The 72,089-nt window shown below is 38.7% G+C and overlaps 3 protein-coding genes across 3 annotated transcripts; all 3 read right to left on the bottom strand.

Moving 5' to 3' along the window:
* Positions 1-9,346: 9,346 nt before the first annotated feature.
* On the bottom strand, positions 9,347-11,230 carry LOC150078897 (uncharacterized). The gene is made up of 3 exons (XM_090383993.1): positions 11,113-11,230; positions 10,055-10,767; positions 9,347-9,498 (listed from the first exon to the last, which is right to left on the bottom strand). The coding sequence occupies exons 1-2, from the start codon at positions 11,122-11,124 to the stop codon at positions 10,072-10,074; spliced, it is 708 nt and encodes a 235-aa protein (XP_090240119.1). The 5' UTR covers positions 11,125-11,230; the 3' UTR covers positions 9,347-9,498; positions 10,055-10,071.
* Positions 11,231-25,112: 13,882 nt separating this feature from the next.
* On the bottom strand, positions 25,113-27,734 carry LOC150078898 (uncharacterized). The gene is made up of 3 exons (XM_090382882.1): positions 27,723-27,734; positions 25,639-27,193; positions 25,113-25,291 (listed from the first exon to the last, which is right to left on the bottom strand). The coding sequence occupies exons 1-2, from the start codon at positions 27,732-27,734 to the stop codon at positions 25,655-25,657; spliced, it is 1,551 nt and encodes a 516-aa protein (XP_090239008.1). The 3' UTR covers positions 25,113-25,291; positions 25,639-25,654.
* A 29,963-nt stretch (positions 27,735-57,697) lies between these two features.
* Positions 57,698-64,234, bottom strand: LOC150078899 (uncharacterized). The gene is made up of 3 exons (XM_090383484.1): positions 64,131-64,234; positions 61,285-61,779; positions 57,698-57,831 (listed from the first exon to the last, which is right to left on the bottom strand). Exons 1-2 carry the CDS (start codon positions 64,140-64,142, stop codon positions 61,303-61,305), a joined length of 489 nt encoding a protein of 162 aa, XP_090239610.1. The 5' UTR covers positions 64,143-64,234; the 3' UTR covers positions 57,698-57,831; positions 61,285-61,302.
* Between the last annotated feature and the right edge of the window lie 7,855 nt (positions 64,235-72,089).

Here is a 72,089-nt window from a genome sequence, read left to right on the forward strand (position 1 = left end):
GCAGCAGTATTCCCTTTTAACACCATCTCTCTATCACTTCCCACAGAATGCAGCAGTTATACAGCTGAGTTATTTGCCATCAAGCTTGCCCTACAAAATATTCTCCATCTGTCCATCAAAAAGAGTATAATATATACGGACTCGCAGAGTGCACTTATATCCCTACAAAACACCTCCTCACCAAAGAATCCTTTACTAAAAACTATAAGAGATATGTTGATACACACTCAGGAACGCCAGCTTGTAGTTATCTTTTGCTGGATCCCAGGCCACACTGGGATATCTGGAAATGAATGTGCAGATTATGCCGCCAAACATCCTTCTAATTCAGATTCATCATGTGCTCTCGTTCCATATGCTGACTACAAATCTAATATACAAAGAATATGTAAGGAACAATGGACACTTATATGGCAAAATAAACCAGATAATAAGCTCTTTCAAATAAAACCAGATCCACAATTATGGGCCTCTAGCTTCCGGGAAAACAGAAAGGAAGAAGTAATCCTAGCCAGAGCAAGAATTGGTCACAGTCACATTACCCACCTATTCCTCCTCACAGGCAATGATCCTCCTCAGTGTACACACTGCAATTCTCAACTCACAATGAAGCACATTCTTGTTGAATGCACCTTATACTCGCATGCCCGGCAACTCTCATTCAGTTTTCTCCCTAATCTTAACGAATCTTTGAACCTCTGTCATATCATAGGTAATAATGCCAATCTCACAGAATTTTTCTCATTTATCAAACGGATAAACTTATCCGATCAGTTCTGACTGTTTGCAAAACAGTCATCATGAGTATCGTTCACATCGCTGATCGGCGCAATATGGCCTGAGCAGCCCTTGCGCCAAAAATAACAACAACAACAACAACAACGGAGTAGCTATTATACATTCTAACCATATATTCTGTGAAATTGCATCAAATTTCACAAATATTGAATCAGTATACTGCCTTCTTCATCTTGGCAAGTTAAAAGTTTTAATAGTATTGCTTTATTTTCCACCTCCCTTAACTAATATCGACCTCCAGTACTTAGAAAGCTCGCTGGAATCTATCTTCCCACTAATTCAATCTGCCGACATAGCAATGGTTTTGGGTGACTTTAACTGTCAACTGGCCAATTTAGGATCTTCTTCTCCATCACTGCAGACTAGGGCTCTCTTTAATATGCTTCACAGCTATGGTCTTGAACAAATTTGCAATTTTCCAACCAGAGAAAATGCCTACCTCGACCTAATATTTTCCTCTACTCATATAGACGTTCACAATGACAACCCTATATTTCACTCGGATCATTCGCCAATTACTTTTGACATCACAGTGACCTCTCATAACTTCAAATGCAGCTCCCGTTCTCCACGATTCAATTTCAGAATGGCTGGCTGGCCTCTGCTCAACCTAGCTCTAAGAAACGTAGACAAGCAGCTCGCTGACGCTATGGATGACATCGATGTGCTCACCTGATTAACTGTGTCCATTCAGTTATATCTGACATTGTTCCTCAATCCCATCTTACCACACGCTCTACCTACCCGCACTGGTATAACAGCGAATTAATACATAAAATTAAATCCAAAGAATTTTATAGAAACAAATATAAGCAATCAGGTGACAGCCAATATTACGAAATATTCAGCCAACTCCGCAAAGAAGTGAAAACGCTCATATTAAACTCTTACAATATGTATACAGAGTCAGTTCAGGATAGTCTGCTTACTCACAGAGATATCAAACCATTCTGGAATTTCATGAAGCATAAGAATATAACTAGTAGAAAGTTTCAACTCCATAACGCAGATGGAATTCTCTTATCTGACGAATTCAGTATTGCTCAAGAGTTTGCCAAACACTTTTCTAGAATTCAAACAAATGATGCATTGAGACCTGCCTCATTTCCTGTCTTCACACCTGTTAAAGATGATATCCTCATTAACCTCTTTATCACTGATGAAGATTTAAATTCGGCATTAAAAAGCATGAGAAATGACTATACTAGAGGCCCAGATGACATTCCAGGCTTATTTTGGAAAAGGACTGTCACTACATTGAAACCCCTCATACTGCGGATCTTCAACTTGTATCTCAGGCTGGGGAAGTATCCTAAGCACTTTAAACAGGTCAATATAGTTCCTATTTTCAAAAAATGTGATAAAAATGACGTATCTGATTACAGACCCATAACCTTGCAAAACAGCTTGGCTAAACTTTTCGACACAGCAGTACACAAACATCTCTTCGAATTCTTCAGGCCTTTCATCGATCAGAATCAACATGGTTTCTGCAGTGGCACGTCAGTAGTCACAAATTTACTTCCTTTCTGGCAATACACCTCGGAAGCTCTTGATAACCACCTACAAGTTGATGCAGTCTACACAGATATGTCTAAGGCATTTGATAAAGTTCCCGCACGAACAACTTCTGGAAAAACTTAAGCTATATGGTATCCGTGACCCTTTGCTCTCATGGCTACGCAGCTATATTACGCATCGTTCCTTGAGAGTTATCATCGATCAAGTGAACTCAGACTGTTTTATACCACTAAGCGGAGTACCACAAGACTCTCCCTTAGGTCCTCTTCTCTTCATTGTTTTCGTAAATGATCTTCCTTCTTTCATCTACACCTCCAATGTTCAAGTTGCACTCTATGCAGATGATCTTAAGATCTACTCAGCAGTGAAGGAGATTACCGATTCTCAACAGCTTCAATGTGCTCTCAATAAATTCTCTCTGTGGCTATCTCTGAATGGCTTGTCTGCTAACCCCTCGAAGTGCAAAGTAATCTCTTTCTCATCTTGCAGATCTCCACAACTAATGAATACGGAGTACAGTATTAACTCTGTGATCATCGAAAGGTGTGACCAAGTTAACGACTTGGGGATTCTCTTTTCCAGCAGTGCTAAATTCGATGCCCATGTCCTTAAAATCACCAGCAAAGCATTCAAAACACTGGGATTCATCAAACGGAACACATACAAGTTCAAAAACTACAGATATGCGGTTATCCTTTATAAAACTATTGTTCTGCCAATTCTTGAATTCAGTTCACTCATCTGGAATCCTCACACAAAGACTTTAACTAACAAAATTGAAGCAGTCCAAAAAAATTTGCCCGTTACCTTACGTACCGCAATCCTCTATTCTATCACTCAGTGTATTATGAATCGTTGTATGATTACTTTCATCTGAGGCCTCTGTGCACTAGAAGAGTTACTGCTGACATCGCCCTTCTAGCCAAAGTAATCACTGGAATTTACGAAGCATCTGATATCCTGAGTAAAATAAACTTCAATGCTCCTTGTAGACAAGTCAGGAACCTTACACCGTTTCGCCTTGACTCTGCCAACATGGACTTTATGAAGTTCAGTCCACTGAACAGAATCAGTAAATCAGCAAATGACTCTCTCATTGACTTCTTTGACAACTCCCAATCACTGATGAACTCCATCCACAAGTTTGCCTCTGCTCTTAAACTGCAAAGTGACTAGCTCACATCTAATTATTGTAGCTTATTATTTGTTATATTATTTTTCTATTCTCTAACGGATTAATTATTACTTGTTTTACCGGTAACTTAACATAATACAATCCTCTTTTGTACATATGCTTTTATTGTTTGAATCTATATCAATGTTTATCGTCCTGTTGGATTTCATATTATTGTTATTATGTTTATTGATCTGATCTCAGATACACTGTTAATGGTTACCTGTTGTGTATCTTGCTATTAATAAAATAAAAAAAATAAAAATAAAATAATCTCCTCTGTGTCGTGGGGTGCAGATCGTTACATGTTGCTACATTTATACCGTTCGTTAATTAGATCCTGAATCTAATTAATGTGCAGTATTAATAGAATGTCTAGACAATGCGTCTCCTGCACACGCCTCAGCCAGGCCAAGTGTACTGAAATGGCTTGATTCCATTCATTATAGTCCACTACGAGTTTCACTGAGGGCCTTTCACACATCTTCCATTTTAAGTCTATATACGGAAGCCCATGAACCGCCGGTAGACCTCCGACGACAAATTTTTCTCCTAAAGTATGCCGCTAAAATCCACATCACCCGATATGGCAATATTTCAGACCAAAATGGGAAAACCTCTATCGAACTAAATCACGTCTCAACAAACCATCTGGCATTAGGCTTCAAGCTGGGGACTCAACATGAATAACATAATGTAGGATACCAGCATGGAAATCCAGCCATGGCAAATACCCACAATATACGTTGACAGATATTTCCAGAAATGGGGGAAGAATAATCTTCCAGATACTAACATTAAACAATTATATCCGGCCCACACCAATCAGTTTAGGAGTTACGTGCAGCCATATACAGATGGATCCAAGACTACCAGTAAAGTTGGTACAGTTGTAGTCCTGCCAGATGCTATCATCGCCAAACAGCTCCCCTCAGAATGTAGTAATTATACTGCTGAGTTGTATGGTATTTTACTAGCCCTGGAGAAAATAAAAGAAGCCTCATATACTCAATCCATAATATATACCGATTCATTAAGTGCCGTGAATTGTATGCAATGTAAACGCCCCAACAGTCATCCTGTGGTACAACAAATCTGGACTCAGTTAATGGCAATTCATGCACGTGGTCACCGCATAATTTTTTGTTGGATTCCTGAACACTCTGGAATCCCAGGAAACGAACAGGCAGATTTAGCTGCTAAAAATGCTCCAAATCCGATCTCTCCCAATTTCAGGACACCTTATGTTGACTTTAAATCCATTATACAGCAGACCTCTAAAGAACAGTGGAAACATATATTGGAAAAAGAAACAAATAATAAACTTTTTGAAATAAAGAGAACCCAAACAGTGGTGGTCCAGTCTGAGAGGAAATAGAAGAGAAGAAACTGTACTAGCGCGACTGCGCATTGGTTTTCAATCAATTAACAGTACAGAATGTTCTAGGAGATCGTCAGAATATGGATGACGTTTTTGTTTTTCTGAAATCGATTGATAAATATCACCATGTCTGAACCTTTATCAGAATCAAAACCAACAAGAAAGAAATACTAGTCTGAAATCAGTGCATTATAGCCACAGTTGCTGAAGCACCAACAAACCCAACAACAACTTCAAAATTCACACAAAACCAAATGTAATAATAATAATATTTATTATTATTTACATTTGTTTTCTGCCTGTTGTACTGCGTTGCAGTAACCTGTGCATTAGCAATGTTACTGACATTTCACTGCTCAATAACGTCTTCATTTACATAAGTATTTTAATTCGCTGAACGGAAAGGGGAAGTTCAAAAGTGGAGGCTGAACGCATGGAAAAACAACAGTCACAAGATACAAGAGGTCGAAGGACAGTTACATTGGGTGGGGTCACATCTCGTCGAGTAACCTAGAACGCCTCTATATGTTCTGAAGACGCCGTGACTTGAGCAAGTGTTGTTTGTACTAAGAAAGAGATAAAATCTTCCATGCAGGAAGATTGAGGTTAACTTTCTTTCGTTGTTGTCTAATGAACTGTTATAATCAAGGCAGTCTCACTGAACGCGAAGGACACAACTTATGTGCGTTCTAAGGAAGTTAAATGTGCGAGAATAGGTTTGTTTTCCAAAGAATAGGAAACACGTTATTTAAGAGTGAATTTGCTTCAAAATATTAAATAAGTATGGTTTCTTTTACCAATAAACTGATTCTGGCACTGTGGCCTGACTGGCTGCAGGTTTTCTCTGTGCTCAGTAGTCAGCAATTTCGTTATTTTTGTGCAGTGCATTAGATAAACCTTTGAATCCAACTGAATAATTCCCAAATCCCTTATGTATCCCAAACTAAGTATTTGGGTATCATTTTAGATAACAAACTCAGTTTTCTGCCTCATGTGTCAAAACTCAGGGACAAAATCCGTTTTTTCACAGCTTCTGTCATCAGAGTCTCCAGAAAGAAGTGGGGATTATCAAAGAAAACTTTGAACCTTTACTATAAAACCATATCCTTGCCTATTATATCATACGCAGCAAGTGTTTGGTACCAAAAAGTATCAAAGGTTAAAGTGAAACAGAAACTTATCTCCACCAAAATTGAGTTCTTCTGACGATCAATGATATTCCAAGGACTGTTCCAAATAACGCACTCCAAATACTTGGCAGTATGATCCCTGTGGATTTGTACGTTGCTTTCCAGGGTTAAGATCAATCTAAGACAATGCTTGGTGTTACAACTGACCCGGCCAGTAAATTTAAAATGGAGAAAAAAAGGATTTGGAAGGAATTTACTGTTGTTTGGCAAAGAAGATGGGACGAGAGCAAATTCGGGCTTGTTACAAGAAAGTATATCGCGCAAGTGGAATTCACAACAACTCCTAGAGTTATTTCGTGGTTTAGGCTTTCTATGACAACTTCTTATCTTCTAACAAGGCATGGGTCTCTCCGGACTAAGTTATTTGAGCGCGGTCTGGAGCCTGACCAGTACTGTACATGTGGGGAATAGGAAAAGTAGATTCATACTTCAGAACTGTCCATTATATTCTCAACCTAGAGCGATTTTAATGTCTGTGGTTCCAAACTTAATGGGGAACAATATAAATATCCTAGTTGAACAAGGAGGTTTCCTCGTGGAATACTTATGCAGTTAAACTTCGCCCATTGTATGTAATCTAATTATATATATTGGTTTTCCTGGTTGTCAGGAATTCTGAGACTCTGAGCACATTTAAAACAAGTGATGTATATATCCGATTTATATAATAATTAGTTTCTCGGTGGTACTGAAGATAATTTGTGGAGGTTTCTTCACTTGACATCAAGATCGCTGGCATCCACCGATATTGCACTACTCCGATGGGTGCGGAATTTGTAGAGTTTGGCACGAACAGATAATGTAAATCCGGGCCTAGACAAGGGCGTCAGACAGTAGCTGCCTTGTATTGGCGTTGGTGAGATGGTAATACCACACACATGTTTTTAGGCATGCTTCGTACAGGTTCTGCGCCAGAACAGAATAACTAGGTGGAGATGGGCTTTTGCCTCGAAGCCACTTTCGATTCTGGGATACACGTACGCAAAGCAACAGGAGGTCACACATAACACAATATCTTATATATGTATATTAAGAAGGTTTCTTAATGTATATAAAATTGTATATATATCTTTTTGTAAGTTCTGTATATAATAATTGTGCGTACAAATAAATTAAAAATGTGTCAAAAATATTCTAATTTGCTTAATTCCCAAGCCATTATAACTTTGGAAAATAAATATTCTGCTTTAATTTATTTATTTCTAGAGAATATACTTTTAGGGAAGAAATATAATCATACGACTGCTGTGAGTGAACTATTAGAAAAATAAGTACATTCGCAGCAGTTAAGAGCAACAGTATCAGTAAAAATATAAACTGTGGACATTTTTCCCAAGCAGGATATTCTGAAGCAGTGTTGTTGTTGTTAGGTTTTAGACCATATCCATGACACTATCATTTCTGTATCACTTCCGACAGAATGCAGTAGTTACACCACTGAATTATATGCCATAAAGCTTGTTCTGGAAAGCATTTTCCATCTCTCAATCGAAAAGAGCATAATCAACCAGAGCATAATCAAACACATACTCCTGAAATGCACCTTGTATAACAACTCCCGTCTAATTTCATTCACAAATCTCTCAAAGTAGCAGGAATTGTCACTTAGCGATATCATAGACGAAAATTCAAACCTTATAGAATTTTTCTTCTTTCTGAAACGAATAGGTTAATACAATCGTTTCTAACTGCTTCCATAGAAGCCAACAAAATTACTATTAACTACTATGATATAGCCTAAGTAGCCTTTGCACCAGAAAAATCCAAGCAAACAACAACTTAGACCATAATGCGCCGTATATATGATGTCTTTAATTTTTGTATGTGGTCTATTGTCAATTTATTCCTTTTGTGGACAAAAAACTAGTTTCCGGGAGGAAAATCCATGCAACCCACGCTTCAGACTGACTATCTCAGGCGTGGGTTATACGGTTTTTATTTTTTTTCCACTTCGTGATAGGGCTCATAAAAATCGCTCTCTTCATTAACGTGATTCGAATCCGGGCCTTTTCCACCCAATGTGCAGAGGAAATACAAAATGGAAGATTATGTTCTTCGCATCTATTTAATCAACGTTTCAAATTAAACGTACACAAAATCGAACAAACACAACTGTTTATTCCATGTGGATAAATTAAAAAAAAAAGAGCCAAACAAACCAAGGGTAAATGTCACGTTGGTGTCCATCCCAAAGATCTAGAAGAAAAATAACAGTCACCTTGGCCTAGTTTAACTTATTCCTGAACCGATAAAGACGTAATGTTCTACGTGGAAATCATTATGATCGATTTAATAACAAGTAGTCCTCCTGGTGGCGAAAAATAGACGAGAATTGAACTCGTGCTACTGGTTGACAGTTAATGAGTATCCTTAGGCTAAAAGGGGAACTTAAGAAAGCTTGTTTTTGCTTGTTTATTTGTTAGCTTCAATATGTAACTGACCCTAATTGCCAGAGATTATGACATAGCAAAACTACACCAGTTATATGCGATCGAGACCAGTTATTATATATTTGGGCTGATTAATTATCGAAGACTTGAATACGTAATTGGTTGAAAAGGGGGTCTAAGTATAACTCTTTTCAATCGCTTGTGTAAAAGATTCGTAATCATTGTTTCAAAACAGGAAATTTGCTTTCATTTTTTGTTTTTATTTGAATTACTGTGATCGTAATTGTCATTAACATTTTATCAAATGTTTCAACTTGAATAAAGCCTTAAATTTTTCTCTGATTAAAATATCGAATTTTAAACCTTGGTTTGTGGTCTATAACCACGAAAAATTATTCGTTTATATATAAGTATTTTTCTCTAGCAATTTGTGTTTATGTAGATGTTTTGTTAGCGCAGTTGATACTATTGCGTCCTCCCTAAGTGGAAAAAACCTGGTTCCAGTCCCATCGATGAGAGGAGGAATTTTTGTGGACCATTTCCACAAGTAACTCAACGAGTAGCTGAATTAGTTGGTCCCAGGCGAGGGTAGCGTGGTTTTTTCTCCCAGAATATCCATAAGATAATAATAGGAAATTGAAAAGGCCACAACAGAATAATGTCTGATCGTGCAGTGAATGCTGATGTCAAATTCCAGGAACTAGAGAGGATGTTATCAGTATTGAAATATGATTATAATAATGGAGGCGATTATGAAATATGAAAAATCGCTGTTCTACTGGCTAATAAGAGTTGTGTTTTTAGGTTTTTAAACTATATTTCTGTATTACTTCCATGGTGGATGCTAAAACCTTGAAGAAGTATACTAAATAAATTTTCATTACTAACTGAATTAGAGAAGAATGTAATCTTTATTATTTTCTTTTCTTTCCAAAAAAGACATCGAATAGTTTCAAAAAGAAAATACTGTATTGGCTGTTTCGGTGGAAATTTTCTTTAAATGGAAGGAAGGCTCGTCAGAGATAGATCTTGGCAATGTTTTTCCTGAAAAAAAAGAAATATATATTATACAAAATTCATACAAGATCTATATAATTCCTTAAATATTATGTGCCAAGACTGTAATAAAAGAATAAACAACAGTCATCCGAATCGAAATGCAAAATCATAAATCGAATGTATAAAATTTATAGAAAAAATTTTGAATTGCCCGAAAATTTCTTTTATACGTTCATCTTATTATTTCCAACACTCTGATAATTCTGCCTTATTGCTGAATTATTATCCTTATAAAATCTGCTGATAAGTTTTGTTAACTACTATATCATTTTTACACTTTGATTATCATCTTTGTTTTTATCTAATAATTATTATTTCATTTCATTTTTTCTATTGTATAAAATTGATGTTAATAAAGAATCTTATTATTATTATTATTATTATAAACACGCTAATTTTCTAAAAGTTCATTAAACCGAGAAATCAGGTGAAGTCACATTGTATATATTTCCTGAATAAAGGAAATCCTAATGTTGAATTTATGTTAAAAACTACAAAAGACATTATATTCTAGTCATTTTGAAATTATTATAACAATTACCTCTCTGGGTTTGCTGTCTATATGTGCTTGTCATAACCATATTTTCCGTAGCCATACTTGCTGTGGTGAGGATAACCATTACCATAAATGCTAGAATAAGAGTAGGGATAGCCACTTCCATACACTCCACGATGAGCCCAGCCCGCACTGCCATAGCGACCATAAGTGCCCAAACCACGAGATCCATAGTGATCAGAACCATATGCTCCATATCCTAATCCATGTCCATATCCTAGACCATGCCCGTAGCCCAAACCATGAGATCCGTAGCCCAAGCCATGAGATCCGTAGCCGAAACCATGAGATCCGTAGCCCAAGCCACGAGATCCGTAGCCCAAGCCATAAGATCCGTAGCCTAAACCATGAGATCCATAGCCCAAGCCGCGAGATCCGTAGCCTATGCCATGAGAACCGTAGTAGCCAGAACCATATGCTCCATAACCTAGGCCCTGTCCGTAGCCTAAACCGTACTTTCGGCCATATCCCAATCCATGTGATCCTAAACCATAAGCTCCGTAGCCTACACCATGCATTCCATAGCCTAATCCATAGGCTCCATATCCAGAGCCGTATTTTCGATCGTAGCCTAATCCATACCCCAGACCTGATCTACCAGAGTAGTCTCCCTGCCAAGTGTTTTTGTATCCAGCACCGTAGTAACCGGTAGCATTACATAGAGCAATCACCAGCAAGACAAAAGCACAAACGGCAGCCTATAAGAAAACAAAATAAATTCAGTATATATACATATATATATTTATAAGATTTTCTATTTATTTAAACCTAAACGCTTTCCTATATTTCAGAAAAGTTTTTCTTAAAAAGCCAGGATTCACAGTTCATAATTAAAGTCCGCTCATTAATATAGAAATAGGAATGGCCACCTATAGCATCCACTTGGTACAGCAGCTGAAATCATCAAGCATCTCTAATATAATACAAGAAGGACACGACAAATTTGCTTTTGTCCAAGTATTAATCTTATCCAAAGAGAACTTAACATTATCATTTGCGCCGATAATGAAAAACTACGCACCCAACTATTGTAGTTCACTTACCACAGACTTCATATTTCTCTTCTGGTCTCTATGGGTGGGTTCTTGGCAGTTGGTGCTGGTCTCTTTGCTGGAGACAATTGGTAAAGATCCCCGGCCTACTGACCAACTTTATACTTTCTAACAAACGTCCTTGAAAAGGTAGAATTCCCTCGTTTAAAATTCTGTGATGATCCCAAAGCGCCACTTGTGACCGGATGAGTAGGTTCAAGTTGTCACGCGAGTGATTTATATCCCATTCAGAACTCACTCTCTCACTGTCATCGTTATCCCAGTCTGGATTCCTTCCGCATTATGCCGCGATGATGTGCCATTGAGTGCCTCATCGCGTACATATGTGATGAGGGTAACCGGCTGCCCCCAAAGCAAACTAACATCCCATAATGTAGAAATAGGGATACATAAATGCAGGCAATGCTACTTTATCGCTTTTATGATTATCTATTAAAGATAATCTAATTTTTCTTAAGTGGTACAAGGATGGTGGAGATTTTATCTGCTGGCACGAATCATGATCCATAAAGGAAACCGCGTCATCCTCCTCCTTGTTAACGTATTTTCGTCACGTGATCGAAAATATTGTTCCAGATGTAATCCTGAACCTTTCATTTTTATTAGTCATCGGTGAATTCGATTATTCGGAAGGTAAGATGTGAAGCTATTAAATTAATCGACAGTGAAACGACTTTTTCTCTCTCTGATGAGACCCATTAGGCAGAAAATATGACTGTTCCACGTGTGGAGTCATTATACTAGGTGTACAATATGCCACGTATGACATCCTAAGAGAATAACGAGTTAAAATAACAGGAAAATATTTATGAAGTCACTTCCTGTTCTAGGCCGAACTTCTTGAAACGCAAGTACGATGCTTAATTGGGACAGGACGACATCAATATCTATCAAGTAACATTTATCAAATTTTAATCTGCAATATCCATATATAATGCGAACATATCTCAAGGGAAGTCGTCAAATTTTGATGATTTAAAAGTTGGAAGGATGATTAACGACCAGAATCAGACCATTTTTGCTTCGAAATAACTTAGATCGTTTGCTCAAATGATCTGAAAAATGATATCTTAAGTTTAATTCTTCTAATTGTAAGGTTTTGCACCAATGGAACAGAAATTCAGGAGTTACTGACAAGCTGAGGAGCGGATTTGAATCAAAATAGCTTAGTTCTGATCGATATCCATCCATAGTGAAGTGAAGGCATTTATGGATGAGTCCTGGGGTTTCTGAAAACCGACGTTTTAGGAAGCCGCGGTTTTCGTTTTTTTTGTTGTATTTTATTATAATTTTTATTATAGTAGAGAGTGGTTCGTAAATAAGCTTAAGATTCTTTGCCAAGTCACCAGTTGTTAAAACACCATAAATTCCTGCTTCATCTATTACTTTTCTTTGTTTGCTTTTTCCGGATCACTGCATAGATTGCTTTTTGGATCTCCTGTTTTAAAGAAAGCCTCTTGTTTCTCTCTAACTGGCTCTTCGTGCAAAGTTGGCTTCTAAGTCTTAATAAAGTAGACTTTGTAGGACATTTTTAGGACAAATTTGTAGAACACATTCAGGACAAATTAAAAACTTACACAGCTCTATCAGATTTTTATTTTCACAATCTTACAAGCAAGTTTGAAAGTCACGGAACACCTTTCTGATCATATCAGATCCAATTTGAGTAATTTTTTTCCATTTATAACACCTTGAGAAATAAAATATTTCCGTCATTGCAAATAAGCGCTTCAACAGCAACACTAGCGGGCGATAAAGTGCTTTTTAGGTTTGACAATATTTCAAAATTAACATTTTTGATCAATTTAAATGCATTTAATTCTTTTAAAGCGACGATTCTATGATTTTTAACACAATTTATCTCACATTGACAAAGGAGTTCAACAAGGAGACACAATATTTCCGAAGCTGTTTACTGCTGCCCTCGAGGAAGTGATGCTGCAAAGCATCCTTCCAATATAGCCTCAACAAATGATCTAGTCCCATATCCTGATTATAGACATAATATACGAAGAACATCTATGGAACAATGGACACTTCTGTGGAAAATGCAAACAAATAACAAGCTATTTCAAATAAAACCCGAACCACAATTATGGACCTCTAGCCTTCGTAAAAATAGAAAAGAAGAAGTAATCTTAGCCAGAACCCGAATAGGTCACACTCACCTAACCCATCTATATCTGCTTACAGGGAAGGATCCTGCTCAGTGTACGCACTGCTGGCAACCACTTACAGTAAAACATATACTTGTTCAATGTAGCTTGTTTAACAACGCCCGACGAATGGCTTTTAGTTTCTTCTCAGATCTGCAACAACCTCTGCTCTCAATAGCATCATAGGTAAAGAAGCAAATTTCTGTAAATTCTTTCTCTATTTAAAACAAATTCAAATGTATGACCGTTTCTAACTGCTGTACAAGCAGTTCCTGTATGTCAAGTCAATTGATTTGGGAGGTGCAATATGGCCTAAGTTGCCCTTGCACCAGAAAACACAACAAAAATAGATGTTCGAAAGAATTTAATAATTTTTCCTACCGTATTTAAATTTTCATGAATTTTTAAATAGCCGTCAACTACAATGTAGTGCCCTCATGGGTAGCACAAGTTGGTAGAAAGGAGTCAATGTGAATGGAGAGTACCTAAACCATTCACGATTTGCAGATGACATTGTGGTCATAAGCCACGATCCCAAAGAATTAGAGAAAAATCTTAATCAGTTATGCACAGCTAGTAAGGATTTTGGACTAAAGATGAATATGGCTAAAACAAAAGTAATGATGAACAAGTATGCCACGGAAAGGGAAGTAATGATTGAAGGAGCAGTAATTGAAAAGGTGGAGTCATATACTTATCTGGGACAATTATTAGCTGTAATAATGATAAATGGCTGGAAGTCAAGAGAAGAATAAATTTTGGATGGATAGCATTTAGGAATTATAGTCACATACTGAAGAGCAATATCCCAGTTTGTCTGAAACGTAAAATAATGAACCAATGTATACTCCCCACCATGACTTATGGAAGTGAAACTTGGGCACTCACCAAAAGAATGGAAGAGAAGCTGAGAACTATACAGCGAAGAATGGAACGAATTATATTGGGAATCAGACTGTTAGATAAGAAGAGAAACACATGGATTAGGCAGCAAACTCAAGTAAAGGACATTCTTATCAAAACTAAAGAACTAAAATGGTCTTGGGCAGGACACATAGCTCGAAGACATGATGACAGATGGACTAAGAAAATAACAGAATGGTACCCAAGAAAAGCTAGAAGAAAACCTGGAAGACAACGACGGAGATGGATAGATGAAATTCATGAGTTTGTGGGTAGTAAATGGATGACGATTGCACAAAACAAAAGGAACTGGAAATTTCTGGAGAGGCTTTCATCCTGTAGTGGATTGGTAATGGCTGATGATGATGATCTCACATTGGCTCAATTGAACTCCATCTTGTATTGACTTTTAATGTTAGCTTAATTTTTTTCTTTCAATGAACTTTACGCTAAAGGAAACTGTTCTTAACTGGTGATGTTCGAAAGAATTTAATGATTTTTCCTACTGTATTTAAATTTTCATGAATTTTTAAATAGCCGTCAACTACAATGTAGTGCCCTCATGGGTAGCACAAGTTGATAGAATCGCCGTCCTCCCAACACCGGGTGGAAAAGATCTGAGACCGAATCCCGTCGATGACAAGAGGAATTTTTGTGGGCTTTTTTCGCAATGTAGCTTAGTTAGCTGGTCTCAGACGAAGGTAGCAAGGTTTTTTTTTCCGGAAACGTGGATTTTTCGTCCAGCAAACAGATAATCAACCTCAGAACACACGCAATTTACAGCCAATATACTGGAATAAGGCCCCGGGTGCCAAGCGTTCCGTGGCCATACAATTCTAGTGCGTCTCTAAAAGCGTTTTCTCTAAAGAGCTTTTCAGGGTATAATTCTGTTTTTTTTTTTTTTTTGTTTCAACAACCGTTTTTCTTCATTTTTCTATCAAAATAGCTCTTTCGCACTACAAGAAGTAGGCAAAGGCCCAGAAAGGAAAACCATCTGTTTTTTTTTTTTTTTTTTCTAGTAGTACTAACTTATTCACTCAGCCGCTTAGCCACCTTATGGCACTGCTCCTGCCTCCCCGTGGCGGGGCCGAAAACTTGTGCGGTAAAGCAAACCCCCAGGCCAAAAGGAGCAAAACATGGATTTTGAAAACTTCCCACCGATTCAGACTGCAAATCCAAATTCAACGGATTTGCACCAACCGAATGATGACAAAACCAACCGAAAGAGACTGAAACTTCCCTAATAGAATATCCAAGTTTCCTAATACTGCATTCCTTTACGAACCAGGCCCTAGGCAATCTATCGCCATTCCTCATACAAAAGTATCTGGAAAATGTAGCAAGTTCCCCGAAAATGGTGCGCCGTCTCAAATCTGGCGACCTATTGGTTGAGACTACAAGCTCTAAACACTCAGAGTACCTTCTCAAACTCACAACATTCAGTGGAATTCCAGTTAAGGTGTCACCACATGCAACACTCAATACCTCCAAGTGTGTCATCTCAAAATGGGACCTGATGAATGTCTCAGAAGAGGAAATTGTCAGCGAATTGCAGGATCAGAAGGTCACACAAGCGAAGAGAATTATGAAGAAAGATGGCGGACTTATTCCAACTCGCAGTATCATACTGACATTGAGCTCACCCAGCCTACCTTCATCAGTGAAAGGCGGGTATTTGAACTGCCGCATTCGCCCGTATATCCCAAACCCGCTAAGATGTTTTAAATGTCAGAAGTTTGGACACTCCCAAACGGTATGGCGAGGTGATGCAGTGTGCCCTAACTGTGGATCGAAGGAACATGCCCAAGCCGATTGTAAATCGCAGTCCTCACTTTGCCCTAATTGTAAAGGCAATCACCCAGCCTTCTCTAAAATATGTGATCAGTGGAAATATGAGAAGAAAATCCAAAAATACAAGATAGAAAAGAAAGTCTCATTTTCCGATGCCAGAAAACAATTACAGCAACTAATGCCGATGCCAAAACGTACATATGCCGACGCTGCTCAAACATTTCACTCAATATCAGTTCAAACAGATACATCAATCCCGCCAAGCATCTCTATTTCTGAATGAGCTCGAACTTTACTCTCCACTGTACCTCAGTCCTCAAAGCAACAGACTTCAAATAGATCTAGTAACACACCAGTCACGATACCACCAGTTACTCATGCAACTCCTGTAAGATCTAGTCAAGCAGAAAACTCTGATCCCGAGAACAAACAGCATGCTGAATCTTTCCTTATGGACACAAATGAGACTTGCTCTCAAGAAGAAACGACAACAATTCTGGATATCCATCCAGAAGACGAAATAGATGCCAGACCAATATTTTCAAAGAGAGACAAAATGAAAGTTGACTGCCCGAAACAGACTTCCAAAAGGCAGACAGACACAGCTTCTTCATTTAAATCCAAACAATGAAAAACATCGTCCAATGGAACTGCAGTGGCTTTCGCAGCAATATCGATGACATCCACGAGATAATTACGCGTCATAAACTAATTGTAATCTGTTTACAAGAGACATATTTAACACATCAGCTGTCTACCTCGATAAAATGTCGATACCCAAATCAAACCAGGGAAAGATCACTCTATTCCGAATAATTACAGACCCATTTCGCTCACCAGCTGCTTAAGTAAAACCATAGAAAAAAAAACGATAAACCGTCGACTAACATGGTTTGTATCTCTTGATTCCCAAAATATGATCTCTGACAATCAATTTGGTTTCAGACAACACTGATCATCCCTGGATCTCATGATCAAAGCAGAAACAAAAATCAGGAATGCTTTTATCCAAAATAAACATCTCATAATGGCATGTCTCGACAGACATAGAGAAGGCCTTTGACACTACACTACTTGGCGGTTTGCCTGAGAGATCTTCATTCTCTAAACCTGAGAGGACACTTAGAAGAAATTCTGTATTTCATACAGAATTTCTTACAACACAGGACCGTTCAAGTTCGCTATCGGCAAGTCCTTTGGAAAACATATATACAAGAAGAAGGAGTCCCTCAGGGCACTGTACTCAGTGCAACTTTATTTGAAATAAGAATAAATCATATGACCAAAAATATTCCCAACGCTGTAAATTCATACCTTTATGCCGATGATCTGACGGTCTCTTGCAGCTCGCAAAACATGAGCTTTATCGAAAGGCAGCTGCAAACATCTATAAATAATATTGAGTTATGGATGACACAGAATGGTTACCGACTATCCCATCAGAAATCAAGAGTCATTCACTTTTGCAATAAACGAAAGATGCATCCAGATCCAGAGGTACACCTAACAAATCATCCCATCACGTTTGTAAATAACATTCGTCTCCTTGGTCTGATTTTTGATTATAAACTGAACTTCTCAGAATAGATCACACATCTAAAGACTGCTTGCCAGAAAAAAATGAACTTACTATGAGTTATCTCTTTTACATCATGGAGTGCAGATCGTTACACCTTACTTCACTTGTACAGAGCCCTAATCAGATCTCGCCTCGATTATTTTGCCCAAGAGTATGATTCTGTTAGGAAAAGCGTGCTAGCATGTCTTGCCCCTATTCAACATTCTGCCCTCAGAATTGCTGTAGGCACTTATAGAACATCGCCGGTACAAAGTTTTTATATCGAAGCCCATGAACCTCCGCTCAGCCTCAGGAGAAAGATGTTACTTCTGAACTATGCAGCCAAAATTCAAAGTCTACCTACTGACCCCATTAGGACAATACTTAATTTTCTCCAGTTCCCAATGTACTACAGAAATAAACGTAGAGCACCTCAGCCGACTGGCATCAGATTGCAGGCTTTATCACAAACCTGGAATATACATCTTGACAAAGTCCTCAAAGATCCAAACAGTTCAGATCCTCCATGGTCCTTTATTAAAGCATCCTGTGACAGCTATTTCCTAAACTGGGGAAAACATTCACTAGCAAATACCAATATACAGCAACTCCATACTGCTCACACACAGAATTACCCAAATTTTACGCAAGTATACACTGATGGATCAAAGTCTGGGAGTGGAGTCGGTGCTGCAGCTGTCTTTCCCTTTAACACTATCTCTGCTTCACTTCCCACCGAATGCAGCAGTTATACAGCTGAATTATGTGCTATCAAGCTTGCCTTAGAAAACATTCTCCATCTGTCCATCCAAAAAAGTGTAATATATAGTGACTCACAAAGTTCACTTTCGGTCTTGCAAAATTCCTCCTCAGCAACGCATCCCTTAATAAAATCTCAGGTGATGCATATTCATGATCACAAGCAAGTAATCACCTTTTGCTGGATCCCAGGCCACACTGGGATATCAGGGAATGAAAAAGCAGACTATGCAGCCAAAAATTCATCCAACATGAATGTTTCACCAGATTACTACGTTCCATATATAGACTACAGATCCCATATAAGAAATACATGTAAGGAACAATGGACACTTCTATGGCAATCTCAACTGAATAACAAGCTCGTGAAATAAAAGCTGAACCACAGTTATGGGTTTCCAGTTTTTGTGTAAACAGAAAGGAAGAGTCACCCTAGCCAGAGCACGAATCGGGCACAGTCAGCTCACCCACATTTTCCTTCTTACAGTAAATGATCCTCCGCAGTGTACGCACTGCAACTCTCCTCTCACAATAAAGCACATTCTCGTTGAATGCACTTTATACACTCAAGCCCGAAAAGCCTCATTCAGTAATCTCCAAAATCTTCAACAACCTTTGACACTCCGCCATCTCTTAGGTAATGATGTAAATCTCCCGGGATTTTTCTGCTTTTTAAAACGGGTATAAATGTTTCTAACTGTTCCTACAGACGCCATGTGACCTTCATCTCGTTTATAGGGGCAATATGGAATAAGCAGCCCTTGCGCCAGAAATAACCATATCAAAATATGGCCTTAGTCGCTGATGCTCCTGAAACCGCACTGTAACAAAATCTTGAATGTAATCAAGATTAACAGCAACATACTCGTCATAATAATGTTCATCTCCATTACCTATCTCTTCCGTGTCATCTTCAATGCCAATTTCGGATAGTTTTGCTTTTTATAAAAATTATTGCAAAACAGCCAAATGAACAGCGTGATTCGTGCATATCTGAGGTTCAGATGGACATTCTCGTCCATATTTTTGCGTATTTTGGGCCTCATCGTGGTTATTCCAGCAATATCATTTTTAAATCTCGGTCCAAAACTATCTAAATTATTTACTGCATTGTGTGCGCCAGGCTGCAACTCAAATCTGGCAGCAGACCATTCTCTTCTACTATAATGCATACCTACCGTCCTGGTGTCCCAGATCCAGCGAAAGTAAGGGAACTTAGTGAAACCATTTTGAAAATCCAGAAGGAATCCCACCATCTTTGATTGATTTTCACCCCCTGGCTTATTCTCTGGATTTAAAGAATAAATCCAGAGATCCATAACCATCCTTTTTCGCGAATTTGACAGTTTTTACCCATTATGCTCAATTTAATATGGATGGGAGGCAAAAACGTTTTTCTGTTTGCGAGAAGCTGATTCATCATATTATTTATTTATTCATGTTTCTACGTTGAAATTCTGTCTAACAGAGTATTCAAGAATTAAACTCACTTTCAGCTCAGCACAAAAATTCAACGCGTGTTCGCTGATACCATATACGACAGAGCTCAAGACTATCTTTGGCTCATTTACTGCCATCAGGACACTTCTCATTTATGCCCAAATGTTAGCAGATATACACTCCCTGATCTGAATTGTGACCACTCCATCCGTAATGGACTATGACACATAGCTTGCAGCATACTAACAGCTTCTTACGCTACAGTAGTGGTAATTTGCATCTGGTCGTGCAAGTCAAAGTGATAAAGTAGTAATAGGACGTCACAAAGATATCACAAAGATAAAGATATCACAAAGTTTCAAAATGGTATGATTGGGGGAGCTCGTGCGTCGGCTACTTCCATATCGGAAACGGTACGTCTTGTCGGGTGCATACGGTCCACTGCGGTTAAGGTGTATAAAGAGTGGTGCCGAACGAGTCAAACCACCTCCCGCCGACAGAACTGTAAAGGATTAGGCAGGGTGGATGTTCTTGGCGAGTGAAGGGTGCAGCGCGTTGTACTGGCTCAATGGTAGATCACTGTGCGACAGCTGACATCACAATACTATAGAATGCAAAAACAACATCCCAAATGAAGATGTACAGCACACTCAGACGTATGGGTTTCACAGCATACGACCCAAGAAACACTCTCCTCACCAGTGATCATCGTAGATGGAAAATACTGTAGGGTCAGTAACACGCTTCTTGGACACTGAAGGACTGAAAACGAACGTCGGGTGATCTTAATATCATAGTTTGGTTTGGTTTTTTGGTTGCCATTAGCTCTTAGGAGACCATGCGCACTCTGCCACGATGCCTTTCTACCGGTCCAGAAACAGGTTCTTCCAAGACGATAATGAGCTGTGTCATCGGGCCGCACTGTGAACGAGTAGTTCGAGGAACACAGTAAACATAATCCCTAGCCACAGTGGTATTCCAGGAAATGAATGTGCAGATGATGCTGCAAAGCATCCTTCCAATATAGCCTCAACAAATGATCTAGTCCCATATCCTGATTATAGACATAATATAAGAAGAACATTTATGGAACAATGGACACTTCTGGGGAAAATGCAAACAAATAACAAGCTATTTCAAATAAAACCCGAACCACAATTTTTGACTTCTAGCCTTCGTAAAAACAGAGAACAAGAAGTAATCTTAGCCAAAACCCAACTAGGTCACACTCACCTCACACATCTCTATCTGCTTACAGGAAATGATACTCCTCAGTGTGCGCACTGCTCGCAACCACTTACAACAAAACATATACTCCTTGAATGTAGCTTGTTCAACAGCGCCCGACAAACGTCTTTTAGTTTGGTTTCAGATCTACAACCTCCTCTCAATGGAATCATAGGTAAAGAAGCAAATCTCTCTGAATTCTTTCTCTATTTAAAACAAATTCAAATGTATGACCGTTTCTAACTGCTGCCAAGCAGGTCTTATATGCAAAGTCAATTGATTTTGGAGGCACAATATGGGCCAGGTTACCCTTGCCCCAGAAAACACCAGAACAACAACAAAAGTAATTATATCACCCATATTGACTTGACTCCAAATTCACCTGACCTCAGTCCAATTGAACACCCGTGGTACGTTTTGGAATGGGAAGTGAGGCGTATGGACACGCGACCGTCATCTATTCCGACACTGGAAAGCCTTGTTGGCAGCATGGTTGCAGATCCCAGTCCACGGACGTCTTCAGACATCTAGTGGAGTCGATGGCTAGGCTAATAGCGGCTGTTATCCATGCTAACAGTGGCCCAGCACGGTATTAGGCAGGTGGGCATAATTCAGTGATCGCTCAGTGTATATGAAGCGAAAATATTTATCTGGCTCAAATGGATTTGATGGTATAGTGCACTTTAAATTTTAGTCAAAAACCTATCGGATGTTACTTTTCAAGTAATCAAGCGATATCAGTACACGACATCGCTTGATTATTCGTTGAGTAATATTTCCCATTTTACTTACCAATAGCTGCATATTTGAAACTTTCCAACTCTAAACTTTCTGAAATGGGAAAATTCAACATTTTATCTTATTAGTCGACTTTTTAAAGTGTAACCTTGTTCTGTTACTCAGATAACAACATTCAACACAAGGGCACGTCTCTCAATGTACTTCTGATCTCTACTAGTAGAGCATGGTAGAGCAAACTATTGTTTGTGATGCTGTCCGTTTTATCGTTTGCGGGAGGAAAATCCAAATTGCAGGAAGAGAAAAACCAATTCAGCCAAGAAACGTCCCTCAGTTTTGAGAATCGATGGTAATTGAATCCAGAGCATTTCAACAGGGCACGAGGGAGCAGTATCCTCATCTGGTGAGGTACTACCGAGTCCACAATGCACTTCAAATTAACAGAAACAAAAAATAAATTTTTGTTTGTATTATAGCGATGGTCAATTTGTACTTTTGTCGATCCTCTTGTTCGTGGCTTGGTTTCGCAAATAGGCTATAAAGGAGCACGCTGAAACAGTGAGATCAACACTTCAATGTTTCATAAACAGGGTTCAGTCACGTAAATGGACGACTGTTATTACTTGCCAATGTCAACTCGCGTTTATTTTATTATTCATCAGTCAGCAAGAAGAGTACCTACATCCTACAATCAGCTTCCGTGCTTTCTCGATGATGGATCGTTACACCGGCCACTACTGCGATCATGGAACTTTTTTTTCGTGCATTCGCCAGAAGCTTCTGCACGTCAACACTTAAAAACAATAAGAATCTTCCTCCATAAGAGGAACTAGATGGGGTAAAATTACTGTGACAAACTACCTCCTTGTACAGTTAAGGTCAAGAGATTTATATTCTTGCGTGGGATCTTTTAGATTATTTTTTGTGCGTGAGAGTGTATTTGAGAATGTAAATCATTTAACCATACCTTCGAAAGTCGATGCTAGACAAGCATCGACTTTCAAAATACAAGATCAAAAATACTTATCCATTTATAATTTTCGAAGTCTTGTGTATAACGCATACTTCACTCATCTCTAATAATTATTTTGGAATTGATTTTATCAATGATGGAAAGGCTTTTCATCAACCGAAATAGCTACTCATCCCTATTGTTTCCTACCTTCACTATTATCCACGCGTGACAAAGGGTGGTCTTCATAACCAACAGTACATCCCAGCAACTTCCCTCTGTGTCATTTCGTGACCTACGATGTCGTATTGTTTTAGGGGCCACCCTCTAGATGATGTAGTACGGGGAGGAGCGTGAAATGATCACGAATAACAAGCAGCGTTCAGGGTGTACCTGCCTATGCCACTATTAACAATGTAAATGAGCGGTACGCTGGGGTCAAAGGGGGTCTGTGACATCCATTCATTATCAGCCAAGGTTAGATGTGACCGTATATCTCGTGTGTCGTTAAGATCCTGTTCGTGACAGTGAGGCACCTGGAGTTCCGCTAAAATGATTGCAAATGTAATTTTTATACTATAAAAAAGGGAACCCGTCGAAAGAGGCAGACATCTGAGACTGCGAGTGAAGGCAACACTCCAATTAAAACAACCGCTTGGAGCGGCATTGATGGATAAATTAGTTTTTAAGGTCTTGAAGTTCCAATACTCGTTGAATTCATGTTACTGTACAGACAATCAAACACATTTAAAATTGGCTTGTACAATAGGCCATTTCAATATTGGCAATGCAAACAAAATCATTTCAGCACACGTTGGAATCATAATGGCCATCAGTAATATTTATAGAAAGCTTTATAGACTTAAGAGGAATTCAAGAGAGTAGATGAGTTCATTATATCTCGTCTAGACTCACGCTTTAATAGCGAAGCATACCTAATCCCTCTGAAAAATGGAGATCTCAAATACGTTTTAAATACAAGGGCAGTAAAGGTCTTTAGAATATACTAAAAAGAATATAAAAATTAAACACTCATGGTCTGATATTCCTTGGCGTTATTTTAATACAACTGAAACCATACAGTCATTTTTATGGTTGATTATACAAAATTATATTATTTTCCTCTTCAATGTGTGCACCGAAATTACTGAGAAGTGCTACACTGACATACTTTCCCCCTTCCTCACTTCATTAATTGGTTCTCCTGACCTATTTAAAACTGTGAGATTGCCAATAGAAGCGTGGATAAGCAGCTCTTCCTTCCCACCAGATTCACGTGGAACTAATAGTGGACTTTCTCGACGCAAGATTTCTTTTTGACTGAAGTTGCACCATGAGGCAAACTGAACGAAGTGTTTCCGAAGCTTGCAGACATTTATCCATTCTACATGGGCATAAAAGTGCGAAAGACAATGAACGGCGCATGCTTTTGGTATTGAAAGTATTGTGAAACCATTTATAAAGCAGTGGCAAATCCTTGGCCAATTCCTATCCCCAAAAAGGTATCAGTCTTGTATCTTTGATTTGTTGTATATAGGAAATCGCATAATACTTTGATTGTGGAATAAAATTGAAATACTTGTAAATAAAGCTCGTTTTCTGCAACGATCGATTCCCTAGTTTTTCATCCTTCTTACACATCCATTTATCCACAATCAGGCAAAATATGTAATTACTGAAAAATATAAATTTATTGACTTTATGTTTGAAGATGGCATTGTGAAGGTATCATTCACATCATCCACAGCTGTCTGTTCTTGAAGAGTAATGAGTATTGATCATTTGCACCCATTTCTTGAGGTTTGCTGCTTCCCTTTTGTTCGCAGTACAAAATTGAAGTCGGAATAACTCCAACCGTCTTTTTATGACTTGACCGCTTTACGCAAGAGGCGATATGTGGGTAAAAGAACTCAACCCATCCACTGTAACATATTCTGTCATTCTCGGAGGCCATGATTCATTTCGGGAATGACCTTACCTTCTTACAACAACTGTCTGATCGCTCAAAATATCTCTCCTTCACATTAATTCATTTCCAAAGTGTTTTGAAATCTGCTGGAAACTACAGCTTCAATTGAATATTGGCCCAGAAATATCTAATGTATTAATTGATGTATTAGTTTTCTTCTCTCATGAAAATTGAGCAATCGAAGAGAATGGTAAAACACGATCGAGTTCAGTAAACTCGTACAAGTGAATCTTCTGAGCTTCAATCCACAAAACTTCAAAGTTGTTTTCTGTGATTGGTAATTTTATCAGTATTTCGGTTAATAAATAAATTAATAACTAATTGTAATTAATTATACGTAGATCATTTGCTTATGTTCAGTATGGTGCTAAATATTTTTGGATTTGTGACCTTTAAAACAACATAAAGTAAAAACATCCAAAACCAGTTTAAAGCCTCAGTGTTGTGTAATTTGATTTTAAAATGTGCATTTATCTATTTTAAAGAAACAGTTCCACATTTTTTTAAAATAAAAAATATTTTATTTTTTGTAGAATTCAGAATACAGACTTCGGGGAAATGGAGTGAGGAGAGAGGAAAAATAACGGGTTGGTGCAGGAGTCAGCCGGCCGAGAATAGAAGAGACAAGACAATAGATGAGTCTGGATTCTTTTGTAGAAATGGCACGGTATAGCCATCTGGAAAAAATAAACAAATAATAAACAAGATAAGTGTACAATTAATTGCATATGTGTGGGGTTTGATATTAGATATTTAATTTTAAATAATTTAAGAAATTATAGGTCAATGATGAATAAATTATAACGAATGAATAATTTTATCTCCATCTTTTACTTAATATTAGCGCAGCAATCGATTACAAAAACGATTATAAAGAAACAATTCCATTATGACAAAGATAAGTTAGTGAATATGAGGTGGAAATGTCAAAAACAACAATAATATCGATATACACACTATACTTTCAAGATTAACGCGAATATTATGCTTAACTAATACTGTACAGACACAAAGAACTTCTTACTTTTCAGAGAGGACGTCTACTTCTTCTTCTTGTCGAACCAGTAACCTCCATAAGGACTGCCGTAGGAGTAGTCATAACCTCCGGAATAGGGATATCCAATGCCATAGCCAAGACCTTTACCACCTCCGTACAGGCCTCCTAATCCACCATAACTGTAGCCGTAGAGACTGTGATATGGATAATAGTAGCCGGCGTCTCCGTACTTGTGGGCGAGTCCCTGGTGACCGTATATTCCGTGGTAAGGATATCCTCCAGCATAGTCTTTATAGTGACCTAGACCGATGTGCTTGTCTTTGTAAAGGCCAGAATAAGGATAGCTGGACCCATAACTGTACCCATAGAGACCATGATAGGGATGATAGCCATGTCCACCATGCAGACCACCAGCATAGCCACCATACAGAGCACCAGCATAGCCACCATAGAGACCACCATAAGGATAGCCTTTAAGATGGCCGATGCCACCGTAAGGATAGCCTTTAATATGGCCGATGCCACCATAATAAGGATAATCTTTAACGTAAGGCTTGTGTGCATAAAGATCGCCACTGTAGTGGGGATATCCTTTGGCGTGATGACCGTAGTAACCAGAATAAGGATAACCACCATATCCATAGCCATAGATAGAAGATATTCCATAGTGAGGATACCCTTTACCATGCCCATAAATGCCGGAATAAGGATAGCCAGCCCAACCAGTAGCAGTAGCAGTAGCAGTAGGAGTACCAGTACCAGTCCAACCAGTACCAGTCCAACCAGTACCATAGTATGGATAACCTTTGTGGGGAACGTAATCGTAGCTCTTTGCTCCGTAGGCATATGGGTTGCCGTAGTAACCATAGCCTGTACCATAGAGACCACTGCCCAAGCCATATCCAAGACCCAAACCATAACCATATTTATGGCCCAAACCGTATCCAAGACCATATTTATGATCCAAACCATATCCTCCAAGTCCATAGCCAAGACCATATTTATGACCCAAACCATATCCTCCAAGTCCATAGCCAAGACCATATTTATGACCCAAACCATATGCTCCAAGTCCATAGCCAAGACCATATTTATCGCCCAGACCGTAACCAGTTCCATAGAGACCACTGCCCAAGCCATAGCCATATTTATGGCCCAAACCGTATCCAAGACCATATTTATGGCCCAAACCATAACCAAGTCCATAGCCAAGACCATATTTATCGCCTAAACCGTATCCAGTTCCATAGCCAAGACCGTATTTATGGCCTAAACCATAAAGACCATGTCCATGTCCATATCCGAGACCATATTTAGCACCTAAACCGTAAATACCATAACCGAGAGCATATTTATTACCCAAACCGTAGGCGCCGTAACCGAGACCATATCCAAGACCATATCCTAGACCAAGGCCGTGAGCATCATATCCAAGTCCCGAACCATAGCCAAGGCCCAAACCATAGCCTCCATATCCTTTATGTGCACCATAGATGCCATAATATGGACTGCCATAATGGCCATAGTATTCATGGGCGGCTGCTAGGGTAACCACCGCTAGCACCAACAAAGCAAAAGTAACCTAGAATAAATAAAAAAGAAAAGTCATGAGCATTTTATCATTTTTATTATAGATAACAAAATTTCTACTAAAATATTTTTATTTTTCTTATAAAAAATACATGAAAATATAAAGAGAAATCAAGAAGATTCCAGCATTCGCTATCTGACTAAAATACCATTCCATTACTTAAAATAAATAATTCAGTAAGAATTTAAGATTTTATCCGAATCTACAATTACAATTATCAATTACAGTGTACTTTCAAGATATTTTAGATTATTATTTGTACGCAATTTTTAATTTGCACTTAGTCTTTGCTAAAATCATTATGAAAACTCTAAAGGACCAGCCATAGTTCGATGGCAGTCAGCACGTGAATCCACACTATAGCACAAAAATTCAATGATTCAGCTTTTAGCCGATGGACTCATTTAGGAAAAACAATGGAGCCACAGTTATTTGAAGCATGAGAAAGGTACGCTTCGGTCTTGCTGTCTCTCAAGTACAATTTTCACTGTTAAAGCGGTAGGAGATTGAATGCACTTACCATGAGCTTCATTTCGGCAGGTACCCGGCTGTTGGGCACTTGAAGAGCTACATGAGCTACCAGAACACTGAGGGCTTTTATATAATATCCCCGAGTGTCCTTGATATTGTTTCGCTTTGTCAATAATTTACAACTTGAGTCACCGTAATCCACTTACAAGCATTTCATCCCACAAGCTGTCTGTGCCATCCATTCATCCTTCAGACACGTGTCCGTACAGTTCCTGGTATGCTCTGCATGTCAAGTGACGGCACGTGACCTTAGTCCAAATACGCTGATCTGCGACCTGGAATATCACGGAAAGGCTACTCGTCAGACCGCATTCAGTTTCTATAAATTTCAAATGTATGTAGAATAACGAAGCCTCATACATCATTTCTCGGTTATATGGGTGGATATTCTTCTCAGAATGGCCAGAATTAGGCCACTTATAATACAGAAAGCGCACCGTCACCTTCTACACTTTTCTTTGCCTAAACTTGAGTAAATCTTTCGCAATGCAAAATGAATATAAATTCAGCGTAACCTCTATGAAACAAGCCTAGCAGGATATGTTCAAGTGCTGAGCAGAGGTTAAATAATTATCGTAATATGCTATAACCGTTTCTTGAATTTGTCGTCCACAATCTTGTTTTTATAAGAGACTAGCTTAAAGTTCAAGACTAAAAGCTAGAAACGAAATCTTATTTTCACGCTTCTCTTTAAATTTGTAAGCTCAAAAAGGTTCAGTCTAAAAGTGACAAAGAAATATAATTTTCATACTTTCATTTATTCATTTTCCTAATGGGTTTTCGAAAGAAATTCTGTATACCGTTATACTAATCTGTGGATATTATCTTATCATTTAATGTAAAGATATTAATAACATATAGAACTTCTTTTGAGACTGACTTTCTCAGCTACAGTTTGCTAAAATTTGTTCCCATAAGGACGAGATTCGAACCCACACTTCTTCCATGTTAAAAAGAAAGGCAGCGATTGTAATCATGAGATAGCTGTGAGGGCAGATGTAGAGATTCTAGCGGCTAGGATAGTGTCCTTGTTCCATGAGTAAAGCCGATGAAAGTTTTTGGCATGGTGGTTCAGTTAGTCATAGCGCTAAAAATACCCAACAGGACCTTCAAATCTTAGAGAAGGAACCTTCACATCCACAGACAAGGATCTGAAGTTCCTTTTGTGTATAGAATCGAGTTTTAATTCCAGCAAGAAGTTAACATCGTTACTGCTTTCCCTTGCAACGTTTTTGTTTGTGGACATTGAATGGACATACCACTCCTGAAAGAAAGATATTCGCATAAGTGTTCAATATTTTTAATTAGGACGAATGAAACGTTGGAATAAATTGTACTGTAAGAAAAAATCCCTTCAAAAATCCATTGTTTTCATTTGTCCAGCAACGAGACTTGGCTCCAAAAAAGAGAGTTTCTGCTTCATTTGAATTTATTATGGGTAGCTATACCCATTCGCAATGAATTCAGTATTTTACAGCATAGTTAAGTAATTATAACGGTAAGTGGTAGGAACTGTTGATTTTATTGCAGGAGCAAATTCTGGAGCTAATGAGAAAACTAAAAGTCAGAATTAAAAATTGAAACTACAATGATCTGATTGGCTTAGGTGCAACTCAATTAGCGTGCATCAATTTAAAAATAACATAAATTTAACTCAAAATTAATTAGGCTATTAATGTTTCACTATCGAGCGAGAGGATTCTTCTACAACGAAACAAATCATTTTTACAATTTAGCATAATGGAGGTGAAATAGTCCAATAAATCAGAAATGTGTGCTATCTGAAAATTAGTCACGTACACAAATATCTTTTGAATAGTCAAAAAACAAACAAGAAAACTTGGGTTTTATGTTAATGTGTCATGTGATCGTGGTGGTGTTCTAATTGGTCAATCATGTCCAATCATCGTCTCTGCTTCAAAGAACCACACACCATCATTTCTTTTAGGACAGTCATGGACTCTCAGATTCCCACGCGCTTACACTATGTTCATTAACTTTTGTTGAGAGATGTGATGTTGCCTTTTAGCAGAACAGAACCATTTTAAAAGTAATTAAAGCTTGCTTTCGTTTACGTAGCTGATCATTTTTATTGTAAAGTTTTGCCAGTCGTTCTGTATCTTTAGGGTACCCCAACTGGGAGAGGATCGAAAAGTAAGAAAGTTGATATTGGTCTTCAATTTATAGGGTTGTTATTTTTTTTTACATTTGGAGAACTATTATTCCATGGAACGGAAAGAGAAGAAAACATCTTGGCAAGTGTGGAGCTGAACCCTAAATGAATACTGTCCAGCTGAAGCACATGTTCGAACTGAAGGAGAAAAGCGGATTTAGAGATGCTAATGCAGGAAAAACAGCTCCCACAAAAATGTCTGTAGTAAGTGATCGTAAAAGGGAACAGTGGAAATTGTATATGTTTATGGACGACTAACCGATAGTTAACTTTACTATTCTCTTTTAGAATGAGTTGAGAATATTTTTGGAAGTTTTAGGGAATCTTCACAGATGTGGAAGATTGTTCTGTGGTATGCTGATTTCAGACGATGCTGGGAGCAGAAAAGGAATACCTTCTGAACAGAAAGAAGAAGAAAACCCGCAGACGTTGTATTTGTGCCAAGAACGTTTTTAGGTTAAGGTCACAACCCACAAATTAAAATCGCTTCTTCCAGGAATTTGGACATTATTGAAAATGAAGTGAGGGCAATAGGACCAAAAATTCTAGTTTCCTGGGGAGTAAAACTTGTTCTCCAAGCCTGAGACTCCATGCCCAAGCAATCTCAGAAATACGGACATATAAGTTCCTTACGTCATTGATGGAATTCGAACCCGGGCCTCAAATACCAGGTTTAGAAAGGACGATGATTATAGAACCACTGTGCTACCAGGGCAGATGACCAAGTTACGCAGTTAGGAAGGCAGGAGAAGTAAATAATCAATACGAAACGGGTATAATTTTTGTTGCAGTTTTATTCCTAGAACAGAATTCGAGACTTGAGAGATCAAGATGCCTCATTCTACATTATTCTGCCTCTTTTTTGTAGCAGCTTTTTAGAAATTAATACATCTTATAGTAACAGATAGAATTGTTGAAATAAAAATTAATAAATAAATAGTAAGAAATAAAAATGAGAAGTGGAATTTTGTAAAAGCTTGGAGAACCGAATAGTTAATACCACAAACATTATTAAATGGAATATGGAAGAGCTTGGATTAAAGTTCACTAACTTATGTCATAAAACTCTTTCTCTTTGGGGAGAAAATGCAACCAAGACACAAACTTGACGTTCAATTATTTAAAAATCATGATCTAAAATTTAAATCTGTTCAGCAGATTGTTTTCTTACAAAAACGATCATTTAATCTACTTTATCTTTCGAAAGACTGGAGTCAAGAAATATGAAATATTTTAAAACTTTACGAGGAACATTACAATTCATCATTATTTCAATTAATATACAGTTTAAAGCAAATAGATTCCAGGTTAAAGTACCATTATTTGATTGGTAGGATAATATAATTGCAGTATATTATTTTATGATTATTATTATCTAAAAATAAACTATTATATTGCTACATTGATCTGTGGTAATCTGATAGTGAAGATGAAAAAAATTGAACAAGATGATGCTTGTTCAATTTACAAATGATGCTTGATAGTCGGTTTGCCTGTTTTGCTGGATGAAAATCCGACAAATTCAACCACTGTGTGATAAAACCCCATAAAAATTGCTGTCTTTTCAAAGGGTCCCGGGATTTGGACCCAGGACTTTTTCACGGTATCAGAGAAATCACGAAGATACCCATTATGGTAGGTGAAAGGACTATTTTCAAATAATCACCCGAAAGCTGTAATTTATCAAATAAATTGTGCTTCATTTATTTTCGGTTCTGAAACGCTTTTAATGTTGTCCACTAGATGGCAATGCTAGTCATGGCTTATTGTGCCTGTAAATTCCGTGAATTCTTCTGTCGGTTTATGGTTCTTAATTTTGTCTGATGAAAAACCAAAGTCTTCCATTAGAAAAATCGATATAGTTAAGCGACCTAAACCACTATTCCACCCTTTGGCGTTAATAATGGTTCTTAATTCTTGTTCAACTTACCATAGATGGTCCTTGATACTACAATTATTGCCGTGCCCTTGTGCATTAATATAATAATTTGATTTCTCCTCCTACCATAAGGGTGGATACCAAATCAAAGATTTCTCTCTTTTTATTGTATAATTAGCTAGTTAAACTCGACCTTGCTAAATGGCAATATTCATTCCTTTTTCAGTGATTTGGCAACGCTTCTCACTCAAACGAAGAAAAACGGACTGTCTAGTTGAAAGATATGGATAGGGATATGACTGAAGGTCACCCTCTCTTCCTAGCGACCTCATGGGCGAGATGCCAAACTGTCAGAATCTCAGGAAAAACCAAGAAACGAAGCACCAACTTCATTTTAACAATTCTGGACATTCATACAATACCTTGATGTAATAGAAAGGTCAAGAATAGTATTTAAGGGCCAAGAGATTATATTTTTTCCCTGGAAGATAAAAAAATAAAAAGATTAAATGATTTCGCATAGTTTCTCAGTGACACCTGTCGCGATTATTATTCTGAATGTACTTCACTTAATGCTCTCTTAAAAGCTTTTACTTATTTTATTTATAAATATGCATAGGTCAGTAGCTTGCTGTTCCATTAAGTTCCGGAATGTTAACAAGTGGTAACTGTTCAGTAATATAATAAAAAAATAGTGACCAAAGGAGGTCGCATGAACGAGGTCTTCTGGGCACAGAGAGGCTAAATGGTGGGGAAGTTGCTGCAGATGTTGTTATCTGAATTATGAATTTGACTTAGAAAGGTCGTGACTTCGCATGCGAATTATAAAATTAAGGGCCTCATTCATTTCACCTAACATCGACATAAGCTTGGCTTGATTTCATATTCCTTTCGTAATAATTGGTTCCAATGATCTCTATGATGTAGCTCAGATAAGGTATTCTTACTGATCTACTTAGTCTTGTTTATGGTTTTTGTATTGTATAATGGATGATTTTTATTAGATTAATGGAATGTCAGATCGCAAGTGTATTTTTTCGGTTACCAGCTCCAATTTTTCATCATTCAAAAAAGTCAAACCAACGAATCATAGAACACACCAGCTTTGCAAGAATGGTAAACTGACGCTTTTAGCCTTCGTTGGACTAACACATGTCCGAAATAGTAATTTTAAGAAACCTATAGAAGTTGTTGCTCTCAGATTTGACTAATGAATTGAATCCATACCATTCCATAATGATGTGGTGTAGAACCAGAAATTATTTGTTCAATTCCGTTGAAGAAAACACCACCGTCAGTAATAAATGTGTTTGGTGATCCAATTTATACATTTAGATTATTTTTAGGTAAATAAGCGCAAGTTTAGAAGAATATTATGCAATTTTAAACGAGGATCCAAAATATTTCGTATTATTGAAGAGTAAATAAATACCAACTGAAATTCGTTGGAAATAACCGACAATCTTTATTTAATTGAATTGAAAAAGAAAAGAAAACGGATATATCAACAGTTTACCCAGTTATTGCACTGCTTCAAATCAGAACAGTAGAGCTGCGGATTCCAAGCATTTCCGTGATGAAGGGATTGCAAGGGGCCATTGCAAACAAAAGTGATCTCTCTAGAGCTTTTGGAAGGTGATCGTAGACGCATATTTGTTCCAAATGCAGTTTTCCTTATTTTATAAGCTAAATGTCTCCTTTTCCATTAACACAAATAAGTAAAGATCCAGAAAGGACATTCGCCCTTCCATTTCTTTTTCTAATACGAGTCCATGTGGGTAGCAAGTAGTTATAACTAAAGTCCTCATATAGAGGGTGGAAAAGCCCTGGGTAGGAATCTCACGAGCTTTCTCTTAAAAGAGAAAGCTCGTGTTTTTCGTCCAGCATAACAGCGAATCGACTAAAGAATACGTGACTACATATATATGATGCTAACTCCTCATAACCTTAGCAACGTTGGTGTTTAGCGCACACCTAACCTAACTACTAACACTCTTGGTCACTTTGAGGCACTGATCCTGTCTCCCCAAGCCGGATTCAGCGATTCAAATATAGCAGGACGAAAATATGACGAACCTGGTTCTTTTTCTTGAAAGCGACAGAAGACAGACATTGACAAAATTACCACTCCCATGTTTCTTGTGTTGCAAGCAACAACTGGCAACTCCGTTGGTAAATTTTTGCCTTTCATCGTAAAAAATACTTCGAAAGCATAATATGCTCTCCCAAGACTGTCGTCGATCAGAAGACTTGTTGGTAAAAGCACTTAACACCCGAGAGCCTGAACAGCTACAAAGTATTTAGAGTAATTCCAATTCCTGTCTCCCCACATGCTACCCTGAATCATACGCTACACCATAATAGCAGAAAATTGCTCATCTGATTATCGCAACTCTTTGATTTACGCCAAACACCTAGAGAAGTTCTTGATTAACACCATCAAATAAGACTTTTGTGTTTTCTAATGCGAACTTTGCATTAGAAACACAAATAATATAGTAAAAAGAATTTAGCAAAATAATTCTTAAACTTCCATCATTTATCTCTCATAAATGGATATTTCCGTTCAATTTACATTTTGTTCAGTTTTGATGTTCATTAGTTTCAAGCCGCGAATACAATATACAAAGTAAATTGTTTAGCAACATTAAAGAACATGTAATTTCATCTACAAGCTTTCGAATTACTTACTAAACATCAGCTTTGCGAGCAAACATCTTACTCTAATGGAACCAACTGATCGCCGTATTCACTTGCTAATCGCTACCTTTTTTTCCAGTCTCCTACCACGGAAACGTTCCTAATGAGATTTCAGGCAGTTCTTGACAGTCAACCTTCCTCTCCTTCCACCTTCTGAACAGAGACGCCTTTGTTTTCCTCCTGATCGATGGATTCATGAGAACGAAAGCACATATTTGTGACCTTTAGCCGGTGTTCTCCCGCTGAATGACAATAGTTTTTAACAAATGGTGCACTTCCTTTAGAGTGGGAGGTCGGGTGACCCTTACAAACCGCAATTTCTGAAGATCACATCACAATTTGCTTTAACATATGGCTTCCGTGAACTACATGTGGCACAGGTTATCTTTTGACGCCACACGAGACTGCATCTGCTACTATAAAATAAAAAGATAGGTCAGTGGTCAAGAGTGCTTTGAATGGTGACTAGTTGAAAATTCACAACTCTTAACTCAGTGTCTTTTCTCTTATTTTTAACCGTGGTTTCCTACTATCCATAAGAGTGAATTTTAAATCTTTTTGCATCAACGTTGTTGGAAAATTAATTTTACTCTAAATTATCTAAAACACCTAGAGTTCAGAAGTGAAGAGCCTTAACTATAATGATTTAATACAACTGGTTTTTTTTTTAGAAAATTAGGTCAACATCGAATATTTTAACCTCGTCCTTTGACTTTCGACCTTCTCATTTATAGATACACATGTCGTTCATGATACGCAAAACAAAATGGTCAAAAAATTAGAACTTGAGTTGTACCTCGCATTCTCAAAAGTATTCTGACACCAGAACTTTTCAAGGAAACGTATTTTTCTTCAGGAATTTAATAACTTCTGCTATAGCCCTTGTCCTTGGTGCCTACTGCGATTACTTTGAAATACCGGAGAACAATTTGAAGTAGTGAGCAACTAACGTTTCCTTATTTCACTCCGCCTTCAAAGGATGCCGTACAGTGATCCAGCATTTCAGTTCATCCCAATTATATTGCACGAATTGTGAACTGTAGCTGAACTTGGCATACTTTTAGTATGCCCTCGATTCAGAAATTCCAGATTTCTTTGCTTCCAGAATTTGTGAAATAATCAGAATCCACTTACCCTTCAACAGATTTTAGATAACTCTGAAAATCTCGATGAATTGTTTAATTTTATTTGGAAAATCCTCTTTGACAAACCAATCTAAAAAAATTGATATACATTAAAAAAACCTGTAAAGACACATCAACCTTTGATGCCCCTTTGTCTTAAAACCCTTAAACAACAACAGCTCCTCCTAACTTCATTCTTGAGACAAAATACTAAGTCGCTAAAGAGCAGTAAATTCCTTCTCCAAGCATTCTAAGAACCAGTACGCGACATTGTACCTGAAAAATGTGAAAATGGTTGGTGGTTGCAGGGTCTTAAGGGCATCAGCAACTTCGGCGGCCCCGGGTGCCAAGCGTTTCTTGAGGCCAAGCGATCTTCTGTGCTATTTCTACTGCGAATCCCAAAGCGATTTTCTAAAGCGACTGAGTTTTTCCTTGTTTTATTTTGTTCTTAAGTCTTTCGCTGATTAGCTCTACTTTTTAAAAGTAAAAAAAGAAAGCCAGGAAAAGACAAGTCCCTTTTTCTTTACTCTTATTAGTTACTAATCGTACTAACTTTTACGCTTGGCCACAAGTGGCACTGCTCCTGCCTCCCCGTGGCGGGGCTGGTAACCTGGGTGGAAAAGCAAATCCCCCAGGGCGAAAAGGAGCCAATATGGATACAGAAAATTATCCAGCATTAGAGCTTCCGAGCTCAAATACCACAGATTGGCATAACTCTGATGAATGTAATGCACATCATAAATGACAAAAAAAAGACAATCACCAACCGGAATATCCAACTTTCCTTATCATTCATTCCTTAAGTAGTAGTCAACCAGTGAGCAAACTCTCACCATTTATGATACAGAGATTTCTAGAAAATGCTGATGGACCTCCTACAATGGTGAAGAGATTACAATCAGGGGATTTACTTGTCGAAATAACACAGTCCAAACAGTCAGAATTGTTGTTAAAGGTTACAACTTTTGGGGGAATTCCCGTTAAAATCTCTCCCCACACAACTCTAAATAGTTCTAAAGGTGTTATCTCTGAGTGGGATCTGTTGAATGTAACGGAAGAGGAGCTTGTGAAAGAATTGCAAAATCAAAAAGTCATTCAAGCCAAAAGAATTCTGACTCGTAGGGATGGCAATCTCATTCCAACATGCAGCATAATACTCACTTTAATACACCAAACTTGCCAATTACTGTTAAAGCTGGTTATTGTCATATCCGCCACTATATTGCAAATCCAATACGCTGTTAGAAGTGCCAAAAATTCGGACACTCTCAGACAACATGTCGAGGAAACAATGTATACCCAAAATGTGGTTCCCAAGAACACGCTCAAACAGATTGTACTGCAGCATCTCCAGTTTGCCGAAATTGCAAGGGGGATCATCCTGCATATTCGAAAAACTACGATTTGTGAAAACTTGGAAAAAACGATACAGAAATATAAAGTCGAATATAAAGTGACTTATGAAGAAGCCAGATGACAAATACTGAAAGATATTCCTGCACGTACATATGCAGAAGTTATAAAGAAATGTCGCTCGGTTGTGACTCAAACCAATGACTCAATTCCACCTGACAAATCGCTTACTAAATGGGCTAGAGCTATGCTTTCAATTACTCAGCCGTCTGTTGAGCAAAACAAAGATCAAACATGTAATACTCCCATGTCCATCCCCTCTACTAGTGGCATCAAGTCCCAAAGTGAGACCAGGGTGCGAAAACCTGAATCCTCTGCTAAGAACCAAACAAATATAGCAGTAATGGACATAGATGACACAACACAAGAAGAACCTATATTAGAAATTTATGTTGAAGAAGATATGGACACTGGACGTCCTAATTTTTCCCAAAAAAGATCGCCTCTAAAAAGCAACCACATCACCCTACCACTAAGACTAAATAATGAAGTGCATTTTACAGTGGAACTTTCGAGGACTAAGTACAAATACAGATGAGCTCTATGACCTAATACGAGATCTTAATCCTGCAGTTATTTGCTTACAGGAAACTTTTTTAACTCCACAAGTGACACCCTCTATAAAAAATATACTTTGTAGAGACGGGACAGCAATGCAGCAACTGCAGCGCATGGAGGTGTAGCGGTTTTAGTAACCGTTAATACTCCATCTAGGCAAATCCCCTTGCAAACTAACCTAGAAGTTGTTGCTGTACGCATAAAACTTGGAATCATTTTATCACTTGTTTCTGTTTTAGTTCCGCCTAATCAAACATTTATACTCAGAGAATTTAATGATCTCCTTGCCCAGATACCACCTCCTCTTTGTTTGATGGGTGACTTTAACGGACACCACCCTTTGTGGGGAAGTCTCCATATGGATAAAGGAGGGCAGCTAATAGAAACATTACTGGACACACGCAATCTAACTCTGCTGAACAAAGGTGCATATACACATGTGCACTTTCCCACAGGAAATACTTCTTCCATAGATCTATCTATCTGCTCCCCTGCTCTATACCCAAGTATACATTGAGCAGTATTGGACAGTCCACATAATAGTGATCTCTCCCAATTACTTGCAAATTTCAAACTATCTCTAACTGTCCGGAAATTCGTAGAAGGTGGAAATTCTCAAAGGCAAACTGGATAACATTCTCCTTAAGTACACTTTAGATAAACACTACATACAGAATCAATCAATAGATGAAGCTACTGACCATATCACAAAACAAATACTAGCAGCAGCTGATAAAGCTATTCCTCAGTCGTCTACTCGTCCACTCAGGCGCAAAAATTTCTGGTGGAATGAAGTATGTAATAGAGCAAAAAGGCAAAGAATAAAGCTTGGATAATTTTCCGCAAGCATCCCACTACTATAAACTATAAGAAACTGAATGCTAAAACAAGGCAAATAAGAAGGAAGGCCAAAGAAGATTCTTGGATACAGTTCGCGTCCACTATCACAAAAAACACCGACACTAGATTAATTTGGAGGAAAATCCAACATCTAAATGGCAAATATACATTGTCATCCTCTCCTATATTGATCTGTAATGGACAGGAACGGTCTTCCCCCAAAGACATAGCAAACGCTTTCGCTGAAGCTTTTGCTAAAACTTCAGCAGCACATTCATATGATGTTCCGTTCCAGAAAATTAAAGAGGCAGCAGAAAAACGCGAGGCAAATTTCAACACCCGGTCTCTCTCTTCCGTATAATCAACCTTTTACAATATCCGAGCTAAAGGAAGTTCTTTACAGAGCACCCAATAGTGCGGCTGGCCCGGACGGCATATTTTATATCATGTTGAAACACTTGAATGACATAGCTTGACAAACTCTACTAATATTTTTTAACAGAATTTTTTAACAGAATTCTTAAGGAAAATATTTATCCTCGCTCTTGAAGACATTCACTTGCATTAGCCATCCCTAAACCAGGAAAAGATCTCTCTAATCCGGATAACTATCGTCCAATTTCCTTAACTAGTTGTTTAGGACAAACACTGGAAAAATTGGTTCTCAAACGCCTTACCTGGTTTTTAAAGTCACGCAACATCCTGCATAAAAATCATAAAAATCAGTGTGGCTTTCGGCAAAACAGATCTGCTTTTGATATGATGACTAAAGCAGAATCAAACATCAGAAATGCTTTTGTCAGAAATAACCACCTAGTTATGGTAAGTTTCCTAGGTGGCAGATGATTCTCATCAACCGCTGCAATACCACCACTTTGCTTATTGGAGGCTTGAAGTGGTAGAACCTATGTTTAGTCTCTAGAGCTAAGTTCCGGTCAACCCTTCCCCATCTCTTCCATCATGCAGTATGACTGATGACTTTTCAGGTTACGATGAACGTCGTGGCGAGATCCAATATTCCTTACATTTCAAGGGTACAGCTCTAAAACGGTGTTCGCAGGCCGACCGCTAGTTAGTATACCGGACCGAACCTATTGGTAACTCTAGGAGGCTTCCGGATCAGCTAGTGTATAATCTTGCTACTCTACTCTGCCAGATAGTGACTGGAGGGAGTCCGAGTAGTGTGTATGCGGGGAGCATTGTCGAAGCCACGTTACGTCAAGGTTCTGGATATATTCGTACCACATGTACGCCATATCCAAAAATTTCATGAAACAGCATGTCCCACCACTTTTTCTTACTATTGAATACACCATGAATGGTCAAACTAATAGAGCAAGCTTATCTGCGAAAAGATCTAAACCTCCCAAACATTTCCTAGTTCATTTCACAAATATAAGTGATCTCAATTCTAATCTCAACGATGTCCATTTCCACTTTCAGTCTGCCAAACCCCATGTACTTTTTCTGACAGAATCTCAGTTATCGGTTGATTCAACTACTGCTCATCTCAGATGCCCAAATTATTTGCTGTATGATTCCTTTCGCCTCAAAGGTGATACTTGTGCATATGCCCATTCTGATATTCCCTGTCAGAGACTTGGCAATTTGGAATCTCCTCTTTGATCTTATCTGGCTTAAAATCTCTCTACCTCATTGTGTCAAATTCATCTGTTGTCTCTACCGTTCTCCCAACTCGACTAATCACTTGGAGCTCTTTGACTTCCTCTCGTTGCAACTTGACTTTCTCCAGTCCAACTTTCCTAACAGTGAGGTAATTTTCCTTGGTGATTTTAATGTTCAAAACTCCAGCTGGCTTCCGTTTACTAGTCACACCGACCCAGCTGGTCGAGATGCCGAGGCTTTTGCAATTACTAATGACCTTGCACGGATTGTTCATTTACCTACAAGAATACCGGACAATCCAAACCACACAGCCAACATGCTTGATCTTTTTCTTACAAACAACCCTTCTAAGTACACGGTCGAAGTGCGAAGTCCTTTAGGCACCTCAGATCACAACTTGGTGATTGTCTCTTCTCCAATGGAACCTTTATCTCATGACAATTCCCAACCTCCTGTTGTTTGGCATTACAAGAATGCAAAATGGGATGACCTGCGAGATTTCTTTTCTTCTTGTTCTTGGTTAGACTATTGTTTCAAAGCTTGCTCAGATCGTGTCAGTGAAATTATTCTTGCAGGAATGGAATCCTTTATCCCACACTCCACTTTAAAATCTCGTCCTTTATCTAAACCTTGGCTTTCCAATAAATGTGCTAAGGCTGTTCAAGAGAAGAATGTTGCATATCGTAATTCGCTTGTTTCTAATTCTCCAGTTTCATTTGCTGCCTACACCAAAGCTTGCAACAATTGTAACTGGGGCCTCTACGAGGTCCCTACCTGAAATTGATGATGATAATATAACATCAAAAAAGAAACACCGAACAGAAGCTGCACCACCTCCTGTACCTCGATTCCTTATCATACATTCTACCGGTGAAAAGGATATAGGTAAAATGTCGCCCTTCTTCATTCAGAAGGGTCTTGAAGGGCTGGCAGGGTCCCCGAAGTCGGTAAAACGACTTAGATCGGGTGACCTTTTAGTTGAAACTTCCTCAGTGCGACATTCAGAATCGCTCCTCCAAGCAACATCTCTTGGGGGAATTCCAATTAAGATATCACCACACAGGACATTGAATACATCGCGTGGCGTAATTGCCGAGTGGGATCTCCTTGAAACATCTGAAGAGGAGATATGCACCGAACTGAGAGATCAAGGAGTTACAGCTGTTAAGAGGATATTTATGCGTAAGGAGGGAAAACTAGTTCCAACTAGGGTTCTTATCCTTACATTTAACACACCTAAACCGCCTACTTCCATCAAGGCTGGTTATTTGAACTGTCCTGTAAGGCTGTATATTCCAAACCCGTTGCGATGTTTCAAATGCCAAAAATATGGCCACTCTCAGATGTCATGTCGTGGATCACCTGCTTGTGCCCGCTGTGGAGCAAAAGAACATGACACAAAGGAATGTTCTGCCTCGAAACCAGCATGCTTGAACTGTGGCGGTGAACACCCTGCATATTCAAGAGCATGCCAAAGATGGAAAGACGAAAAACAAATTCAAAAAATCAAGACGGAACAGAACATCCCATATGTGGAAGCGAAGAAACAGGTAACACCAGTAAACAGTGGAAAATCTTATGCACAAGCAGTTTTGAGGAAGGTTTCAATTTCGACGCAAACTGATATTTCAATATCGCCACGTGATTCTTTTGCACCCCAAGCTAGATACTTGTTGACACAAGCACAGCAAGATAAAGCAGTCGCTACTCCCATTTCAATACCACCGAAGGAAGTAGCACCTAAAGGAAAATCACCTCCAACAAAAACCCCGCCTGTTATTAGTGAGGTACAGGAGGAAATGGAGGTAAATGAAGAAGCTGAAAGTGCAGAAGAATCTATTCTGGATCTTCATCCAGAGGAAGAAATGGATATTGGGCGCCCTCAATTTCCCAAAGGCAGAATAAAACCCAAAGCGGGCCAATCAAAACCCGCATCACTTCGGAAGCCAGTCAACGGATCCACTAATTCCAAGTAATAATGGCTAAATTACTGCAATGGAATTGTCGTGGATTGCGACGAAATATGGAGGATGTCAAAATGCTAATGCGCAAATATGAACCTATTTGCTTTTGCTTGCAGGAAACGTACCTAAAGGCAAATGATGACCCCATCTTTCGAAATCTTTCTGTTGTTCGTAAAGACAGAAACGGGGATGGCCCGGCCCATGGAGGAGTCGCAATCCTTGTGGGCAACCATACCCCTTTCTCACAAGTTCAATTGAACACTAATTTAGAAGCAGTAGCCATTCGTTTAGCAATAGGGTCTTTACTTACAATATGTTCTATATATTTGCCTCCTGGTACACACATTTCCCAGGTAGATCTCGACGATCTTATTACGCAATTGCCCTCTCCTTTTTGCCTTCTTGGAGACTTTAATGGACATAGTACCCTGTGGGGTAGTGCAGAAACTAATGAACGAGGTCGTATTGTTGAACGTTTTCTCGACAATAACGGCCTGTCGTTACTAAATATGGGAATAAACACCTATTTCCATATGCCTACCCGTACTTTCTCTGCCATCGATCTTTCCATCTGTTCGCCTTCTCTGCTACCTTTGCTTTCCTGGGAAGTGGAACAGAATCCTTATGGAAGCGACCATTTCCCCGTAATATCTACCATTGTGAATGGACAACCTTGTCATCCATTTAGAATTCCACGCTGGAAGTATGATGAAGCAGACTGGAGTAAATTTTCACTACTCACTGAATTTGATCCTGTACAAATTCAGCAGGAATCAATTGATGAAGCAGTGAAGTATATCACAGAGTGTATTATCCACGCAGCGGCAACTGCAATCCCAAAAACATCCTCCCGATTTCCACGCTTTCCTAAGCCATGGTGGAACCAAGATTGTAAAGAAGCAAGAAAGTTACAAAATCGGTCATGGGGAAAATTCCGACGTTACCCCACCACCGCAAATCTTATAGCTTTTAAACGTGCCCGTGCTAAAGCACGATTTATACGCCGACAGAGCCAAAAGGAATGCTGGGTCAAGTTTACATCTTCAATTAACCAGATGACCAGTACCAAAGTTGTCTGGGATAAAATTCGGAAGATGAAGGGTAAATACAAATCAGCTCCTTCATCTATGTTACAACATAATGGTTGTACATTAGCAGACCCAACTGCTATTGCCAACGCTCTAGGAGAAGTATTCTCCACTATATCTGCTGAAACTTCATACTCTGCTGAGTTTCTAGTGTTAAAGAAGAAAGCGGAGAAACAAAAACTTCAATTCGCTTCAAGCAAAGCCGAAACTTATAACCTGCCTTTTAGTGAAGTGGAATTAACCATTGCACTTGCTACCTCGAAAGTGAGTGCCGCAGGGCCAGATGAAATTCAGTATGAGATGATAAAACATCTATCATCTCACTCTCTAGAGCTGTTGCTACATCTCTACAACCGAATTTATTTGGAGGATCAATTTCCCGTTTCTTGGCGTAGGGCAACTGTCCTCGCTTTTCCAAAGCCAGGAAAAGATCCCAAAATTCCTAGCAACTATCGTCCAATTGCTCTGACCAGTTGCTTATGTAAGATTTTGGAAAAAATGGTGAATGCCCGCCTTATATATTACCTTGAGGCAAATGACCTTTTGAACAAAATTCAGTGCGGCTTCCGAAGGAATCATTCCACTTTGGACCATTTAATCCGACTGGAAACAGCGATTCGCGATGCGTTTTTAAAGCGTGAGCACTTGGTATCAGTCTTCTTTGACATGGAAAAAGCTTATGACACAACCTGGAGGTACGGTGTTTTAAAAGACCTCTATTCTTTTGGTCTGAGAGGCCACCTCCCTATTTTTATCAGAAATTTTTTATCTAAACGACTCTTCCAGGTTCGTGTTAAATCCAGTGTGTCTCGCCTCTTTTGTCAAGAGGAAGGAGTTCCCCAAGGCTCTGTCCTCAGTGTTACGCTGTTTGCAGTCAAAGTTAACTCCATTACAAAACAGCTTCCTCCTTCAGTAAATAGTGCCTTGTACGTTGATGATTTTAGTATTTTCTGTCACTCCTGTAGCATGAGAGTTATTGAACGACAATTGCAACAAGCACTCAATTACCTTAGTTCCTGGGCTTTAACCAATGGGTTTACGTTTTCTGCGCAAAAGACCGTTTGCATACACTTCTGCCGCAAACGGAATCTACATCCTGACCCGGAACTTAGACTGGGACAAAATCCAATTCCTGTGGTAGCAGAAACAAAATTTTTGGGACTTATCTTTGATAAAAAACTGACATTCCTACACCATATCCGTCAGCTTAGAGCAAAATGCATGAGGGGTTTGAACATGCTCAGTGCTATCTCCTCCAACTTTTGGGGAGCAGATAGAAGCACATTATTGCGTCTATACCGAGCACTTGTTCGCTCTAAACTTGACTACGGCTCCCAAGCTTACTCTTCTGCTAGAATTTCTGTACTCCGATGGCTTGACCCAATCCACCATAAAGCCATTCGGATTGCCACAGGGGCTTTCCGTACTTCGCCTGTCCAAAGTCTATACGTTGAAGCCAATGAACCGCCATTGATGCTTCGACGTCAGCAATTGTCGTTACAATATGCTATAAAAATAAAATCCCTGCCTGACCATCCTACGTGGACATCGATTTATATGCCACGGTGGGAAAATCTATATAATACGCGTAAAACTGCCAGTCGGCCTTTTGGTATCAGGATTCAAGAGCTGGTTCATGATATTGGCTTCACGTTGGATAATATATCAACGTCAGTCAAGCAAGATCTTCCCCCTTGGAATATACGATCTCCGTCTTGTGACTTCAGTCTTAGGAGTTGGCTGAAAGCTAACACATCGCCATGTATATATCGGCAACTCTTTGCAGCACACCTTGCCGAACACTCTGAATTCTTGCCGGTATATACAGATGGCTCGAAATCTGAAGAGTTTGTGGGATCTGCTTGTGTCTTCCCAAGCAAAACAATCTGTAATCATATTCCAAGTGAATGTAGCATATACACTGCAGAGCTACACGCAGTAGAACTGGCCTTGGATCATATAAAAACCCACCACTACCAAAAGTGCATGCTATATATGGACTCTCTAAGCGTATTACAGGCCTTATCCACTGTGAGAAGCACTCACCCAGTGTTATGTCGGGTGCAGCAAATATTACACTCCCTCTTAGAGTTAAATTTTGATATTCGCTTTTGCTGGATCCCTAGCCATGTTGGTATCAGAGGCAATGACTTAGCTGATGCAGCAGCAAAATCAGCAACGCCACAAAGTCGCATCAGTTTGTCAGTCCCCTATACAGACTGCAAGCAATCTATCTACAAAAAATTATGCGCGCGTTGGCAAGAAGCTTGGAATGCATGCCCTACCAACAAACTGAATGAAATTAAGCCTGAAATAATGCTTTGGCATTCTAGTCAGCGCAGGGTCCGACGGGAGGAAGTAATTCTTGCTCGGCTACGCATAGGACATTCTCACCTGACGCATTCGTATTTGCTGAGGGCTGATGATTGTCCTGTGTGTAGACATTGTAAAGCAATTTTAAGTATCCGTCATATTTTAGTCGAATGTACATATTTTAATAATGAACGCCGTTCATGTTTTAACCATCTGTCTGAGCCTTATACACTCAGGCAGATTTTATCCGACGATGACAATGTGTCAGATGTATTCAGGTTTTTAGAACTGATTAATCTACATAGTTTTATTTAGACTGCCCTCATGTTTAGCATATTGTAAATGGTCTATGCCATATTTTTGTGTATAATATATTAACTAGATATGCTATTTTATATTTTATATTTTATTACCCTAGACTTGGCGCATGATAGCCTTAGTTGCTGATGCGCCATTAAACGTCCAATAACCAACCAACCAACCAGCAACAATTGTAAAGCAGTTATTAATCAGGCTAAGAGTAGAAAACTTGTTTCTTACCCTAATGGTTGCCGAGCATTCTGGTCTCTTGCCAAAGCTATTGGCCGCAACTTTTGCCCATCTCTGCTCCCACCTCTGTCCAGACCAGATGGTTCTGTTGTCACTTCAGCTAAGGATAAAGCTGACCTGCTAGCATCCCATTTGTCTTCAAACTCATGTATTAATAATCTTGGTAAAGCACATCTCACCATTCCCAACACGCTCCATTCAATGCCTCCTGTGTCCTTCCGTCAAAAGAATGTCAGAAGAATTTTGAAGAATCTCGATGCTAAGAAAGCTCCAGGTCCTGATGGTATTTCTCCACTTGTTCTCAAAACCTGTGCTCCTGAACTTACTCCTATTCTTTGCCACCTTTTTTCACTTTCTTATTCCGAAGGTGTTTTTCCTTCTGCTTGGAAATTTGCTCATATCCGGCCAGTTCCTAAAAAGGGTGACAAATCCCTCCCATCCAATTATCGTCTCATTGCAATTACTTCTACTCTTTCTAAAGTAATGGAGAAATCAATTAACCGCCAACTCTTAAACTACCTAGAAACCTTCCATCTGATCAACGATCGCCAGTATGGATTTCATCAGTGTCGATCCACTGGTGATATTCTGGCTTATGTTACCCACTTATGGAATAATTCTGGGTCCTAAAGTGGGCCAACAATTGGGCTCACCTACCCGATACAACATCAAAATCACAGCTCTGCATAAATCTCAGATACACCCCAGCCCAGCACCAGGCATATGCGAGGAAGCTCACAATGGCGCTTAATCTGTGCTCCGCTGCTCTCGATTTCGTTAATATCTGGGAAATCATAGGCTGGAAAATCCCTGGTAGAGCCCTCAGGAACCATCCAGTGCTCTGTTCTAACCTGTAGAAGCTCCCGACCTTCAAGCGGCACTTTCCGAACAGCATCATATTGATTTGGATGTGTGGTCCAGAGATTCTGTCTACAGAGAAGAAAAGCGCAAATCCATGGTGAAGTGCAGTCAGCATTCCTGCAATTTTCAGCGGAATAACTCCCAGTGAAAGTCCAGACTGCCTCAATGTGTTGCAGCTTGTTTATAATAACTGTAAAATCTAATGTACTATAATGGAATATAAACTCTGTATAATCAATCTATTATAATAACTATAAAATACATTTATTGCAATATTAGCTGTGTATGTTGCACTGTCTATGTATTTGCTGTGTACCCACGTAGTTTTTATGTACAGAATGTAATGTGTCCAGTTAATTGTAAGATTCCTCTGGTTGCCTGTAGCGGGAATCGTGTCCTACATTTCTGTGAATAAAGAATTTTATTATTATTATTATTCAATAGAAAGGTTCGATGAAACACAAGCAGATGCTCTTGACATCTCAAAGGCTTTCGATCGCGTTTGGCATAAAGGTCTTCTAAACAAGCTTCCATCTTCTTATGGTCTGCCAACAGCTTTTTTGAAATTGGTTATCCAGTTTTCTCTCTGATCGCTCACTGAGGGTGATGGTAGATGGCTCTCTCCACTAATGCCGGTGTCCCCCCAAGGTTCAGTTCTTTCCCCCACTCTTTTCCTCTTGTATATTAATGACCTTCTTCCATTGACTGGAAATCCTATCCATAGTTTTGCCGATGATAGCACATTGCATTCCACTTTCCATTTTGAGAAACCATGTCCTGCTCAATCAGCTTCAACTTCTCGAAATCTGCTACTAATTCCTTAAATGCCAATCTTCAGGTAATTCTCCAGTGGGGCAAAGACAACTTAGTTGATTTCAACCCTTCTAAAACTCAATCTTGTCTTATATCTCGCAAAAAGGATTCTTCTGCTCCTATGCTTTTCTTTAGTGACACTCCAATTTCTAGGCAAGATGATATATCTCTTTTGGGGATTACCCTGACTTCTAATCTCTCTTGGCACAAGCACATTACAAATATTGCTTCCTCTGCATCTAAAAAACTTGGTTTTCTCTTTCGCTCTCGGCGTTACTTTTCTTCCAAACAGCTGCTCACTCTGTACAAATTGCAAATCCGCCCTACCATGGAATATTGTTCCCACATCTGTGGTGGTGCCCCCAAAACCTCTCTCAGGCTTCTGATTCCATTCAGAAGAGGGCAGTTAGGTTAATTAATGACTCATCTCTAACAGAGTCTCTCCACTCTCTGTCTCCTAGACGTACTGTTTCTGCTGCATGCCTCTTCTACAGATACTTCCATGGGCACTGTTCTTCTGAATTGGCTTCTATAATTCCCGCTCTCTCTTTCAAAACAGTCCGAACACGTGCTGCCACCAGCCAACATCCATTTACTGTCCAACTTCAAACCCACAGAACCAACTTTTCATCTTTCTCGTTTATTCATTCAACTGCCGTTTTCTGGAACAACCGTCCTTCACACGTATTTCTTGAAAATCACAGTCTGCAGAAGTTCAAGTCTAATGTCAACAAGTATCTTCTTCTCAACCTCCAACCCAAGCACGGTAATAAGTACTATAGGTTATAATACCTCTCGTGTTTGGGGTTCTCATAAAAAAAAAAAGTTTGGACTTAGAAAAGGCCTTTGATACAACATGGCGATTCGGCATTCTACGGGATCTTCATACCTTTGGACTACGAGGAAGACTTCCATTGTGTATTCGAAGCTTTCTCCAGGGCAGAACCTTTCAGGTTCGTTATCAAAATATTCTTTATAAAATCCATACACAGGAGGAAGGCGTTCCTCAGGGATCTATTTTGAGTCCTACTCTATTTCTAATTAAAATAAACTACATCATCCATGATGTTTCAAGAACAGCTGAATTATATCACTATGCAGACGACCTCATGATCTCGTGCAAGGGAAAACTATGAATTCCATTGAGAAGTAGCTTCAGATTTCAATTAACAAAATCGAGCTGTGGATGTCTCGCAATGGCTACCGCTTATCAACACAAAAATCAAACTGTATTCATTTCTGTAAAAAGCGCAAGATCCACCCTGAGCCTGAATTAAAACTTAAAAATTTTACCATACATCTTTCCAATAGTATCAGATTTCTTGATCTAATCCTGGACAATAAATTAAACTTCATACAGCACATCACATATCTGAGAACCATTTGCTTACAAAAATTGAATATACTCAGAATACTATCTTCATCCACGCGGGGTGCTGATCGATACACTCTGCTTCGATTATACCGGGTTCTAATTAGATCTCGCTTGGATTACGGAACTCCAATCTATGACTCGTCCAGGAAAAGTTCATTACTTCGGCTAGACACTATCAACGTGCTCTAAGGATTGCTTTAGGAGCATCCAGAACTTCCCCTGTACATAGTCTATATATAGAGGCGCACGAACCTCCACTCCATCTTCGGCGGAAAATGTTGCTACTCAGCTATGCAGCAAAAATAAGGAGTCTTCCCTTTCACCCTATCTGGCCAAACTTATTCGAGCCCCAGTTGACCACCTTTTATCACAACAAACCTAATGAAAACAAGCCAATTGGAACAGGGCTACTACAGTTAATAGAATGCTGGAACTTACATATACATAATATCTTTCAGGACACAAACACTTATGACCCTCCATGGTCTAGTTATATACCGGTCTGTGATCTCTCTTTCCAACAATTGGGGAAAAAACAGGCAGCAGACCCAACCATCAGGAAACTCCATGCTGATCATGTAGCTCAAAATTCTCAGTATTTTCATATACATACACCGATGGCTCAAAAATAAGTACCACAGTAGGTGCAGCGGCAGTTTACACTACCTTTTCTAGTTCTGTGTCCCTTCCGAAGGCTATCGACCAATAATCAAGGAAAAATGCACTCATTATGGGAAAATCAACCTAATAATAAACTTCCAAATCCCCTCCTGAGCTCCCAATTAGAGTCAACCCCTGTCGAGAGCTGTGATGATCCTTTGATACAAAAAACCGCCCTGCTTTGTCTGTGAGTATTTTTATAATGCAGATAACAATTTTGCGAGTACATAAATTGATGGTTGGAAAGTAATCCCTCTTTTTAATTCGATAATATTGTGAAAATATTACAGTACGCATTAAAAGAAGGAATGAATATGCGTGAAATCTTTCGGGTCAAATGTGTTCTCAGCATTATTAAAAATCTATTTTTATTAATTTTTGATAGTTATTTAATCATTTTAAATCTATCATTGATCACTATTTTAATCCAATACTGATCATTATTTTAATCAATTATTTTAAATCTATTAATCCATTTTATTTAAAATTTATCAGAACTGACAGTGCGATATGCTTCAAAGGCTGAAATGAATTATTGCGTTGTGAAACGTTATTTAATAATAATAACCTTCTTCAGCCATTGTAACATGAAAGCCACCTCAATACGTTACCAGAAACTGCGGTCTTATGCTTTCTGTTGCCATTGTACACCAGAAATTGTCACTATTTTATCGATCCACCTCATCTTTGGTCTCTTTCTTGGACCTTTAGAGTCAAGCGGTATCCATTCCAAATTTGCTGGTTCCATTTATCATCGGTTTTTCTTGATATGTGACCTGCCCATTTCCATTTTAAGCGCTTTGTTCTTTCACTGATGTCGCTGACCTTGGTTTGTTGGCGAATCCATGAACGTGCTTTTCTTTCTCTTTTGGTTATGTTCAAAATTCGGTCCTTCATACTTCTCTGTGCGACCCTCACTCTTTTTAAAGCTTTGGCATTCAATATCCATGTTTCGCAACCAGATGTTAGGACAGGAAGGAAATATTGACCGAAATCTCTTCGTTGAGACAGTGGCAAGTTTGTCTTGATTGAAGACTCTATTAAGCTTTCCAAATGGTTGCCATCCCGATTTTATACACCATTCAGTTTCCATCTGTTGAAATTTCTTGTCCAAGTTAAACATACCTTTCCATTTCTTCTAGTTCTTGTCCATCGGCCATGATTTTCTTTGGTCTGATAAATTTGGGGAACATAATTGTGTTTTCTTAATATTCATCTTCAAACCGAACTTCTTGCTTTCATGCTGCAGTTCTTCAATGTTTTAGGCCCTACACCTAACATCCCGAAATTTATGAGGTATAAGTTGTTAGATTCGATTGCAAGATAGTATTTTAACAACTCAATCCTAGTTGAAATAACATTCTATAAATATTTTATTTGAATGAACTCTTTTTAGACTTGTTGAACTAGTTTTAGACTGAGAATGCTACATCTATAAATTAGGTGAAGATTGTTCATTTGGAGTTTTTTCTCATTTCTATTAGCCTACAAGCATTGACATAATAGTACTTCTAGCTATGTGGAGTTATACCATCAATAATGATAAACTGATTAAACATTTAACCGCCGGATTAAAAGCCATTTATCAGACTGAACTCCATCGTATCAGATCATTAAACTCGTAATCGCCCCTGATGGCTAATCGAAGAATATTTGGAACTTAGTCATGCGTATGTCATTATGAAATATAGCAACTGCATTTTTTAAATTTTTAGGCCCAAAGGAAAATAAGGCTATAAAATCTCATGGTCTGTTCCTAGAAAGAAAGAATTGGGCCTTGTTTCCTGGGGAGGAAAGACATAGGTCAATGAATGATAAGGTATGTGATCAAAACATTTCCTTCGGCATTTATAATGAAACATAAAGTAATCTGCCTCAATAAAACAGCATAGCCTTTTTGGAGATCGATATTTTAGCTTTAGAAATGATAATAATAACCATTTTTTTGTTTGTTTTTTTTTTAATACAGTGATCAATTTATACGAAAATTTTTATAATGATGTATGTCTTGAAAGTTGAAAAAGGAGTACACTGATTCGAATGTTATATTGCTCGACAAAATTAACAGACCAAAATGTTCTTCATGAATTTTATTGTGAACAATGTCGCTGAAGGCAAATATTTATGTAACAGGCATCCTGGCATGCAAATTTCGAGCATCCAATAGAAATCAACAGTAACCATTACAAGAAGAGCTGCCAAGACCGCCCGAGGGTTACGTCCACCAGAACAGACCGCTATCTGGCTCCAACAGCAAAACGGAACCCTATGATGTCCTGTCATCAGTTGTCTCAAGGTTGCTGGGGCCACAGATGAAAACATTTTAAACAGGACTGTGTTGAGAAGGCTCAGTTCAAGGGGACTCCATGCCCGTGTATCCCTTTAATCCCAAATCACTGCAGAGCTGTCGTCGAAACTGGTGCCATGAACATGTGACTTGAGGCCCTGACAAATGGGTTACAGTTCTGTTCTATTCTAGACGTTACTTCACCTGAAGACAACGAGAAGTGCGGTACCATCCCTCCAACATCAGAGAAATGTATACTTACGGTGGAGGCGGTGTTCTTGTGTGGGGATGAATAATGATCACCGGCCCACCACTCTTCTTGTTTTTGATAGGGAACAGGGGTACTGTAACTAAGCACAGGTACTGAGAACAGATCCTTGAATGTGCGACTTTTTAGGGGTGCGGTTGACTCAGATTCATGGAAGAATGGGATTCGTTGCTACAGAATCTTATAGATTCCATTATATCGAGCATGCTTCACCGCTGTCAGGCCTGTTTAGCTGTTAGAAGGATCATACGCCATACTGATGTCATGTGACCATTCCAATTTAATGAAGAAAGACATTCAGGAATGAAGAGTTATCATAGCAAGAAACTTTGAGCGCCTATGAACTCTAAATAATCTGTATAGAACGCTAAATAGTTTCTACAAAAGATTCTAAAAGGAGTGAGATATACCGTTCAACAAAATTACTAAGAGACTCAACTCATTGTGTTAATGGATGTATCCATGTAATTATTCCTTGTTATTTTCTTTTGTATTTTCTGATATTTTATTCTATGTTACTATCTAATTTGTTTTGTTGGATGTGTGTATGAGCCACCTTCCTAGATATTTTCTGTGCAGGGGTGTTTCATGAATGAACTGATAATAATAATAATAAATTTCGAGCATCTGGTATCGATTTCTGTAATGTGACCTTTTCGGTAATTCTTATACAACCCCTATAAATGTCCCTTATACCTGTCCGAAGTTTCTCGCTGTCTCCTCATTTCATCGTCATTGTATGGTACACCCCCAAACCAAATTTTGTTCCGGTTCATCGCAAGCTGCACGAGTTACACCACTTTTTTTGTCGAGCAGTGTACTGTACTTCATATATACAGTATATATATTTTATCGCTTTTAGTAGCTGCATATTTTTTATTTCTATCTACATTTGTTGTTATTGAGTTTCAGGTCATCGGCAACTAAGGCCATGTCGCTCGTGTGTATATTGTCTGTGATTTGCGCGTGTTCTGAGGTCGGTTTTCTGTTTTGTTGGACGAAAAACCTGAGCTTCCGGGAGAAAAAACCATGCTACCCTCGCCTGAGACCGCTAACTCAGCCATGTTTTGAAAGAGAACCATAAAAATTCCTCCCGTCATCGACGGGATTCGAACTCAGGTCTTTTCCACCCGGGGAGGGAGGACAGCGATCCTATCAACTGTGGTTGGTAGGATCCTGCCACGAGGGCTGAAATGGCCACGAAAATGAACAAACGCCTTTTTTTTCGTAATTAACTCCAGAAATTCTTAAGTTATTGAGGCCTCAACTGAATAATTTATAATAATAATACATTTCATGTTCATATATCTTTTATTAATCAGGTTTCTGATGACATCTTTAGCTCATAACGGTGGAGGACAGGCAGTTTTAGAACCATTATTTTACACTTTACGTGTGGACTTTTAAATTTATTATCTTTTCATTCATATTTTATGTCTGCTTGCAGAATTTTCCACCGCTTTGATCTTTCTAATACATCCATACCATATACAGTACGAATCAAAAGTCAGGACAACTTATGAAATCCAATAAAAGAAGTAGCATGTAGTCAAAGGAACTGTTCATGACCATGACCAACATTGGCTGATTGACCTGACCTTTACTTCAAGCGCAATTTGGCCATAGTAGCCCTTGCGCCATTAAACCCCACTCCAACAACAACAACCTTTACTTCATACTGTATTTTCTACAACGTTAATTACCATAAAGTTCTCTTAAAATCTTTCAAAAATCTTGAAGACCAAAGTTGAATACCACGTTATAAATCAGACGCAATCGCAAATTAGAAGCAATAACCGCCATTTTTTCAGTTCTTCTAAGAAAAAACCACTTCTTGTAACGAAAGAAAATTCGTGGCTGTAGTGTTCGCCATGACAACAAGTACCATAAATTTAACTTCATTATCTCCCGAACTGTCAAGTCCTTAAATGAACACCCGAACCCACTGCATCTGTATTCTTATCTGACCTTATGAAATTACACTCCCACACATTACCATACCTGCCAGGTTTGTTAATGTGAAGGAGTACAATTCTTTTATCGCATCTGATCTGATAAATGAACCGTGTTCTGTCACTTCGCGTGATGCAGCTACAAATTTTCAATTAGCAAGCCCTCGCAGCATTTTCATAATTTAATTACTCGCTCTTTTTAAATCGAAATAGATATTCGTATAAATATAGCCTTAATTTCATTTCCTCTTTAGGCCAGGATGCCTCAGGGATCGAGGCTATGACTAAAAGTGATGGCATTAACCCTTACTTGCGAATAAGTGTTAAGTTTATTTATGTCTGGGATGGCATAACATGAGAAATAAAATTCAACCCTCACAGCCTGGGTTCAGGTTAACACCATATGAATGAGCTGCGACCTGTAGAAATTCGGAAAGGGGGAGCGTGGTCGTTGAGGGACTCAGCTTGAATACACCACTGCGGCCTCTGCTTCAACAAGACAAGAATGTTCGGATGGCTCGATTGGGACCAATCGGCTAGTGGGTTCGCCTGCGAAAGTCAACAGTGTCAATGTTATACCCCTACCCACATGATCCCAGAGACAAGGTTCGGGCTGGCGGTGATGTGGATACGGCGCTTGGGTAGCCCTGGAGGTCTATTCCCACCAAGTAGTCAGCGTCCCTGCGGGCTCCGTAATGGGTATGAGCCTGGATACTGAAACAAAGATAAGCTTCTATAAATCCTGATAATCTAAACCTTTTTTTCTTGGAACCTCGACAAGATCCCCACCAGAAAATTGTGTCAATAAACAATATAATGTCACCACAGAAAAGAAACCCAGAAACGAAGATTCATTAGGTCATATACCTCGCCACCTAATTATTCATCCTACTAGTGAAAAGTACATAGGGAAAAAGTTGCCCTTCTTTATTCAGAAAAATTTGGAACGGTTGCAAGCTTCGTGGTCTGAATCAGTCAAACCACGTACTCGTGACATCCTAATATATAATAGTAGTGACAAACATGTAGAATCACTGCTATTGGGAATACCGATTAAGGTAACACCACAAGACACTGAAATCATCTGGAGGCATAATCTCAGAAATCCGATCTTCTCGAAGTGTCTGAGGAGAAGTCTTTGATGAACTGTAAACACAAAGAGCAACAGCTGCAAAACAAATATTCGTACTAAGAGATGGAAGTTTCTAGTTCTCACTATAAACCTCGTCATTACTTTTAATACATCAACATTTCCTGATTCAATCACAGTTGGGTATCTGAACTGCCTTATCTGGCCATGTACCAAATCCTTTAAATTCAAGAAATATGGTTATTCGCAAAATACCCTGTCGTGATGTCTCGCATGCGCTTGGTGTGGCGCAAAACACCATGAAATCATACTCCTTTCAGCCCCAAAACCCACCTTTATTAACTGCCAAGGCATTCTTTCGAACTTGTCAGTAGCGGAAAGAGATATAGAGACATAAGGCAGACTAAGAGGCGAGAAATAGGAGCAAGCCAATATATGCTGAAAACATTGCCGGGAACTGTTCCACTGGAACACAAACAGAATTGACTGTACCACCACCGAAGGAACCATTCTCTCCTATTTTCCGGCTATTTACTGATCTCTCAGGAACCCTCATAGAAAACTTATTCATCTACAATTCCAAAATCAGTATCTATTACTCCACCACAACCTTGCGCTAAACAAAAACTCAAGCACAAATGGTTGTACAGGAAATAGTGGACGCTAAAGCTAAGCAGGAACCTGACAAACCCGTCCTGGTACTCTTTGCGGAGACAAAAATGGACACAGGACAACACCATACTTCACCAAAAAATAAAAAGTCAAGGCTGTTCAAAATCAGCCCTCCACAAAACCCAAATAATGGTTAAATTTCTTCAGTGGACTGGTTGAATGGTTTACCTAAATTATCCAAGGTCCTCCTGAAAAAAATCATGAACCAGTTTTTATTCGCTTGCATGTAGTAGACGTCTTCGTTTATCTAAAAGAAAATGAAAAACCTTACTTGTAACATTACCGTCCTGGCGGAAAAACCAACTTCATTTCATCCTTTGCTACTCAAAACAAACTTCAAATGGGTGAGAATCCAGTCAATGACGCTAGCAATTTTTATATACTTTTTTCACATGCTTCAGTTAGTCGGTCTTAAGAGAGAGTTGCGAATGATTTTATGTCCACGAAGCTCAAGGTTTCTTGGACTACAGAATGCACTCAATTTACAGACACAATACAGCCTTTGTTGCTTTGGCGTTTAATAGCCCCCCCCCCTCTCCAAGACTCTTTTGATCTTATTATGTAATCGTATACCCCTGTCATAATCATACACCGCATGCTTACTGATAATGATCCCTCCCTTATAAATGTGTTGGCTAATACCTTTTCCAACATGCCCACCCTCACATTTTCTACCATGAATCTTTCTATCTATTAGCCCTGTCTCCTTCCTTCACTTTCTTGGGAGGCAGAAGATAACCCTTATGAAGTGATCACCTCCCTGTGATAACTACTATACTTAGCGAGAAAATCCATCTTCCTTTTAGGTTGTCACAGTGACCAAAGCAGAGTTTGGAAAAATTCGAAATTCAAAAATAAACTGGATAAGCACTTTTGTGAAAATCAATCTACAATACATTTTTTCGTTGAATCTTGATTGGTGCGTGCGGGATATTTCACTCTTTATTGTTTTCAATACGACTGAGGTTGGGGTAGAAATCTGCAGGAGGCCAGTACGCTTTCTTGAATCCTCATCTGCGAGAAAATCTAAAATCGACACGAGCCCTGCTATCAATGCCAGCGTTCAGTTCCAATCCAAGTAGATGTGAATAGAGTGCCCGTGGGGTCTTGCACTTTTTGTAACGAAGTAACTCGACAGCTTTAGAGAGGCCATCATGACACATTTTCTATTTCCTGGAATTGTGTCCGTAACCTGCTTACCACAATGAAGTGGACATTTAAGTACCTTACCACGTCTTCCTCGTTTGGCCTTGTTCCATTCTCCTATCGCCCTGAACCTCAGAAAATCATCTAAACGATGTACCCTTGACATTTTCAAAATACGTATTTGACAAAGGTTTGTACTCGAAAGGTGAAATATGTTCGAGGTCAATGTTAATGGGATTTGTATTTAATCGCTTGTTTTACGCGTGAATAAATTTCTTTTTAAATTTCATTTTTATTTATTTATTATGATTTTACTGATCAAAGTTATGCCTGCAGCTTTGGGACACCAGCATGGATTCCTCATACGAGCAACTGAATGGTCTTTGCTGCTTAACTTAGTATTGGTCGTCAAATATGTTGGTTGATCACTTACCACTGCCTATGTTTTAATTTTCTAAACGATGTTATCTAAATTGTGCCATTATCCAGAGTACAAATTAGCGCCCTCTATTGTTTCTACTTTATAATTTCCCGATTCCATTTTGGTTCTTAAATGGCAAGTTAGTGTACACCTATTCATTATTTTCATGGTATAAATGAATACGAACGTGAATAATTATCAAAATGCTTTATTTTATTGTAAGCTATATAATGAGCAGTAAAAGTTAAATTGATTAGTACATAAAGTACACCCATGGTGGTAAGGGATTGAGCATTATCGTTTCAGTTTCCGGAATCCATGACATTCTGAAAGAAAACCAGGTCACACATTAATATAATTGCAGTCGATAAGACATTATAAATGTAGAAATGCAAATATTACTTGACATAATTAAATAATCGCTATGCATACTAAATAACATTTGAATTTAAATATAATGTAAAAGAAATTTCTTTAATAATGAACTGAAGAAAGGTTCTTTAAATGACACTCGGTGACAACAAATCTTTATTACTTATCCTAGCATTTACTTGAATCGGCCCTTCCTTGGGCATAATTGGTGAATGGTTCCTAAAACATAAACGACTTTCATTTCATGTCAAAGTGCTTGGAGTTATTCAAAAAGTTCGAATTTCAAAAAGGTAAACTTTTCCAGGATGTAACATTCTTGACGTCACATCCAGTAAACATGGCTGCGCGTTCTTTGACTACTGTGTCCTCCATACTGCTTACTAGCATGGGTTGATTAATTCCTATGCATGACCTTAAAGAGGAATCCAGGGCATTAACATCAAGAAATCTTGGTTGCCATTGATAATGGGAACATGGGATAATGGGAATGATAAAGGCCTCCGTAGCCGAGTGGGCAGGAGCGGGAGTGCAGTAGCACACGCTCTTTGAGTAGACCAGGGTTCAAGCCCCTGACTACTGAATACGGTCGATCTGCCAACCCGCACTGGACCAGCGTGGCAGATTATGGTCCATTTCCCTCAGCATGAATTGTTGAGGAGGCTTCCATCCTGTAGTGGGTTGATAATGGCTGCACTTTACTTTACTTTTTAATGGGAACATCATATCCAATCCAATCCATCAACAGTTAACGCTGTATCTTGTTATCATTAGATGTGGATTTCAAGATTCGTTGTCCACTAACGATTGTAGAATAGTGTTTAGGAATACCTATGAGTCGTATAAACATCATAAATCTTATCAGCACATCGTACTGACACAACTGGAGATGCCTTGAATATTTTTAAATATACACTGTGCAACCACTTTATTAGGTACACTTACCTAGTAGCGTGTTGAGCCTCCTTTAGCCTTCAAAACAGCCTGAATTTGTCTAGGCATGGATTGAACAAGATGCTAAAAACGTTGTGCAGGAATGGAGTACCATGCACACATGAGTTTGTCACGCAGTTCCTTGAGATTCGACGGTGGTGGAGGCTTGCAGCGAACAGCCCTTTCCAGCTCATCCCAAAGATGTTCAATATGATTGAGCTCCAAGGACTGAGCGGGCCACTGCAGCAAAGAAAAGCCATTGTCATGTTCTTGGAGCCATTCCATAGTGATTCAGGCTTTGTGCACCGGCCCATTATCCTGCTGGAAGTAACCATCTGACTGAGGATAAATTGTCAACATGAACGAATGCACTTGGTCAGCAACGATGTTTAGGTACGATGTGGCATTCAGACGTGAATCTATGGGTATCAATAGACCCAAAGAATGCCAAGAAAACATTCCCCACACCATAACACTGCCCCACCACCTTGCACAGTAGTCGTCAGACATGACGGCTCCATGGATTCATGTTGTTTTCGCCAAATTCTGAGCTCTCCATCAACATGATGCACCAGGAACTTCGACTCGTCAGACCAAGTAACTGTTTTCCAATCCTCGATAGTCCAGTGCTGGTGTTGCTGTGCCCACAGGAGGCGTGCTCTCTTGTTCTTCATTGATAACAAAGGTACGCGATGTGGCCTTCGGCTGTTGTAGCCCATTCGCGACAAAGTGCGATTAGTGGTCCGTTGCGATATTTTGTTCTGCGCACCAAGCTTGTAATCTGACGTGATATGAGACATTGTGGCCCGTCTGTTTGCTTGCACAATTCTAGCCATCCTCTTCTGATCTCTCTCTCATCAACAATCGTTTTCTTCCACAGGAGTGCCGTTGAAAGGATGTTTTCTGTTCGTTGCACCTTTCTCGATACACCCTTGAAACTGTGGTGCGTGAAAGGTTCAGGAGAACTGCGTTTTAAAGATGCTTTGTCCAGCACGTCTTGCACCTACTACCATGCCACGTTCGAAGTCCGTTAGATCACTCCTTTTCCACATTCTTGCTACGGTTTGTACGCTTAACTGATACTAGAAAGGTTGTTCTGCTGCATTTATATGGATAACTGTGGTCATGAGACTTGCAACGTTGTGGGACAAACCATTTGTGTGCACAGCAGGGGTGTACCTTTACAGTGGCAGCAGAGTGAAATTCTAATCTGCGAAACCTTTGATTTGACCCCTTCACCTTCTGCCAGACAATAAAACCAATATCACAATAACCGGCAAACTTTAACAGAAACGAATCCCAGGAATACAACTCATGGAAACTCTCCACTCAATACAACACAAGTATTTGTACACAGTTTGGAGAACTCACAAAGTTAGGTGTTTAGGTTCCACATCAACTGCTGGCAATAAATCTCAATTTCTTCTTCCTTCAGGAAAGGCAAATTCGTCAGCTATTTCTAGATGGAACTGTGATTGGAGAGTGCAAGTAGGTGGCGTATATGAATATTCAGCAGAAGAAGACAGCGAGTTCGTTTCCATGAAAAACCAAATAACCTAGCAAGTATAGAAGCGTTACATTCATTTTGAAAAATAAGAGGAGTACTTTTATTCCAGAGAAATCGAAACTGGCTTAAAACTGTTCTTTTGCTTCGAAATCCTGTGAAATTTTACAATATCTTAGGGTATCTAAATTTAGAAAAGATATGAATTCGATCATAGAAAACGAGAAAATATATACCATCCCCAACAAAGCACTCTGGAACTCTTCACCGGAAGTTCTAACTTCTGTGCCTTCATGTCCATGAATCATTCTTTAAAAGTAAAGGTGGTTTGGCAGGCATGCGACTTTATCCTATTCAAACAAACACGGGTCTGTTCGTTGTCTACCTAAGTACCACATCTTAGGGACCATGGAGTACACTATGTCCAAACCTTTTTAGGTAGACATTGGCATCTGTGGTTCCCTGCACATACACTGATGCGGGAACTGATCTATGGCCTTTTGTGATTACAAAACAAACCTTTTCCCACCTAGGGAAATCGATTATATGGAGGCGATACTGCTGACTGTAATTGGTGAAGTTTGGGTTATACGCTGCCACTCTTCCATGAAAAGTGATCTATGTCTGGCTTCGTATCTTCGTGGTTGTACAGACTTCAACCCTTGTTGACATTTTAAATTGTTGGTGAATGTTTTGTAGAGAAACCTGAAAGTTGTCGTACTGCCCTTTCGAGTATTATCTGCTCACGTGGAGTGGGCCTCTCTGGTCTTTCTCTGTAATGCTGAAGGTGGTAATATCATGCTTCCATTTCATGATGACATCATCGACGGTTCACTTTAGATTGTGCATGACTATACAAATTTTATTATTATTCGCTTTTAATAAATTGTTGTTGCATTGAAAACCGAATTGCATTTCAATTTAATAACCTTGTATAAGCATGGCATGTTTGTAACTATATAAAATTACTTACCATATTCTAGGCTTCGATTTATTCATTGGTTTCGTTATTATTATTTGGGCTGCTATCATCTAGGCTGCCATTATTTGGGCTGCTATCATCTGGGCTGCCATCATCTGGCCTGCTATCATCTTGGCTACTATCATCTTGGCTGCTATCATCAGTCTTTTCATCATAGACTAATTTAATTTGGCCATCCCTTTTGGGGTCCTTCGCGATAATGAAGTCCCCGTAAACATTGGCCTCTCCGATTACTCTATCGTAGTGAAAATAGCCATGAGGTGTATAAACCAGAGGTCCCAATTGACTATAAAGACCATAATAAGGATAGCCTACACCATACAAATGGTGGTTATAGAAACCGTTGTTGTAGGGATGGTAATTATAATGTCCCAGGCCTCTGTAACCATACGGCCATGGTTTGGGAGAGTTGTAGATGGGATTATTATATCTGTAGTATCCTTCAGCTATGGCTCCAGCTGACAAACTGACAACAATAAAGGCAGTCTGGAAGAAGAAGAAAAAAATCTATCTCATGTTGTAATCGCAATATTTTTTGAACTAAAATAAACAAAATAACCATTAAAAATATCAATCATTCTAATAATCTGATATTAGCTAAAAATATTTTATGGAGAGTTTAATGGAAAAATATAGTAGTATTCTTTTACAACAGAGAGTCAGCAAGCAGGAGAAGATATAAATCTCATTAAAATTATAATTTGAACAGTTCGCAGAAATGTTTCCCACTTTTCTAAATATCTGTTTGTCTTCTAGTGCCACAATATAACTGAAGAATACTCTATCCTCTCAAAAAAGTATTCGGACACCATAAATGTTGAATGGACTTTTATTAAAGAAATTAATAAGTTGTGTGTACCCACCTTAATGACAGCATTGATCTTTTCGGATAGACATTCAACCTGTTCACAATAGCAGCTGGCCAGAATTCAATACCACCGCCTGTTAAGTCTTAATATCCGGTTTTGCTGAGCAGGCCATTCAGAGGTCGAGGGATTTCAGTGAGCCAACCAGGCTACAAAGCCAGCACCACTGAGTTCAGTCAATGAACTCAGTGGCATAGTCCCTTATAAGGATTTCAGATGGTGAAAGTTGTCTTACATTCTGACAGGCAACGTGGCATATACAGAATCTGGACAAATTAAACTGAGACTGGACTGTGGCGATCTAATATGCGCAAAATTCGCCTGGAGGAAGTTGTTTTGGCCAGACTTCGTATAGGCCGCAGTTACCTCACACATTCATATCTTCTAAAGGTTAAGGTTTCTCCTGTATGTGACAGGCAAGGTGGAACTTTTCAGGCAACATTGCCGTGTAACTTTAAAGTCGAACACGTTTAAATTACCTGTCCTAGTTTTTTTAATGAGTGACGTAAAACTGTACCACTTTCTTTGCCCTCTACACTTAGATTTTATCTGACAAAGATAATATATCGAATGTGTTTATCACCTTACCATTAACTCAACTCACTCCCATGGCATTTAACCTATGATCATACAGCGTGCTGGCTTATATATCTTTTACTTGCACTTTCTATACTTTATACAAGATAAACAACTTATGCGTGCGTGTATTTTCATACCTTATATTTAGTTTTATATCTTGTACAGTTTAATCTATAATCATGGACTTGGTGCATTAAGGGCTAAAGATGTCGCGGCACCCTAAAACCACAAATCAACAAACCAATCAACTTCTTAAGTCTTAACAGTTGAATTCAGCTGTATGCGCTTCCCCATTCTTCAGACCAGGACCCTTGGATGGCAAGACCAATTATAAAATCTCATTTTCCTCAAAAAAGACCCAGTTTCATAGAAATGGCAGAGTGTTGGTACACTCTGTCATTTCATATGAAAACCATTTCATAAAACATAATCAAGTTTCCTTTTCAATTATTTTGATCGGCAATTTCAATTTCAATTTTTCAGTTTTTTTTCTTTTAAAATTAAAGTTTACGTACTAGTAACTAATAAGTTAAGTTGCACTCAATCGCTAATCCTAAAAATTCGTTTCACTCAAATAACAGACAAGCTTTGTTATTCGTTGCCCTTATTAGATGTTTGAAAGAGCCTTGACAAAACACGAGAAGAACATAAAAAAAGAAAACCACATTATAATCTCTAAATTATTGTGGTAATAAAATATACCAGTTGTTGGCAACAGTGGTACTGCAATTCGCAGGCTTCTATGAAGTAAGGACGTCTGTACAGCTATGAAGAGTACATGATCTGAATACCAATTTAAGATCTTAGAGGACCTAATGTTTCCAAGTAGTCCAGTTTTAGAACTCCTTCGAAGGTAGAAGAGGTAGTCTTGTTCGCTACACTCCCAAGATACCACAGTAATTATACCGTTTGTCGGTGGCATAGCATTTGTTCGGAAATATGTTTCTAGGTCAGAGATTGAACACCTGACTTTTTCGTTTTTTGTTGGGGTGAGTCTTGTATGGATATTTGTTCTTCCATCTCTCTGTAGCCACAACTTGGAGATGTTTTGCTTATTAAATCTCTGTTTAATATTCCTACTTTTCTATAACGATTTAATCTTTAAACTGTGATCGATTCCTTTATTATAGCATCCCACCATTGCACAGCGCCAAGATAGACTTCTTAATACATTAAACATTTTTAGAACCATATATTCGATTTACTAATTCTCAACTATCTGACAAAAACAAATTTAATTATGGATATTTTATTAGAATTATTTTTTAAAAATTAGCTTTCTGGATTGATCTCTCTTTTTTCACCACAAAAATAAAGATCAACCCAGAAAACCGAGAATTTTACGATATTCATGGACTAAAGACGATGTAAAAAAAAAGGGACCACACTTACCAAAATCTTCATTGTTTTTCTTTAAAACGTACGCTATACTTTTCTTTCTTGGAAGGCGAGGAATATCCCAGATGAGAAAAGATGCTCCTGTGTTCTTATAGCACCTTTTGTGACCTTGGAAATATATGGCCTCCTCGTTGATTTAGTAGAAGGCAGATTTCTCTCACGTCATGAATACCTTCTAGGAAAGAGTATAGTAGTTTGTCAAGTTTTTCTTTAATATTTAAATTCCATTCTGCTCTCGTTTATTGGAGCTTGGGAAACTGGAGTACTTGTTTGATAACACCACATGCTGATGCACTTGGCCGTAGCCAATTTTTTCTTGGCCTTTAGCTGGAAAAAGTAAGAGTGATTGTAGAAGTAGCTCTGCATCTGATATGAATAATTTTGAACAAATTATTCATATCAGATTGCTTCTCTTATAATGTATATCGTTTGTTATTTGGTGAGAATGCAAGTTAGGACTGCTTGTTTCCCCCTTTTTACCCTTTTTTGGGTATAAAAATTTGGAAAACCCCTTGTATCTTCAATTCAACTGTCCACTTTATATTTCCCACTTAGCTCTTTGGGGAATTCTGATTGTTTCAACCTCTTGGCGGATAACACAGTAGATATAATCACCCTCATCCACACATTGGGCAGAAAAGGCTTGGATTCGAATCTTTGAATGACGCGAGGAATTTTTTTGGTGGATTTTTTAATGTGGCTGAGGTAACTGGTGTCAGGTAAGGGCTGCGTGGTTTCATCTCTCAAAAAGTCGGGTTTTTCGTCCAGCAAATAGACAAATCAAACACAGAATAAACTCAATTAACAAACAAAATATACTGACCGCTCTTTGTTGCTTTGGAGTCAAAAAAATCTCTTTTATCATTTATAAAAACAATCCATGATTGCTATTTCTGAGAATTGTGACTGTCTTGGAGATAAAATTTCAATCTTTTCAAAATTTCATGGAATGAATGCATCAGTTTGGACAGGGAAATGAGGGAAAAATTATAAAACATTTCTTACAATTTCCCTCTTATATATTCCGATAGATAGCTATCTAACCTCTCTAGTATTTAGAGAATTATTTGTTCCTTCCAGTTCAGTCCAATATGGCCAAATTACATATTTACAATATACACCACCATTTTAGAGATTCTGAGCTATAAGAGTCCGTGTTTTATTCCATCTAACTTTATTTCACGGGACAAAGCTGTCAGATTATATCCCCGAAGAATATCTGCCACAAGTGATGTAATAACTATAGTTCAGAACGCTATAAAGTTGACTTTTATGTTCCATTTTATATGGCAACGTATCATTATCTGCATTAAAGTGTCTACGTTCATTACTTGCTTTGAACAACCGCACCAAAGAGAATCCTTAGGCTACTTAAGGAACGGTTTATTGTCGGACGATTCACTTCGTTTTAGATTCGAAAAATTCTGAAAGCACAGAATATTTAAAGATATTGATCGATTCTGATCGATCATCTGGTGGAGTCCTAACTTAAGAAACTCCTTGGAATTGAATACTGGATTCGCAGATGGATCAGCAGAGTAGCTTGTCACCCACCAATCATCTCATGTCTTCAGTTCATCTCACGCCTTCTGTTCCAATCCTGAAGTTTCGGCCAGGAAACATCTCACTATTACAATTAACTCATCACTGTCATGGTCCTTCCGGAACACGCAGTAAGTAGCATTGCACATAACAAACAGAATGACCATAAATAATCGCAATTTATTAATATGATTTACTTATATCCATGGCCTTAATACCTTATCGAAAATTATAAACCACCAGACCAGGCATCACGAGAGAAGGAAGCTACACCGGGCCAGAAAGGAACCTTTTATTCAAACGCAGCTTAAGTGATTGGTTGAGAACTTGGATTAGTTCCACGTTCTCTGCCAGTGCACTTCAACATACACTATACCTCTAAGTGAACATCGAGTCCATTACTAACAAACTCGATGCTGGCTTTGGATTGTAGTGTACTAGCAAAAAATTATAACTCAGTAATTTTGAAAGACATTTAGAGATTTCACGAATATAAATTATTTCTGAAATAGTTGAACCAAGCTAAATTTATCTTGTTTGAAACGTTCCTTAAATCTCATCTGAAGATTCATTTAAAATTCTTCTCTTCGAGGCAAATTAGTACAGAGGTAAAATTGGTACAAAGTTGAAACGCAAAGAGATTCAGTCCTCAGTCTGTTACCTAATATGGCTGTTTCAAAGTCCATTTTTATACACTTTGAAACACCCATATTACAAAACATTAAACATCTTGAACTAAACATAAAATAACAAAATATTCGACTGGATTCAAATCAATACACTCACTGTTGGGTGTAGGCCAATTCTGCAGTGTCATTTTCGTCACACCACATGCCTGTAAGAGAGCCTCTTTATCTCAGAGTACATTGGACTGAAAGGCTCAAATTTTCTCATTGTTCCAGTTTGTTCACTTTTTCTGTAGCCAATGAAAAAATCTCTGTTGCCAAGTTAATTACACCAGTTTTCTCCAAATAGAATTGAGTTAGATCATTATGGTTTAAAGTTCCATCTCTAGATATTTTCCATTGAACCACTAAGGCTAATTATGAGAGCATCATGGACTCAGGAGTGATTCCGTTGGATTGGAAAAGCTCCGATGTATCTCCAATACATAAGGGCGGTTCTAAAAGTGAAGTAGGAAATTACCGGACGGTCAGTCTAACTTTAATATTAAGGAAAATCATGAAGACATTGATCAAGAGTAGAATTCGGGATCATTTAGATAGAAATGGAATTCAGAAGGATACTCAGCATGGTTTTGTACAGGGAAATCGTGTTTAACTAATCTGGTTAGCAATTTTGACAGGGTCACTCAAGAGCTGGATTTCGGGAATAATTTGGACATTGTTTATTGGATTTGAGCAAAGCATTTGACTCAGTCCCACATGAGCGTTTACTTTATAAGTTGAAACAGGTTGGAAACACAGGGAAAATCCTTAGATTGATTGCTGGAGGACTTCATGGCAGGAGGCAGAGGGTTGTGATAAATGATTATTTCTCAGAGTGGGTTGATGTAAGAAGTGGGGTTCCCTAAGGATCAATAATGGGACTGTTGTTTTTGATTTTCATAAATGACATCGATGAAGGGATAGAGGGCGTGATGTCTAAATTTTCAGATGATGTAAAGATTGATAGAGTAGTTAATGATCACCGCCAAGCAGAGCTTCTTCAGAGTGACATAGATAGACATCAGGGATGGTCAGAAAATGGCAGCTATGCTTTAATCCAGCAAAGTGCAAGGTCTTACACCTGGGTAACAGTAACCCCAAAATAACTTATAAGCTTGGTGGAGTTAATTGAACTAAAGCGATTAGTAGAGGTAAGAGGACTTGGGTGTTACGATATGGTCAGACATGAAGTTCTCCGAGCATTGTAGACGATTTATCAAACATTTGCTAGTAGAGATAAGGACGTCATAATCTCATTATACATGGTGTTTCAAAAGTTATGATCAATAATTTAAAGGTACAGACTGCAATATGCAAAAAAGCCTAGTAAACGTGGGTCCTTAAGTGAATCGTTTTCGAGATATTGCACATTTCTAGTTGGGACCACCACTGACTTGTTTGTTTCTGTTAGGTTATGCTCATTTTCTCCGTTTCCATTCTCTCAATGCTCTGAGATGTAGCAGGCATACTAATACTTGTCAAAGGATAGTCAACATGGAAAGAGGTTATGGCAGCGAAGAATATGCTGACATGCACCTCATGTATGGCAAAGCCAACGGAAGTGTACTCGGGGCTGCACGTTTGTACCAAGAAGCATTTCCCTGTCGAAGGCAGCCCAACAAGCGCACATTCATCAGGGTACGTTCAACGCCTTAGAGAACATGAGCACTTCGCACATTGAGTACGAGCAGGTAGGCCCAGAAGCATAACACCTGATGTTGAGGAAAGGGTGTTAGAAAGAACATTTTATTATTATTATTATCATATTAGGGTCACCCGTAATTGATGACATCTACCCATATGTATTTTGTCTGCAAATTGCGTGTGTTCTCTGGTTAATTTGTCTATTTTCTGGACGAAAAAAACCCTAGTTTCTGGGGGGAAAAACCTTGCTATCTACACCTGAGACCGACTAACAGCCAAGGAGTGAAGAAAGCCCATTAAAGTTCCTCGCGTCGTCGACGGGATTCGAGCCCGAGCCATTTCCACCCGGTGTGAAGATGACGGTGACGATACCACTGTGCTACCTGCGCAGACAAGTTAGAAAGAACAGAATAAAATTCAGGAATTTCGACAAGTAGGGTTACTCTGCAAGAGCGTGTACTGAGTCATAGCAGCGTGTGGCGAATTTTACATCGCCAATTACTGTACCTCTACCATATCCAGCTTGTACAAGGTCTCAGCAATACAGACTACCCTCCTAGAGTGCTCTCATAGTCAGTGGCGGATCTCAACAGAAAATGTGCATTATCTCGAAAACGGTTCATTTGCGGCCCGATGTTCACTGGGACTTTTTTGCTTATTTTACTTTCTACTTTTCACCTTTCACATTACTAATTTTCAGTAATTTCAAAGAAAGCTCAGATGGTTCGAAGTTGAAGATTATTGATCCAACTGAAGAAAGATATTTTACTAAAATTTCTGAGAATCCAGCTTGTTGATGATAAGTTTTGAAACTCAGCGTACAGGTCGACGGTCCGCCCTGGTAATAATTGTAGACTTGGAAAAATTTTACAAGTTTTAGCTCTCTAAGAAAGCCGATTACGGTATGCCCATGAACACTTTCTTCATCCTGTTTGTATATTTGAGCATGACGTTGATATGATACGGAATTAATGAAACTTGTTTCGTTAAATCCTTATGATATCAAAGTTCATTTTCTAAACAGGCTTTCAAGGAGGTCGTAATTTGTCATCTTTCGTGATTAGCAAACCAAGTTGAGATTTTTTTAGGAATTCGTGATGACAAATCGGAATCCAGTGTGTTTGCAATGTTTGATGACCTCTTTTAAAAACTGTCATTGTCCAATTCAAGCTATAATCTGTCACCATGAAACTCTTTTTGTGTTCTGTAGCAAACATGGAATGAGATTTTCTGTAGGAGTTCGGTACTTAAATTTACCTGAAGTTATCTTGTGGGGACTGAAGTCCAGAATAGTCTGATGAGTTCAAAATATCAACAAAGCTGTCCGCGGAAAAATATTGGGCCTTTAAAAGCAAGATATTGAATAAACTACTGTACCTCTGTATATCCTCCCTAAAACGGGTGAAAGATACCTGGGTTAGAATCCCTTCAATGACACGAGGAACTTTTATGAGCTTTTTTCAGTCTGTGGCTGAGTTAATCGGTCTCTCTCAAAAAGCTTGCCAACTCAAGCAAGCTTTGTTTCTCTCCGAAAATTCACATTTCTCGGCGAAAAACAGGCAAATTGAATAATAACACCATATACGCTTGGAAATCTTCCTGATTTGTGTAAACGGATCTAAAAGACAGGGGAACTGCGCATGTATACAATATATTATGCTCGAGACGGATCACGGAGTAAGCTGCAGCATGATAATGCTCTTCTCCGTCATCCTAAATACGAATGAAGGACACGCTGATGATGAAGTGATAACTAGTTCGCCTAACTGTCCGTTTTATGGACATCTCTGATAGGGTTGACTTGTAAAAGTAGGTCGATGTACGTGAAAGGAGTTGACATGAATATAGATCTTTCTCATCAACTTAAAACAGATACAGAGACATTACGAAGTAGATGGCCATATTTGCATCGATCTGTCGTCTACGAGTGTCTGTGTATTGTATGATTTGAATAGACAATGGAAAACCAGTCTACTCACAGAGTATGTGGTTTTGGATTTCCACGCTGGTATTGCTAACTGACTCATAATCAGCCATCAGAGTGAGCGAAGGACGCAAGTGCATCAGATCCCACGATTTTGCAGTTTTATTTTTTTTTTTTTCATAATACTTTTTTTACTTTTTTCAATAGTTAACTTGTTTTAAAACAAGTTTACCACTTAAAGTTAACAATGTAAAATATTTCGAAATCCATTTCCAATGTAAAACTTGACTACTAAAAGCCATGTCAACTGAACTAAACAAGTCCCCTTATTTTGACTGTATTCTCTTTGCTTATCGCAACAGATAATTCAAAGACTATGGGATAATTTGACCATAAACTCCCAGCCGTCCCTGACAATGTGATTTTTAAGATTATTTTCAAGTTTTGGCTCTTTATTGTCTAGACAATTTTTGTCTATTTGGGGCCGAAATTTTTGAATATGATGTTAAAATTGGACTATGAATAATAAGAAATTTTATTATTTCTAAATTTAAATTTTGTCTAATTAAATGTTTTATGTTCAATGGGAAAGTTTATAACTTACCTCAATTTAGAAAACGTAAACTGAGGGATCCATGTGTATTATGTCCATGCCAACAAAACATTCCCCATACCATTATACCACCTCCAGATGCTAACATGGCAAGAAGGGTCCATCGCTTCGTGAGGTTCTCTTCACACTCTCGGCCTCATGACTTTCTTCCATGTTCCACTGTCCAATCACGACATTGTCGGCACCCCTGCAAACGGACGATTTTTCTGTTTTTTTTTCTGAAACAAGTGGCTTCCGAATGGGCAGGCAACTGTCAATACCCAATTTGTTCAATTCCCTGCGCATGGTACGGGTTGAAATATGACAGTTCTCGGCTTGGTTGAATTAGATGTTATTTGCCGCGCAGTGGTTGTCCTGTTTTTCAGTAAAGTCCTCCTTAGACGGCTTCGATCTTGAAGTATTATTTTTCTGCCACATTTACCCCTTTGAGGTGTAGAAGAACCGCAAGTTTTCCAGTCATTAAAAACCTTTGAGATGGATGTTTTGAAAAACTTGTTATCTTTCATTTCTTGAATACAGACTCCTGTTAAAGGTACACCCACGAAAAGACTTTTTTCAAAGTCTGATAGATCACGCGTTTTCACCATTCTGGCTTCAGATTGTTGCAGTCGAACAACCTATGTATGTCGTAAATGCTGTTAGCAAAGTACACGTCACCACTAAAGTCACAGTTTTCTTCGCATTCATTTGGACTTACTTGCATTTCTTCTGTCTGTGACTGTCTTAATACAAAAGTTCATATTTTTATCGCCAGTGTGTTTATAATTGGAACGAGGAGACAGAGAGGGAGAGAGAGCAAATAAACAGAATCAGTTTAGAATTGAGTGTTTTTTATATGAACAGACTTGATGTGCTCCCCGGATAGCGAGGGTAATAGGCCAAAGTATTAAAAAAACTGTTACTGCAGGGCCACCAGAGAATGACCTCATCTACCCGTGGATATTGTCTGTAAATTGCGTGTGTTCTCTGATCAGTTTTTTTGCACGAAAAGCCAGAGCGAAATACCTCGCTGTTCTTGTCTGGGACCAACTAACTCAGCCTGGTCAAAAAGCCCATAAAAGTATCTCTTTTCGTTGAAGGGATTCGAACCCGTGCCTTTTCTGTTCTATGTGGGGAGAAGGGACCACACAGAGCGGAGTTAATAAGAGTTATTATCATCACTAATGCCAATATGCATTGAGAGTATCTCCTATCACGTTACTCCAGGACTCCATCAAGTCCTTGTTGCGGTCCTGAAGTTCCGTAATGGGAGATCTACTGCAATGCAAATTACTTTATAAGGACACCAGACAAAAAATTAGCTACGTTTGGTTTTTAGAGAATATAACGCGTGTATCTTGAACGTGTTACAGCATTGAAACTAGAGTATGAGGTTAACTCGTTTTCTTTGTTTAGAGGTATACCAGCTGTGATTGAAGAAGCAAGTGCTTCCACCACGAAAGATGGGGCACAGAGAAGATGCTAGTAAGCGGTAAAAAGAAATGATAGAATTTGGTATGTCTAAAGAATAGCCTGTTAAGGATGAAATTCTAATAGATCCTGTATTAGGTCTTTTCACAACT

Source organism: Mastigoproctus giganteus, chromosome 10, assembly GCF_048544385.1.
Source record: "Mastigoproctus giganteus isolate SK-2022 chromosome 10, ASM4854438v1, whole genome shotgun sequence".
Taxonomy (NCBI): domain Eukaryota; kingdom Metazoa; phylum Arthropoda; class Arachnida; order Uropygi; family Thelyphonidae; genus Mastigoproctus; species Mastigoproctus giganteus.